Source organism: Dipodomys spectabilis, unplaced genomic scaffold (assembly GCF_019054845.1).
Source record: "Dipodomys spectabilis isolate Male_0828 unplaced genomic scaffold, ASM1905484v1 ptg000095l, whole genome shotgun sequence".
In the NCBI taxonomy this organism is placed as follows: domain Eukaryota; kingdom Metazoa; phylum Chordata; class Mammalia; order Rodentia; family Heteromyidae; genus Dipodomys; species Dipodomys spectabilis.
The window spans coordinates 27610023-27674200 of NW_024870772.1; the positions used below are offsets into that span (position 1 = coordinate 27610023).

General features: G+C 41.4%; 1 protein-coding gene across 1 annotated transcript; it reads left to right on the top strand.

Moving 5' to 3' along the window:
- Positions 1 to 27355: 27355 nt before the first annotated feature.
- Sgcg (sarcoglycan gamma) lies at positions 27356 to 59434 on the top strand. Its single transcript, XM_042685750.1, has 8 exons — positions 27356 to 27365; positions 28307 to 28503; positions 37621 to 37722; positions 41007 to 41094; positions 43766 to 43885; positions 50718 to 50790; positions 54581 to 54704; positions 58796 to 59434. Exons 2-8 carry the CDS (start codon positions 28309 to 28311, stop codon positions 58967 to 58969), a joined length of 876 nt encoding a protein of 291 aa, XP_042541684.1. The 5' UTR covers positions 27356 to 27365; positions 28307 to 28308; the 3' UTR covers positions 58970 to 59434.
- The last annotated feature ends 4744 nt before the right edge of the window (positions 59435 to 64178 follow it).

Here is a 64178-nt window from a genome sequence, read left to right on the forward strand (position 1 = left end):
TGAGCTATCAGCACCTGGCATGGTTGTTGTTTTGTTTGATTTTATTTTTTTAGAAAATAGATTTCACAGGTATAATTGATTCACTGGAGAAATACCAATAACATTCTTCAGGATATAGAGGAAACAATCCAAAAATTCATATAGAATAATAGCAGACCCCACATAGCAAAAACAATACTTAGCAGGAAGAACAGTGCTGGAGGAAAAACAATACCAAACTTCAAACATTATTACAAAACCATAGTAATGAAAACAACTTGGTACTGGCACAAGAATAGCCCTGAGGACCAATTGAATAGAATAGAAGACCCAGAAATGAACCCACAGACCTCTACCAACCGAATATTTGATAAGGGAGTCAAAAACAAAGGATGGAAGAAACCCTCTTCAACAACTGATCATGTCAGATTGACTATCCACATGCAGAAAGCTGGAGTTAGATCTTTATATATCATCCTGCACCAGAATCAACTCCAAATGGATCAAAGACCTCAATGTAAGACCAGATACCCTGAAAATATTACAGGAATGGATAGGGGAAACACTAGGGCTCCTTAGCACTGGTCAAATTCCTAAGTAAAGATCCAGAATCACAACAAATCAAAGAAAGACTACATAAATGGGATTGCATCCAACTGAAGTGTTTCTACACAACAAAGGACATAGCTAGTAAGACAAATAGAAAGCCCACAGAATGGAAGAAGATCTTTACTATCTATGCATCAGACAAGGGCATCATATCTTAGAGCTCAAAAAATTAAACCCCCCAAAAACAAATCCTCAAAGAAGTGACAACCCAATTAATAAATGGGCTAACGACTTAAAGAGAGACTTCTCAGAAGATGTAAGAATGGCCAATAGACACATGAAGGGATGTTCAACATCCCTGGCCATAAAAGAAATGCAAATCAAAACAATATTGAGATTCTACCTCACCCCAATTAGAATAATCATTATCAAGAAAACTAACAATAACAGATGGCCAAAAAAGAATGCTACTACACTGTTGGTAGGAATATCAATTTGTTCTTCTACTCTGGAAAGCAGTATGGAGGTTCCTCAAAAGACTAAAGATAGAGCAATCTCACTCCAATAGAACACAAACAATACCACACTAAAGCTACCAGCACAACCATGTTTATTGCAGCATTGTTTACTATAGCCACGATACGGAATCAACCCAGATGCCCCTCAGTGGATGAATGGATCAAGAAAATGTGGTATATATAAACAACGGAATTCTATGCTTCCATAAGAGAGAATGACCTTCACAAAGAAATGGAAAGACTTGGAAAAAAAGTCATATTAAATGAAGTAAGCCAGACCCAGAGAAACATTGGCTGCATGGTTTTCCTCATTTGTAATCATTAGAATATGCCTATAAATCTGTAAGCAAACCTAATGTATGGTAAAAGACAAAATTTACACTAAGACATGATTAGTTAAACAGCACTCTAGACATTCACGCAGTAAAACCAAAGGAGGATATTATGAGGAGAGGATCACAAGATCTCAATTGCTATGTGCATATGATCATATAAAATGATGTTTATCAAAATGAACTCCACAAAATGGAAATAAGTGGTTTGTATTTTACTTTTCATGCCCTCCCCTTTTGTCAGTATTTTTTTACTTCTATACCTTTTGTATATAAGTATATCTGATTTGGGGAGGGGGAGGGGAAGCACAGAAATGGTGGGATAAGGGTGAACCAATTCAGCAGTGATACTCACTAGAAAATGTTGAAAATGAACTATACAACTTGTGGGGGAGGGGTCAGGAGGGGAAAAGCTGAAAGAAATGGAGGGAAGAAGTGACACTGTCCAATACCTGATTTATGTAACTGTAACACCTCTGTCCATCCCCTTTACATAAAAATTTTTTTAAAGGAAGAAAAAAATAGATATATTTCATTCATTGGAGAAAAGGTCTTCAATGACTTTCCTGTGTCTATTCCAATGCTTTTCCATTTGTATTTTTTTTGGTCGGTTGTGGGGCTTGAACTCTGGGCCTGGGCGCTGTCCCTGTGCTCTTCAGCTCAAGGCGAACACTCTACCTCTTGAGCCACAGCGCCACTTCCGGTTTTCTAGTGGTTTATTGTAGATAAGACTCTCGTAGACTTTCCTGCCCGGGCTGGTTTTGAACCGTGGTCCTCAGATCTCAGCCTCCTGAGTAGCTAGGATTACAGGCATGAGCCACCAGCATCCGGCTCATTTTTACTTTTCATCTTTCCACTGGAAAGGTCTCTGTTGTGCAATGGAAGCAACAGCCTAACAATATTGTCCTTATAATTTACAAATACTCAATGTACTGAGTGGCTTGGGGTCCTTTTTACTTGTAAGGTGTTTAATCAAAACAGTCTGAAGAACCAAATTCTGGTAGCTCACGCCTGTAATCCCAGCTCCTCAGGAGGCTGAGATCTAAGGGTTGAGGTTTGAAGCCAATGCAGGCAGGAAATCCAGAAGACTCTTATTTTCAGTTAACCAGAGAAATGCTTAGAGGTGGCAGCATAATTTAAATGGTAGAGAACAAGTCTTCAATGCAAAGGCTAAAGGACAGCACCCAGGCCCTGAGTTCAAGTCCAAGTACTGATACCAAAAAAGAAAGTTTAAATACATCACACCTTGTAGGCACACCACCTGGTTTTTCCATACAGCATCTTCAAGATTTGAACTGTTTAGCTTTTTCTCAGGAGAGTCACAGTCAGTGCTCTGGCTTCCTGAGCTCTCTTTGCACAGCATAAAACTGTTGTCAGGTTTTAATTTTTCTTTCTAAGGCAATTTAAAGAAAAATTGCTTCCCTAGTGCTGGTGGCTCACACCAATAATCCTAGCTACTCAGGAGGCTGAGATCTGAGGACCCCAGTTCAAAGCCAGCTCAGGCAGAAATGTCTGTGAGACCCTTATCTCCAGTGAACCACCAAAAAGCCAGAAAAGAACTGTTGCTCAAGTGGTAGAGGACCATCTTTGAGTAAAACAACTTAGGGACAGCACCTATATCCTGAGTTCAAGCTTCAGGGCCAGCACACACACACACACACACACACACACACACACACACACTATGATCTGGTCAGGTCTCCAGCAGCTCACAACTGCAATTCTAGCTACTTAGTAGGCTGAGATCCACAGAACTATGGTTCCAAGCTAGCAGAGGCAAAAATGGCCCACGGAACTCTATCTCCAAAATAACTAGTAAAAAGGCAAAATGAAGATGGGATTCAAATAGTAGAGCACCAGCTGAGCAGGCCAAGTTTGGGCCTTTGAGTTTTAACACCAGTCTCACCAAAAAAAAGCATAATCTAAAAGTTGTAAACATTTCTCCCTTGCAATTCTCTATTTCATTAATATGAGAAACATATTAATGAAACTGGGACTTGAACTCAGTATCTGTCACTTTTGCTTATTGGCTAGCACTCTACCAAATGAGCCAGACCTCCAACCCAGAGAAACATTTTGGAACTCTCCCAGCCAACTTTAGGTGTCTAGCTAGTGGCAAAACAGTAGCATATTTAGGTTTCTAGCTAGTGGCAAATACAGCAGCTGTTTCTGTTTTAATCATAAAATACATTTGTTAAAATGAAAATTAAATCATAAAATACTCTATCATGATCCTTTTTTTTTTTTAATGCCTATCCTTGGGCTTAAACTCAGGGCCTGGGCACTATTCCTGAGCTTTTCCTACTCCAGGCTGGTCCTGTACTACTTGAGCCACAGTACCACTTCTGACCTATTGCTTTGTAATTTGATATAAAAGTCTCATAAACTTTCCTGCCCAAGTTGGCCCCCAACTGTGATCTTCAGCTCTCAGTCTGCTGAGTAGCTACAGGTACGCACACCTCACAGGTGTGAGCCGCGGTCACTCAGCTAGTGTGATCCATTTTAGGAATACACTTGAGAGTTTGCCTTCTGAGGTCATCCATCCAACATCTTCCAATATACCCATGCTGCTGTCCACAGGAAACCAAGGATCTGTGCTGTATAGTGCAGCAGCAAATACGTCGGTAGGTGGCTAATGCCCGCACGCATGGGGAAGGACCACACCTGAGAAGGTCTCTCTCCCTGGTTTGGGAGCCTGTTAGTACAGTGCCTTCTGAGCACTATCTGGAGCTCATGGGTTCCTTGGGATTCCTGCGTTGCTGGGAGCGCCCCCTGGCGGCGAGGCAGGGACACTGCTTTACGCAGGAAATGGAGAAAAGTGCATGGTTTGGTGCTGGAGATTTCTGGGGAGGTCCACTCACGGGGCGCAAACGGAAATATTCACCCATGGGAGCCTCCCTAATTCTCCCAGAGGAAAACGGTGCTGTCTAGTTCCCTCTGAAGGACCAAGATCGGGACGGAGGAGGAGCGATCTTAAACTGGTTCTTGGGATTGCAAACAGACCATGGAAGGCTGGGACCAAGACCTGTGTCTGTGTCTGTGTCTGTGTGTGTGTGGGGGGGGGGGGGGGGGGGGGGAGAGGCTCCCGCGTCCTGCAGGCACGCTCAGCACAGGGGGTATGCAGAGGGGCGGGGAGACGGGGAGCGCGGGGCCAGGACGGAGGGGGGACCCTGGAGTGCGGGGAGGCTGCAGAGGGGCGCAGATTTCTGGGGTGATGGACGGATAGAGGGACGTTCGGAGCCGGGGAGGAGGCAGCGATGCCGCCGCCGCGGGGTGGGGGGACGCTGGGCACACCCCCTCCCCCCGCCGTGCGCAGGAGAGACTTCCGATGGTTCCCCGCCGTGGTGGATCTGGAGAGTCACCGAGGGGACCATGGAAGGGGGGGGGGGGGCGGTGGGCTCAATCGCGTGCAGACAAGGGTGCGGGCGTCGTTGCTGGGGGCTCTGGGAGAGGTCTGTAGGGGTGTCTGCAGCGCTCGGACTCGGTGGGGTGCGGTGGTGACGGATGGGGCGCCCCAGGTGCGTGATGGTGGCGAGCGCGCAGAGGGCGCCCCGAAGGCGGCATCTTCCAGGCTGGCCTGGCTCGGCGCTCCCCCGGGGCCGTAGCAAAGAGGAGATCCTAAGTGGGTGGGGGGGGGGTCCCCGAACCCCTTCGTGCTACCTCTTCCCACCCCCCACCCCCCGAGCCTGGATGGGGGATGCGGGTGCGCGGAGCCCCGGGCAGCGGCTGCTTCCCGGCCCAGGAGCGGAGCTGTGCGGGCGGCGGCCGAGGAAGGAGGGCAGCGCGCTCGCCCCGTCCGAAATGGAGGGAAAGGAAGCGAAGGCGGCTGGCGCTGGGGACACACGGGAAGTACAGCAGCAGGTAAAGAGAATGGCCAACCCCTTCCCCCCACACACACTCACCCCTACACTCATACAGTGAGCCTTCAGCCCCCCGGAGACCTCCCTTGCAGCCTCTCAAACTTACAACTCGGCTGAGCCCCCCCCCCGCCCCTCCCAGCCACTTCCACCAGGAGGGTCCCTAGGTCACCCTCTCCTCGGCCCGCTCCTTGGGGGCGGGTACCCTCTGCGACCCTTGTGACTGTAGTTTAAGACACTTGGTCCTGCTCTGCCTGGAAGAATTGCTAGCTTTTCTGCCCTGTGGAATAAAACTTAAGTCTCTCTCTCTTTCTCTTTCCTTCTCTCTCTCTCTCCCTCTCTCTCTCCCTCTCTCTCTCTTTCTCTCTCTTTCCCTCTCTTTTTCCCTCTCTCTTCCTCTCTCTCCTCTCTCTACCCATCTCTGTCTCTCTCTCTTATTGTTTCTCTCTGAATTTGTTTCTCTGTCTTTCTGTGCCTCTGTTTCTCTTTCTCTTGTTTCTGTTTGTCTCTCTGTCTCTTCTGTGTTTCTGTGTCTCTGTGTCTCTGTTTCTCTCTCTCTCTGTCTCTCTGTCTCTGTCTCTCTCTGTCTGTCTCTCTGCCTGTCTGTCTCTCTGCCTGTCTGTCTGTCTGTCTGTCGCTCTCTCTCTCTGTCTCTCTCTGTCTCCCTGTATATATAGTGAAAGAAATCAGAATGGATTTGACCTAAAGAACCAGTCTCTGTCTCTGTTTCTCAGTGTCTCCGTCTTTCTTTGTGTGTGTGTGTGTGTGACTCTGTGTGTGTGACTGTGTGTGTGTTTATCTCTATCTCTCTGTTTGTCCCAGTCTGTGTATATATAATGGGGGGAAAAAAGAGTGGATTTGACCTAAGGAGCCAGTCTCTGTCTCTTTGCCTTTTTCTGTCTGTGTCTCTGTCTCTCTCCTTGTGTCTCTATATCTGTCCTTTGTCTCTGTCTCCCTCTGTGTCTCGATCTCTGTTTCCCTGTCATCCTCTGTGCCTCTATCTCTGTCTCAGTCAGTCTGTCAGTCTGTCTGTCTCTCTGTATATCTATAGTGAAAAAATTCTGAATGGATTTATCTTAAGGAAGCAGTGAGCCCTAAATAGCACTAACTGCCCTTGGAGTTCACACACTCTGATCCTGGGAACATTGCTTATTTTTGAGTCACCACTGATAGCTGTAAACATTAGAACCATCTCAGTTTGTCTGTGGAACGCCACTCGCTGCGTGATGCTGTGGCAAGTTGATTTTATTGCCACGACACTGTCCACGAGACATCCTGCTTCTCCGGCCTCTCCTGAAACCAGGTGAGCCTGAAAATGAACTGCGGTTGCTTTCCTTATTTTTAAAACCCACATTCTTTTCATTTTTTATTGTTACTAGAAAGGTGAGGTACAGAGGGGTTAGAGTGGACAATGTCACCCCTTCCCTCGATCTCTCTAGTTTTTCCCTCCCATCCCCACCCACAAGTTGTATAGCTCATTCTCAACATGGTGTCTAGTGAGTACCACTGCTGCATTTGTTCACGCTTTGCCCCTCCATTTCTGTGCTCCTCCCTGCCTTCCCAAAGACAGAGAAATGAACAAGCCAAACAGCAAGAAAAGAAAGCAAAAACAGCAGCAGAGAAAAAAAACCTCTTGTTTCCATTTTCTAGAGTTCATTTTGACAAATATTATTTTATATGATCAGAGGCATATAGGCATTGCACCTTTGTGTTCTTCCCCTAAGAGTATTCTCTTTTGCTGTCACTGTGTGTGATTGCCTACAGCCCTGTATCCAAACTTTCCTTTTAATAAATCACCCTCTGTGTGTGTCTGTCTGTCTGTCTGTGTGTATCCGTGTGTGTCTGTGTGTGTCTGTGCTGCAGCTTGAACTCAGGCCCTGGCATTCTTGTTTTTTCACTTAAGGCTGATGCTTTAATTGAAGATAAAAGTCTCTTAGATTTCTCCGCCTGACCTGGCTTCAGAGCATGATCCTTAGATCTCTGCATCCTGAGTAGCTAGGATTACAGGCATGAGCCACCAGTGCCCTGCATAGACTAATTTTTAAACATGACATCTTCTGAATTTGGAAATGAAATAACTACAGGATCATTTGTATTTTTTACTGTAGCATTTTGTTGTGTATGAGAGAAATGTTTGTGCTGGAATAAAATGGCTGGGGAAAAACAAGAGGATAACAAACGGATGTTTCCTCATTACTATTTTTTTATTTTTAACAGTTTATAGTTGGCATAGATTCTTTTTTCTTAATATATATATTTTTTATTGTACTGATACTACACAGAGGGGTTATAGTTACATGAGCAAGTTAATGAGTCTGGTTTCCTTTGGAGCATTGTTACACCCTCCTTTATTTTTCCTCTACCATCCCTTTCCTCTCCCAACTCCTCAACTCCTCTCTTCCCTCTCCCCTTCCCCAAAGTTGTAAAGTTCATTTTCAACATACTGTCTTGTACATCTCATTGTTACGATGGGTCATCCTGTGTCCTTATTTCAACATTTTGTTATTTCCCTTTCCCTTCCAAAATTAGAAAAATGTATATACAAGATGCAGGACACCGGAATCAAATATAGTGACAACAGGGGTTGTTCCATGGTGGAAGAACATACAAAGAAACAAGAAAAATCACATAGTAGATTATAAGTCTATTAAAAAGAACAACAACAAAGATAAAACCTCTATGCCCCTATCTTGGGGCTCATTTCACTTAGCATCAGGTTATATGGTCATATGTATATAGCTTTTGACCTCTTCTGCTTGTCCTAGACATATACTAGTTATTGCAGATAAAATCTCAGACTCTTGAAAATTTTGTGCTAGTTACAGTCTGCCAGCCAAAAAAGAAAATGTCTGGATGAATACCTAATTTGGATTGCACTTCAATTAGGTTAATACCTAATTTAGGTCCCAGAGGCCCACAGTTCAGTTAAATCTCCAGTATGTGCATAGGCTGGCTGTGTGCATATTAGCTTGAGCACTCCACTGCATTGAGATACAACTACATTCATAATTAACAAAAAACCGAACAGTAAGAGTTGACTGAAAAGTAATATAACCCAGATATTCATACAAACATGCTTCTAGTATATTTTATTCAATACTTACTGCTAAGTACTTTGTTTTTTGTTTGCTTTCCAAAAATAAGGTAAGGAGCCAGAAAATAAAAGTTTGGTCATGAAATACTTTTCAGTATAGATTGGACTGTACATAAACTTTATTTTGTGTGTGTGTTTGTATGTGTAGGCCAGTCCTAGAGCTTGAACTCAGGAGCTTTTTTTTTTTGCTTGAGGCTAGATTTCTACCACTTAAGCCACAACTCCTCTTCCCAGCTTTATGTTGGAGATAAGAGTCTCATGGACTTTCCTGCCTGGGCTGACTTCAAACCATGATCCTCAAATCTCAGCTTCCTAAGTCGCTAGGATTACAGACATGAGCCATCAATACCCAGCTGACCTCTATTTCCAAAAGCAATCTTCTCAACATGAGTTGTAGTTTTAATTTATGATATGATCAGAAAGCAAAAAGTGAGAAGCATGTTTCTCTTTGTGTGCAGTTTACATCCCAACAATTAAACATGTTGCAGAAGTTTAGTTTCAAAACCTAGTCTATGTTCTCAGAAATGGACTGTGATCTCTTAGACTCTGAGAATACTTCGGAAATGTTTTAACCTTGATGTAACTAAATAACAATGTTCATGTTCTAGGTCTCACAAAACTTAGACGTTATTTTTAAGCATCATTTCTATGTTTCAGTTCTTCCAAGAGTACATCAGAATATGTCAGGCTTAGAATTAGCCCTCCTGAGATAAGCAAGCCTAACGAGCCCTTAAAGACAATCCTGGTAAAAAGGGACATAATATGGTTCTGGGGACAGAAGCAGCTTCTCCCTTCATCAAGGGTGGCAAATTAGGTCAAGGTCAAGCTCAAGGCTCCCTGGAGAGAGGATGACTTGCTCCCTTAGACAGAAATGTTTACCTTATGGGTTGGTTACATGCTATCTGCATGTGGGTAGGATATATCTACCACTCTTTATCCCTATCTGCCTAACTGTTCCCCTTTCTCTTTTCCTCCTGTGGAATGGAAATCCTAACTACCTCTAGGGAGAGAGGCTATGACCACTCCTAGCTACTTCCTGTTGAGACAGAGTGAGTTTTGGCAAGCTGGGATCCTCCAGGAAGGGTCTTTTAGACAGAAAGGACTTGGTTTGTGCATTGTTTCAGTGGAGCATGCTAAAGCTCTGGAGGCTCCTTTTATTTTTTTTTAATGGCCATTTATAGCTTGATGGACTCTGATCTAGAATAAACAAAACTTAGCAAGCAGGTTAAGAATACAGAGGTCCCACATTAGCAGAATTCTCATTCTAGATAAGGGTCCTAAGAAAGGTAGCAATCAAGAAAATCAGGACCAGGTGTTATCCCAGGAGAGTCATTCTTGAATGGCTGGCTCTCTTAAGTGGAGAGGCCTTGTAAATTTCTAGATGTTAGTTTTTACTTGTCCTGATCTGTTAACCTCAACTGTCCTTCCTTAGTCTGGCATAACCCCACCCTCTGCCTGAAGTGCTTCTAATTTGTAAAACCACAGCTGCTAGTGAGTAGGTCCTTGTAGATTGATAAGTCTGGGCTGCAGTATTTAAGTCATTGACTAGAGCAGAAATCATTTTTCCTATTCCTGACTCTACCTGAATCATTAAACCCACAGTGGGTTATATGTTTTGCATAGCAAAGCTTAGGTGTATACAAAAATAAAACCTAACTCTGTTTCTTTTTACTTTTTTCTTCCTTCCTTCCTTCCTTCCTTCCTTTCTTTCTTTCTTTCTTTCTTCCTTCCTTCCTTCCTTGCCTTCTGAAGCTTGAATTCAGGCTCTGTCCCTGAGCTTTTCTGCTCAAGGCTAGTGCTCTACTACTTAAGCCACAGTGCCATTTCCAACTTTTATTTTTTGGTGGTTAATTGAAGTTAAGAGTCTCACAAACTTTCCTGCTCAGAGTTGGCCTCAAACTGTGATCCTCAGATCTAAGCCTCAAACTGTGATCCTCAGATCTAAGCCTCAAACTGTGATCCTCAGCTCTAAGCCTCCTGAGTAACCCAACCTGTTGAAACTTAACTCTTTCTTTTGAAATGTACCCTGAAAGCATCACTTTGGGACCCTGGGTTAAAGCTAATTGTGGGAATTATTAGCCTTCAGTCACGCTGCTGGCCAGGGAGAGAACTGAGGAGAACTTATCTTTCCCAAAAACCTACAACACTTTTAGACACTGAAAACAGACAGCGACCTCTAAGGCGTTAGGAATCCTGCAAGTCTGCTTTAGACTAATGCTAATGAACCTAATGGTTGCCTGTGTATCCCCCTCCCCCATTGGGGGTTCTGTTTAAGCTTTTGTCTGAGCTGATCTGATCATTTCTGTCTGCACTGGGCCCAGAGTTTGTTCTCTCCCTAGATTCATTCATAATTTGAAATTCCACCACATCCAGAAATGATTGCACTGGAAAGAGGAACCCTTGGAGGTAATTTGGTGATGAAGTTAAACCCTCATGAATGAGACCAGTACCCTTATAAGGGGAACCACAGAAAGCCTCCTTTCCCTCCTTTGCCATATTCAAGATCACAATGAGAAGTTGGCTTTGTGCAACCCGACACCAGAGCCTGAATGCAAACAGACTCCAGAGATGTGAGAGAGGAGTTTCTGTTGTCTCTAGACCACCCAGCCTAAACCACCTTACCTCTTGGTCATCTACCCATTTGAAACACTTTTAGGAAGAAGGATCTGAACAAGGGCCTACATGGTGGTCACAAGTAGTTTTCACAAATCTCCAGTGATTCCACCAAGCCTTGTGAGAACACTCAGGAATGGAAGCAGACCCCATAGTGAACGTACAACACTAAGCCTGGAAATCGTGCAACATCAACATAGAGAATGACAATTTTTGTGTATGAAAGAGAGACAGAGACAGAGTGCCAGTTCTGGGGCTTGAACTCAGGGCTTGGGTGCTGTCCCTGAGCTTTTTAGCTCAAGGCTGGCACTCTAGTATTTGATTCACAGCTCCACTTTTGGCTTTTTTGGTGGTTAACTGGAGATAAGTCTCACAGACTTTCCTGCCCAGGCTGGCAATCCTCAGATCTTGGCCTCCTGAATAGCTAGGGTTACAGGCCTGAGCCACGGGAGCCCAGCAAAACTAAGAGACAATTTAAACCCCAAATGACAACATTGGAGCAAGTGGGGACTGAGCAGAGATGTGTCTGAGAGGAAGAGAGAAAAGGGCATCCAGTGAGCTGACTCAGAAAACCCACTTTCTGTTCTTCAAAGGTGAAGGGTACAAATTACCTGGTGAAAAGCCTGAGCATGTCATCTAGGATGCTGAGCACAGGATGCAAAGGAGGTGGGCAAATGAGGGACCACACAGAGAAGCCAGATGTCTGGGAAGAAATCCATCTGCAACTTGTGAAGCACCAGACAGAGTTTCCGCTGGGAAGACAAGAAAGAAAAGGAAACAACCAGTGAGAAGAGTGTAGGCAAACACAAAAACTCTAGGTCATGGAGACAATTCCATCCAGACAAGAATCTTCCTCCTTAACACACATCCCCTAAAATCATTGACTAGCGCTCTGGAAAGAGAAAGGACAAGGGAAGGAGAGATACAGAGACAGAAATTACCAAGTTAGGCGACTTCCCTGGTAAGGGCGCATCTATCTGTGTTGCTACTGCGGTGGCATTTGGAATATATCTGTATCATTTTTACAACGAAGTGTTTGGCAGCAGTGATGGTCAGCCCCAGCTGACCAGTAGAACTACCTGGGTAAACTCTGAAGCCAAATCTCTGGAGAACCCCAGCATGGGTGTTTAATGCACCTTCCAGGTGACGCCAGTAGGTGGCGTCGCGTGAGGATCACAGTGCTTTAATTCTACATAGTCTTCCTTCCTCACACATGTACAGCTTCCCCATTATCAACACCAGACGGGCTCATTGGCTACAACACCAAGCTACACTGAATAACTGTTTCAACTCAGAGTCCATAGTCTACATTCTGGTTCATTCTCACTCTTGTACCTTCTAGGTGTTTTGAAACTATTGAATGATATGTGTCTACCTCTGTCATATAATGCAGACTATTTCCACTGCCCTGAAAATCCTTGATGCTCCATGAATTCATTCCTCTCTCCCTCCCTCCCTCCCTCCCTCTCTCCCTCCCTCAGCCGCTGACAATCCATAATCTTTTTTTTTTACTGTCTCTAAAGTTTGCCTTTTCTGCAGTATTAGCCCTGGAATACTACAGCATATAGCCTTTCAAGTGGGATTATTGTGCTTAATGATGTAAAAGGTGTAAGTTTTTTCCATGTTTTTTTAGCTTTCATATCATACTTCTTCCTAGACCTGAGTCATATTTCATTTTGTGGATAGACCAAAGTTTATCCATCCACTTGTAGAAGGACATCTTTATTGCTTCCAAGTTTTAGTACTTAAGAATAAAGCTACTTAACCAACCCAGATGTCCCTCAGTAAATGAATGGATCAAGAAAATGTGGTGTGTGTGTGTGTGTGTGTGTGTGTGTGTGTGTGTGTGAATGAATTCTATGCCTCCATCAAAAAGAATGACACCACCCCATTTGTTAGGAAATGGAAAGACTTGGAAAAAATTATATTAAATGAAGTAAGCCAAGCCCAAAGAAACATAGGTCCCATGGTATTTGCAATAACTAGTATACATTTAGGATAATCCTACCAGACAAGCAGAAAAGTCAAAAGCTATGTATATTTGACCATATAAGATGATGCTAAGCAAAATGAACCCTGCAATATGGATATAAGAGGTTCTTTTTTTTCTTTGTTGCTATTATTTTTAATGTACTATGTTTTTTTTTATTTCTTGTATACATTTTCCCCCTATGGGATAAGCCCTGTTGTCACTGTATTTGATTCTGGTGCCCTGAATCTTGTATATACATTTTTCTAATTTGGGGAGGGGAAGGAGAATAACAAAATGCTGAAACAAGGATACAGGTTGACCCATTATAACAATGAAACAAACAAGACACCATGCTGAGAATGAACTTTACAACTTGGTGGGGGAGGAGTTGGGGAGGTGGGGAGGGAAGGGATCGTAGGGGAAAAACAAAGGAGAAAATAACAATGCTGGAAAGGAAAGGTACTCATTACGTTACTCATGTAACTGTAACCCCTCTGTACAGCATCTTTACAATAATTTTTTAAGAATAAAGCTACTTTAGAGATCCATGAATCATTACTCATGGATATAAGTTCTTTTGAGGAAATATCATTGCTTGATCATATGATCCAGAGATTGTTTAGCAGTTGGGCACCAGTGGCTCACACCTCTAATCCAAGCTACTCAGAAATCAATCCTTTAATAAGTACGCAAGGGTATCACGTTGTTGTTCTGATTTGCATTTCTGTAATAAAATATACTTTCTTTCATATGTTTATATATTCTGAATATTTTACTTCTTGAGATGTCAAACACTGGCCCAGTTTTAAGTGGTTATTTTCTTAGAGTTAAGTTTTAAGAGTTCTTTATATATGTTGGCTAACATACCAGTCTTTTACAAGCATCTTCTCCATTTGTTTGTCCTGGTTTTTTTCCATTCTCTTGGCAGTATCTTTTGTGGAGATGAATATTTAGATTTCAATGATATTCACCTTATTCCAGAAAATCCTTATTTCAAGGACTGTGGCAGACTCTGTGAAGGCGGTGTAACTATTCTGAATTGGGCCCATTGAGAAGCCACATGTAGACACTGAGTGAGGAGTTTATGGTCTAGTAGAGTGACAGGTACAAATGCAAGCCACTATATTTATATTTAAACATTCATGTGGAAAGCTCATCGTATCCTATGATCAGGCTTGTAAAAGTAGCTCACCCACATGGTGGGTGCATTAACCCTCCCGTGGCAGAAAATAGACACACAAGAGACAAAAAGATCTTGTCAAGGCAAATTTCCTTGTACACAGAAGGGTACATAGCCACTCTCCAGAGTCATGCAGGCACCAGTGAGCTGATAGTTTGCTGGGTTCAGGCCCACATTCTATTTGTGATTGGTTGGTAAGGTGATGGGGTGATTCAAGAAAACTAGAAAGTGCTCTAACCATCAATGAAAAGTTCCTAGTGGGGTGAGGGTGAGCTCTCTCCTTTTTCCTTAGTGGGGGCTTGAACTCAGAGCCTGAGCACTGTCCCTTAGCTTTTACAGTAAAGGCAGATGTTCTACAACTTGAGCTGCAGCTCTACTCGGAGCATTTTGGTGGTTAATTGGAGATAAGTCTCATGGACTTTCTTGCCTCCACTGGCTTTGAACTCCAATCCTCAGAGCTCAGATTCCTAAGTAGCTAGGATTGCAAGCATGAGCCATAGGAGCCTGGCTGGGAGCAGTGGCTTCTCATGGAAGCTAGAGACCATGACATCATAAACTGAGCCCCAATCCCAAACTGAGTAAGTCAAGTCAAGGATTTGATCTCATATGTTAAGAAGAAGAGCAAGGTGGACAGAATTGCATGTCCCTAAGAGTCCCAAGAACTGTGAGATTAAGCCAGGTGGTACCTGCAAGCAGAAGCAGCAGGTGCTCAGCTACATCAACAGATGAGGCCAGCAGTGGATTCTGGGCCAATTAGGGACCTCAGCAGAGAGCGCAGGCAGAGCAGGACAGCTGGGGAGGGGTCCCCAGGACTCGTGACAGGCAACCTAGTGTCTGAGGGAGCTCCCTAAGTCTTTCTTCCCTGCTCTGGTGGAGCATGGAGAAGGGGAAGGTGCAGAAAAGCAGGTTTGCTTTGCAGGAAAGAGCCAGGTGGTTTGGGGTGTCCTGTCTCAGAAAGTCAGGACTACAATTAGCATTTAGGCTGATTAGCTCTTACCCAAAATGCTTTGGGTCAAACACGTCCTTTCAGATTGGGGAAAGTATGTGGACATTACTGTCTGGACCTCCTTAATCTGAGGATCAATCCTGTACTAAGGAAACATTTTGGAGCATGTTTTTCAGCTGAGGGGCACTCATCATGTATAAAGACATAAGAGCTATTAAAATGGGACTATCTGCCAGGCACTGGTGGTTCACACCTGTAATCCTAGCTATTCAGGAGGCTGAGATCTGAGGATCACTGTTCAAGCCAGCCTGGGCAGGAAAGTCCATGAGCCTCTTATCTCCAAAAAAAAAACCACTCAGAAAACCAGAAGTGGAACTGTGGCTCAAATGGTAGAGTGCTAGCCTTAAGCTGAAGAGCTGAGGGACAGCACCTGGGCCCAGAGTTCAAGCCCCAAAAGAGAGGGGGTGGGGTGGGGGGAGTCTACCTGTTGGGAGGTGGCTCACACCTGTAATCCTAGCTACTTAGGAAGCTGAGGTTTGAAGATTGAGGTTTAAAGCTAGTCCATGCAGAAGAATCTGAGAAAATCTTGTCTCCATTTACCTAGCCAAAAAACAGAAGTAAAAGTGTGATTCAAGTGGTAGAGCGCCATCTTTGAGTAGCTAAACCAAAGGAAAATATGAGGCCCTGAATTCAAATTCCAATACTGGCACACACAAAAGGAGTTATGATTCCATGAAAAACATACTAAGTGTGTGGGGGTGAGTTTCAGACTTGAGTAGACCTACATTAATTATCAAACAGGTATTTTTGTTAAGAATGGCTAGTTATGCCTGGGAACTGGTGGCTCAAGCCTATAATCCTAGCTACTCAGGAGGCTGAGATCTGAGAATCAAGGTTCTAAGCCAGACTGAACAGAAAGTCTATGAGACTCTTCTCTTCAATTAACCATCAAAAAAGTCAGAAGTGGAGCTGTGACTAAAGTGGTAGAGCTCTAGCCTCAAGCAAAAAAGCTAAGCAAGAATACAAGGCCCTGAGTTCAAGCACCAGTACTAGCGCGTGCATGAGTGCGTGCAGACACGCGCACACGCGCGCACACACACACACACACACACACACACACTATTTGATTGTTATGCTGTGGTTTCATGTCTCCCTAAAGTGCCATAGCAGAAGAAATAAATACTACCTGGCAGAGAATTCATGAATGGTTTTTTTTTTGTTCCCAATGTCACAAATAAATGATTAGTTGAAGCTGTGTCATTTTCTAATTTAAGGCCTACAGCTGCTGGTGAGTTAGAAGTAATGAAAGAAGTTATGGAATGAATAAACAAGGTAGAAAAAAAGGTCTAGGAAGACAAGAAAAGAAAAACTAAGCATGTAGATTATTAATGCAGTGTTTCTTATATCCAAAACTTAGGTCTAAATAAAAAAATCATTGTCCTCATCAATTGACAAGTTGAATTCAAACCTCTCTCCACAACTACTTAATAATGTAAAATAGAACTTGAAATACATCATTCAAGTCAGTTTTCATTCAGGCTCAAAACCAGACAACATAGAAAACACTCCCAAGTAAAAGATTAAGATTATTCAAAACTTTGGTAAGTACTCGATTTTCTTCATACCTTATAAGTTTTCATTATTTTTGAAGAGAGATAACTTAGTTTAGCATAGTATAAATATTAATTACTAGAAAGAGCTGCATGATTTTGACATGAAAAATTTGTTCAGCTCCAGTTTATTTTTGTGATCATTCAGATTTTCTCCTTGGCTGAGCACTAGTGGCTCCTACCTGTAATCTTAGCTACTCAGGAGGCAAGATCTGAGGATCTTTCTTCAAAGCCAGTTTGGACAGGAAAGTTCATGAGATTCTTATCTCCAATTAACCACTAAAAAGCTGGAAGTAGAAGTGTGGCTCAAGTGGTAGAGCACCAGTGTTGAGCAAAAATGCTAAAGGACAGCATCCAGGTCCTAAGTTCAAGTCCCAGTACTGACACACACAAAGAACTATTTTTAAAATTCTCCTTAAATATTAGGGGGTTTTCTTTGTTTTGTGTTTTACTTAAAAAGAGGCTTGAGAAAAAAAATTATTGTTAAAGAGCCACTGTTGTAGTTAATTAAAAGTGTCTCTGGGTGAGCACATATACTACTCATAAAATTACAAATGCCCCATGTTAATTAGAAGTGATTGCTCATGGGTTTCCTCCAGCTTAGAATTTGCAGAAACTAGTCTCTGAAGTTTTTGCTATTCAAATAAGGTAAAAGTTTATTTGAGCAAGTTGTAATTTCACAAGACAGTCATGACTTAGAGTTTAAATGTGGCTGGAATGTTGGTTTTGTAAAAATGGTTTGGGCTTTTTCGTTTGAGTTGTTTAGACTCACAGAGAAGAGCAGGCCAGCGTTGGTTTCCCCAATCATTTAAAGTGTGGCCTGAACTGTTTATGTCACTGGAGTAAAATTAGACATGCCTGTTGCTAATAGGAGGAGATGAAATGTGAGACAGGCCAAACAGCAAGAACCTTCGCTTGCAGGCTTATGGGGTGAAGCTCAGATTGTTCACCCTTTCAGCAATGGAAATGGCCCCAGCATTCTGTCCAGAACAGAACTTGGGCCAATTGTAGCTTTCCTCAACACAGTGCTTGGCCACCATTCCAAGGTAAGTCATCAGTTTTACTTTGGATTGGATAGAAATAAATTTGTAATTTAGAAACCAAATCATGATAAGGTTTCTGGATGTATTTTTCTTCATCGATGGCATACTAGTTAATAAATTAAAACCAACGTTGGAGATATCATCTCTAAGCAATTCTATTTTAATTATGAACAGATGAAGTCGACTTCTCATCTCAACGGTTGTTTCCACCTTTAATTAGCTTAGCTGTGTATTTTAGCATAGCATATATTTCTAACATTTTCAACTGGTACAATGCCATGCTATCTTTACTGTGTCCTAGGACATTCGATTATTTATGGTAGTCAGTGTAGACCAAATCTAATTTCTTTAAGATAACCTTCTTCTAATTCTACCCTTAAGCTTCTGTGTCAGAATTAGGTTTACTTCTTTTTTTTTTTTTTATTTTTTTTTATTTTATTTTATTTTTTTCCTGGTTTTGTTTGCTTTTGTTTTTGTTTTTTTTTTTAATTTTATTTAGAATTAGGTTTACTTCTAATGTTCTTAATAGTTTTGTAAAGAGCCATGAAGGAGAGCAAAGTGGAAGTATTTTATAATTGCAAAACACGAACAAACTATTATCCTGGCTTCCTCACAATTCTGTGTGTGTCTTGTGTGTGTATGTGTGTGTGTGTGTATGTATGTATGATGGGGCTTGAACTCAGGATCTGGGCACTGTCCCTGAGCTTCTCCCTCATGATTCTTGGTGTGTGTGTGTGTGTGTGTGTGTGTGTGTGTGTGTGTGTGTGTGTGTGTGTGTGTGTGTGTGTGTGTGTGTACTGAGGCTTGAACTTAGGACCTACCTGGGCACTTTATGTTAGCTTTTGCACTCAAAGCTGGCATTCTACCAAGTGAGCCATACCCACTTTCAGTTTTTCGGTGGCAAATTGGAGATGTGAGTCTCATGAATTTTCTTGCCCTGGCTGGCTTTGAACCATGTTCCTCAGATCTCAGCCTCCTGAGTACCTAGGATTATAGGCACCCAAACTGTTTCTTATGATTCTTGAACTAAAAAAGTGATGTACATCTACCTTCCAAATATCAGGGGGGGGGGGGAAATAGATGTTGCTCAAAATATGTATCAAAAACTAAACAAAGTCAGGCACTGAGGGCTCACATCTGTAATCCTAGCAACTCAGGAGGCTAAAATCTGAGGATTGCAGTTCAAAGCCCTTCAAGCAGGAAAGTCCATGAGACTACTGTCTCCAGTTAACTACCAACAAACTGGAAGTGGAGCTGTAGCTCAAGTGGTATCGTGCTATAATTAGGGGGAAAAAAAGCCTAAGGGCAGTACCCAGTTCCATTGGAAAAGAGGAACAGCCCTCCATTTTTTTGGTGGGGAAGGGGCTGTGGTTCACCCTCCGAGGGCTCTCCTCCTATCCATGGCCTGCCATCATGGATCTTACAGCTTCTCAGCCACACCCACTATACCTGTGGGCTCCTATTGGGAAGAGAAGCACTTCAGAGCCCTTCGGTTGTCCTGTTGCTTCAGAACCTGACTCCAGCTACACCACATGTGTTGCTCTGTCCCCTTTCCTCTCAGTCTCAGCCTCCTCCTCATCTGTCTAGATTCTGTGTGTGTGTGTGTGTGTGTGTGTGTGTGTGTGTGTGTGTGTGGAGTCCTGAGTGTGAGTCCTGAGGTTTGAACTCAAGGCCTAGCCTCTGTCCCTTTGCTTTTGTGCTCAAGGTTGGAACCCTACCACTTGAGCCACCGCTCTACTTTTGGCTTTTTTGCTGGCTCATTGGAGAGGAGTCTCCACAGACTTCTCTGCCTGGGCTGGCTTTGAACTGCGATCCTCAGATCTCAGCCTCCCGAGAACCTAGGTTGACAAAGGCATGAGGCACTGATGCCCGACTTTTGTTGTCTTTATTCTTCCCTAGGCTGACCACAGCACCAGATCATTTATATGGTATTTCCATGAGAACCACACAGTTCATCCCCACAGCATTGGCTTTTAAATTCCCATGTCAACTTTAATTTTTCAGTGTTATTCTGTAGAATTTCATGGGGGAAATTAGTTCGAGGGATAGCTTTAGTACTTTGTTGCTTTGCAATAGCTCTAGCCATTTTCAAAATTCCCCAAGATGTGCCAGCATTGGTGGTATTTAAGGGTGTGGATAAAGGAGTCTGGTGAGGGGGTTGAGGAAGGGATTGCCTGTACCCAAAGGCTTCTGTGCTTCAGCTACAGTGGAAGGGAGCTATTTAGGAACGGATACTTACACATTTAAGACAGAAGAGCAGTGGGGTCCTACTTCCTGTTAGAATCAGCATGGCTGTTGCCATGGAGAAGAGTTTAGGGTCAGTGGAAGAAGAATGGGAATGAACCTTTACACCAGCTTCACCTCCAAGACTATTTTAACTCTGTTCTTTGTGAGTCCTCAGTTTTAATTGGGAAGCAACATTGTGGAGTCACTGGGAGAGCCATGTGCTAGCCTTAAGATCTGCATCAAGGATGGTGCTGGTGGCTTACTCCTATAATTCTAGTTACCCAGGCAGCTGAGATCTAAGGATCCTGGTTTAAAGCCAGCCCCTGCAGAAACATTCAGAAGACTCTTCTCTCTAATTAACCAGCAAAAAGCTGGAAGTGGAGCAGTGGCTCAAGTGGAAGAGTGCTAGCCTTGAGCAAAAAAGCTCAGGAACAGTGCCCAGGCCTTGAGTTCAAGCCCTACAACTGGCACAAACACACACACACACACACACACACACACACACACACACACACACACACACGAGCCTGCATCTGTGACTTCATTCCTATGTATCTTGCTTTCCTCATTTGTGAAGGAAGAAAGTCCTATCTAAAGTATTAGAAAGTTTCTGAGTTCTTAGGAAATAGGAACTACTCTGTCATCTTCAGTAAGATGTGGAAAGTGAGGGCAGACCTCAGAAAGAGAAAGATGGTAGAGCGCTAGCCTTAAGCTGAAGAGCTGAGGGACAGCGCTCAGGCCCAGAGTTCAGGCCCCACGACCGGACCCAAAAAAAAAAAAATAATAATAATGTTTTGATCAAGTAGACTAATGGGGAATGAGACTAATCATGGTTTGCCTGAGAAATTTAGCTTTACATATAAGAATCAATCTGCTTCTCCTGGCTACTAAGAAGGCAGCATGGACCAAGCCCTAAAAGGGCAGGAGACACTAGGCAGGGGCTAGTGGTCCAGCTGGGAGCGTGTCAAGCCCCACCCACCCCCACAGTTGGCTGCTGAGAAGGGTGTGTGCATGCCAGGACACAAATAGAAAACTCCCTGGCATTCTGAGCAGTTGAGTGTCTCTGAGAGTAGACTTCAGAAGGAAAGAAAATTCAAGTGACTGATGGGTCTTCACATGAAAACTTTCCTTTCATGAACATGTTAGATCTTAGTGAAAATGGCAGGCGATATTCTAAAAGGTCGATCTTGGGGGGACACACCAGAATACATTGGAATGTGTATGTATGGGCAGTGTGTGTGTGTGTGTGTGTGTGTGTGTGTGTGTGTGTGTGTGTGTGTGCCGGTGCTGGAGCTTCAATGCAAGGCTTGGGTGCTGTCCCTGAACTTTTGTGCTAATGTTCTACCACTTGAGCCACAGTTCCATGGTGGTTAACTGGACTTAAGTAACATGGATTTTTCTACCCAGGCTGGCTTCGAACCATGAATCTCAGATCTCAGCCTTTTGAATAGCTAGGATTACAAGCATGAGCCACCAATGTCCAGCTGGTCAGTGTGTATGTGTGTGTGTGTGCGTGTGTACTGGTACGATATGTTAGCTTTTTCGCTCAAGGCTGGCACTCAGCTACTTGAACCACAGCTCTACTTTCAGGGGTTTTTTTTGGTGGTTAATTGTAGGTAAGAGTCTCATAGACTTTCCTGCCTGGTCTGGTTTTGATCTATAGTCCTGAGAACTCAGCCTCCTAAGCAGCTAAGATTATAGGCATGAGCCATTAGCACCCAACAGGGGAGATATTTGAACACCATTTCAAGTCATCCTTTTGAATATCATAGAAAAGGTAAAGAAAGTAAAGTGATTATTAAACCTAAACCCTCTGAAACATTTTTAATAAAAAGAAAATCGCAGATATACATTGATGTTTACCTTAAGAATTTTTTCTTACTTTAACTTCCCTTAGACTCTTGCAACTGAAAGGCAGGTAGGCTTAGTTGACAAATTCAGTCAAATAACTTTCTTTTCTTAGAGCTTGTCCTTAATTTTGTGTGAATTTGTGTGTGTGTGTGTGTGTGTGTGTGTGTGTGTGTGTGTGTATACTGGAGTTTGAACTGAAGGTCATGTGATCTTGCTTAGCTTTATTGTTCATGGCTGACCCTCTACCACTTGAACCACACCTCCTCTTGAAGATAAGAGTCTCAGATTTGGCTGCCTTGAGCTGACTTCAACCCTCAATCCTCTGATCTCAGCCTCCTGAGTAGCTAGGATTTTCAGGCATGAGCCACCAGTACTTGGCTTATGTAGATATTTTTCAGAGTTAAATTTTAGTTAAATAATGTTTTGATCGGGGCTGGGAAGATGGCTCAGTGGTAGAGCGCTTGCCTTGCATGCATGAGGCCCTGGGTTCGATTCCTCAGTACCACATAAACAAAAAGAAAAAAGCCAGAAGTGGTGCTGTGGCTCAAGTGGTAGAGTGCTCGCCTTGAGCTGAAGAGCCGAGGGACAGCACCCAGGTCTAGAGTTCAAGCCCCATGACCTACCAAAAATAAAAATAAAAAATAAAAAGATGACAGGTGATTTTATCCTCTGGGCTCTGTTTAAGACTTCTAAATTGCCTTTGTAAATAAGTGTCATGTGCACACAAGAGAAATGGCCCTACACTCTACTTGAGGTGTCTAGTTAGGGAACCAGAGACCTCATTGTAACCAACACATTCACCCACTACTACTTCTTCCCCAGACTTCTCTGTCCTCCTTTTTCCACACAAATCCACTCCCAAGCCAAAATAACCAGCCACAGAATTCACCATCATCCATGAGATTGCTTCTATTCCAAATACAGGTGATTCCTTGTTTCCACAGGAAGCAGATAGGCCCACTTCCAGACTACAGTAATGTGTTTAGAAAGTTTCCTTTCATGGTAGTCTTTTTTTTTTTCTGTGCCAGTATTTGGACTTAAACTCAGAGGCTGAGCACTGTCCCTTAGCTTCCCCAACCCCTCAAGGCTGGTGCTCTTCCACTTGAACCACACCTCCACTTCCAGCTCTTTAGGTGGTTAGTTAATAAGCACTTAGAGATTAAGATTTTAAAAAAGACTCAAGGATTTTCCTACACCAGCTGGCTTTGAAACATGATTCTCAAATCTCAGCCTCTATAGCTAGAATTACTGTAAATCTGGCTTTCAAATGCTTTGACAATATTGGCTTTCTAAGTTTTAATAGTTCTTTTCTTCTGTAAACAGAACAAAACAAAATCCATCTTGGGTGTATTACAGTTGTATACAGTTACATTTCTCTGCTTCATGGTGAAACCAAACTACTCTGCTATTTTGATCAGCCATTTCTGTTTCTTGGATGTGTATGCATATTCATTGCTCAAAATGTATAGAAGAGGCAGGTGGCAGTAACTCATACCTGTAATTCTAGCTACTCAGGAGGCTGACATCTGAAGGTTGCAGTTCAAAGCCAGTCAGCAGAAAAGTTTGTGAGACTCTTATCTCTAACTACCAAAAAGCTGGAAATGGAGCTGTGGTTCAATTAGTAGAACAGTAGTCAAGCAAAAATGCTCAGGGACAGTGTCCAGGCCCTGAGTTCCAGCCCTAGGACAACAAAATAATAAATAAGCTAATTAGTTAATTAATTAATGGAAGGGCTAGGGCGTTGCCTGGCACACACAACTTCAGCACTACAATAATAATTAATAATTAATAACAATAATAATCATAAAATATGTAGATTTTTTTCCTTGGTTGAAATCATTTCTATTTTAGGAGTATATTAGCTTTTAGCTGTGTGCTAGTGGCTCACATCTATAATCCTAGCTAAGATCTGAGTATAGTGATTCAAAGCCAGCCTGAGCTGGCTATAAGACTGTAAGACTATAAGACTCTTGTATCCAACTAACCAGCAAAAATCTGGAAGTGAAGGTGTGGTGCAAGTGGTAGAGTACCAGCTTTGAGCAAAAATGCCAACCAAGGGAAGAAGGCCCTGAGCTTCAATCCTGGTACTAGCACCACATTTAAAAAGAGAAGAGAAGAAGCATGTATGTCCTGTATTTGTAACAAATGTCTCTCTCAATGTATCTGCTGTTAAACTTTTCTTGTTGTGAATATACTTGAAGTCACACATTTACCCAGGAGCACATCCTTCCATTCCCCCACCCATTCTCTGTCATCCTAAATTCAATGCTCATTTCCCAGTGATAAGAGTTTTAGTGCCAACAGTGAGCCAGAAAAAAAAAATCCATTGAGAACTACTGCTATGATTCGGTGTGGAAGTAAGCTGCTTTGTGGGCATTTCTAAGAAAGAAGGAGTGCAAATTCTCCCATTCCTTCTCAGGTCTAGTGACCTAGGCAGTTTTCATTCACAAGCACAATGGCTAACCTGCTTCCTCCAGCAAGCCACACCCCCTGGGGGAGGACCGCCCAAAAGTGTGGATTCCTCGTTCCACTTTGCCTTACCCACTTGCTAGACCGTCTCCCCTCCTTTGTTCAGGTGCCTATTTTTCTGTTACTAGCTCATCTCTCACTCTAATAGCACAAAGCTAAACCCCACTCCCCCTCTACTTACTTGTTCTATACATACTATTCCTTGCTGTGTGTAGGACCTGTGCCAGCCATGTTTCTATAGTCACGTAGTTGTAACCAAATCCTTGTGTGCATCTCCAAGCCATCCTGACACACGATGATGGCTTGATGATAGTGGCTAGACAAGAAGAGATTTTTTTTTTCCTTCTCAATATTTGGGCTCACCTGGTACTGTTGCCACACGCCTGTAATCCTAGCTATTCAGGAGGCTGGATTGTGATTAAGTCAGCCCAGGCAGGAAAGTCTATGAGACTCTGATCTCCAATTAACCACCAGTAAAAGCAGGAAGTGGATATGTGGTTCAAGTGCCAGCCTTGAGCATAAAAGCTAAGGGACAACACCCAGGCCCTGGGTTCAAGTCTCAGTACCAGTACAAAAACAAAAAACAAAATGAAAGAACAAGTCACAAGACCCTGTAGGTTTTCACTCAGGTAATGGGCTCCAGCCTGCTTCCTATCTGAAATATTGCTTCACCTCTAATAATGATTTAATGAACGGCCCAGATTACTGAATGTTTCCCTTTTTACAAAAATCGTATTGTTATTATAAATGTCAGGGAACCAAATGCTTTCTTAATGGGTTGAGCATATTTACAAACCATAGGATGTGTATTTGGTTTAACACGTACCACAGTGGACTTCTTTTTCCCCATTCTCTAGCATCATCCCTGCATGACAGCTTCATTAATACTCATCAAATGCAACAGTGCATTCGATCACTCATTCAAAGATTTTTGTTAGGTAGCCTATAGTTTATCCTGTGTACTTTGTGAAGGATAAAGGTGTGAGTAAAGTAGAATTTGCAACCAGCCCACCCACAAGCCAAGACAAAATTGTCTTCATGAATACGGGTGAACGGAATTTTGAGGGCGGGGTTGTGCTAAAGCTCTTGAGTTGGAACAATTAGCTTGGGTTATTGGGGCCAAGAGTGCCCCTCACAAGGTGTCCCCAGGGGTTGGCAGAGGGACAGTCAGGCAACAGTTTAGAACCCATGACAGGACAGCTCCCTCTACTGGCAGAAGGAGGGACCGGGTCTCACCCCAACCCTACAGAAGAATTCAGTCCTACTATCTAGTAGATGTGTTTGGGCACTTCTAACTAGAAGATGAAAGTTTGTTGTGTTAAGCCACTTAACTTGTAACAATTTGTAAAGCTGCAATAGGAGATTATAGGAATATATAGAAATAGGAACAGACACATTCTTAGAGTGCTTCGGCCATGGTTGATTGGTCTCAGTACTATACAGCAATGTGCTTGATTTAAACTCAGACCTTTGGATACCCTGCCCAGTGCCATTGCCCTCTCCATCAGTTATATCAATAGCCAGATAAAACTAGATCTTCCTCTTTCTTTTATCTTTCTCCGGAAATAGGAAAAAGGAAAGATCTAGACAGACAGACAGACAGACAGAGTGAGTGAGTGAGTGAGTACTGGATATCTCTAAGATATATATCTTATTTATTTCTCTTTCTATGTATACATCTTTCTCTACATATATTATTTTCTTTTTTTGGGGGGGGGGTCCGGTCCTGGGCCCTGAACTCTGGGCCTGGGCCCTGTCCCTCAGCTCTTCAGCTCAAGGCTAGCGCTCTACCACTTGAGCCACAGCGCCACTTCCAGCTTTTTTCTTTTTTCTTATGTGGTGCTGAGGAATCGAACCCAGGGCCTCAGGCATGCAAGGCAAGCACTCTACCACTGAGCCACCTTCCCAGCCCTACATATATTATTTTCTATTCTCTCTCTATATAAATATCTTTCTTCTCTCTCTCCATCTTTCTTTCTATTATAGAAACACTAGAGCTTCCATCACTTCAAACAATGATAGGAACGTTGAAATCAATATAATAGGCTTCTTTGAGGATGGGGCACCTGAGATGCGCTATGAGAAAGAAAAGATGGAGCCAGCCGGTGGAGGCCTTACATGGAATCAGAGCAAGCACAGGCCAGCTCCTACAGGGTGGCTTTTCATCATCCTACAGTTGATACAATACTGTGGATATTCTTAAACCATCAGGAAGTTTGAAAGCAAAGGGTGACAGAGGCTTCTTTGTATTTTACCCATTTGGGCTCTTGGGTAAACCATGCTTTCCTGTGGGAGATAGAGGGGCAGTGATGATGTCAGACTTTTCCATAGTAAGATGAGAGTTTGGGTGACTTAAAATTGTCCAGTATCAATAAACTGTGCAGCAGTTTTTGGCTCAGAAACTGTGCATGGAACATAATGTCAATAGGAGTTGCTGGGTGCCAGTGGCTCATGCCTGTCATCCTAGCTACTCAGGAGGCTGAGATCTGAGGATTACAGTTTGAAGCCAGCCTGGGCAGGAAAGTCCATGAGATATTTAAACTATTTTTTTAAAACTATTACACTGTTAAACTTTTTTTTTAAGTGAGAAGTGGTATTATGGCTCAAGTGGTAGAGTGGTAGCCTTGAACAAAAGAAGCTCAGGAGCAGAGTCTAGCCCCTGAGTTCAAGCGCTAAGACCAGCACAAAAAAAGGAAAACAAAAACTCGCTGAGATGGGTTTAAGGGAAAATAGAACAATCCAAGATGGAGCTAGAGACTCCAGCTTAAGCAGTTCAGTATTTGCAGTGGACTCTCCAATATAGGAAGATTGAATAAGCAAGGGAAGGGACATTGCACATGAGGTGCAGGATAATGTAAGCAGTTGGGGCTGAGCATCTGAGAATACTACGTGACGGCAATGCATAAGCACATGCTTTCATTAAATTCAAAGCAATCCGGATGCTGGTGGCTCGCAGCTATAATTCTAGCTTCTCAAGAGGCTGAGATTTGAAGCTTTCAGTTCAAAACCAGCCTGGGCAGGAAAGTCCATGAAACCCTTAGCTCTCATTAACAACAAAAAGCCAGAATTCAAGTGGTATCATGCCAGCCTTGAGCAAAAAAACCAAGAGAGATCTAAAGCAACTGAATTCAAGCCCCAGGACTGGCACAAAAAAAGAGTAATTATACACATATATACACACATATATGTATGTCCATACACATATGTACATGCATAGATACACATGTGCATCTATGCATGTACCATACATATGTGCATACACCTGTGTGTTATACATGTGTACCTACCTATACATATATATGTATGTGTGCATGTATGTAGGCACATATATAAATAATTTTGTGTATGCATATGTGTAGAAATATAAATAACTATATGTGTATATGCATACACAATATATATATATAAAATATATATATGTGTATGCATTTGATTTTCCTCCTACTCAATCTTAAGACAGGTAACTTGATGCTTTAATTTAAAATTCAAACATGCAGAACTTTAAAAGCTATGCACATTCATGTGTGCATAATTTTTATGCAAATTTGCAATTATGACCACTGAATTTCCAATGAATTTGTCATATATAAAAGATTTTAGAAATTATCTTCCTGTAATCAAAATCTAGTGATATACTTCATATTAAGCCTTTTTACTCTTTTCTTTCTTCCTTTCTCTTTCTTTCTTTCCTTCTTTTCTTCCTTCCTTCCTTCCTTCATTCCTTCCATCCTTTATTCTTGTGCCATTACTGGGTCTTGAACTCAGGGCCTGAGTGCTGCCCTGTCTCTAGCACTTGAGCCACAGCTCCACTTCCAGCTTTTTGCCAGTGTAATGTGGAAAAGAGTCAGCTGGACATTTCCTGCCTGGGCTGGCTTTGAACTGCAATCCTCAGATCTCAGCCTCCTGTATAGCTAGGATTACAGCTGTGAGTCACCTAGTGCCCCGCTTTGTTCTTTCTTAAAGTTTGGAAGAAACTTTAAAAAATATCTTTTAAGCTTTGGAAATGTATGCATGGGGTAAATTTCCTGTTCACTCTGTCTCCTCCCTGCTCCCTGCCTGCCCCTGACAGATGGTAAGAGAACAGTATCTGACAGCCACTGAGGGCACCCTCATAGAGAGGCCGGAGAACCAGTGCATCTACAACATCGGCATTTATGGCTGGAGAAAGCGCTTCCTCTACCTCTTCGTTCTTCTCTTAATCATCATCTTCATTGTGAATTTTGCCCTTACAATTTGGATCCTTAAAGTGATGTGGTTCTCTCCAGTAAGTATGATTTTTTTTTTCCTCCTCTTGGTCTGCTCTCAGTCACCACATCTGCATAACAGTAACACATTTCTTTTCTTTTCTTTTGGTGCCCCATCCGAGGGCTTGAACTCAGGACCTGGGTGTTGTCCCCATGCTGTGTTGTTCAAGACTAATGCTCTCCCACTTGAGCCACAGCTCCACTTCTCGCTTTCTTTTTTCTTTTTTTTGGTAATGGGAGAGAAGAGTCTCATAGACTATTCTGCCTGGGTTAACTTCAAACTGTGACCCTCAAATCTCAGCTTCCTGAATAGCTAGGATTACAGGCATGAGCCACTAGCACCTGGCTAGATGTTTATTTTAATGCACTAACTCCTTATCTTCCTGCCTCTGCTTCCTGAATGCTAGGATTAGAGGCATGTGCCACCACAGTTGGCCTACAATCAAGAATTTTGTGGGGTGAGGGAAGACAGGGGCTTGACCTCAGAGCCTGGGTGTTCTTTCTTAGCTTTTTCACTCAAGGCTGCCATTTGAGACACAGCCTCATTCCTGGCTTTTTTTCTGGGTAATTGGAGTCAAGGATCTCTCAAATTTATCTGCCAAGACTGGCTCTGAACCACCATTTCCAGATCTCAGACTCCTGAGTATCTAGGATTACAGGGGTGAGCCACCAGCACCGACAGAATGGGGGTTCTTCTAACATTCACCATTGAATAATCGTATGACAAGCAATACCATTTCTGGGTATTTATTCCAAAGAATGGAAATCTTTTTTTTTTTGCTGTTGTTATTTTTTATGTATGTCTAGGTCCCTTCTTGAAATACATGCATACCAAGGAATTACTGTAACCATAATGGAAATTTCTGCAGAGATTTGATTATGGAATGGTACAATTAAGTATTTCATTGGACATCTGCAGAGAATGATAACATTTTGATCATGGACCAAATAGCATGTAATTGTACACCTAGATTCTATATAACAGACAATCCTCCTCATGGTGAGGCATTGGGAAGGCTCTAGGGAAAACCCATACACTTCCAAATTAGCAGAGTCTAACATGACTTTCTCTGCTTTGAACCCCAGCAGTATAGAAATGACACACTAATTATTTAACTTCCTCTTCTTAATTTCATCATGCTTGAATATTTCCTTGTAGAAAATAATAAAGCTAACCATGAATATTATTCAACAAAATCAGAGGTGAGCCACAGATGCCAGGCGGGCCTTGCACATTATTTAATTTGTTTGTGGTTTTTGTTGTTTTTGTACCAGTACTGGGGCTTGAAGTCAGAGCCTGGATGCTGTCCTTTAGCTTCTTTGCTCAAGGCTGGCACTCCATACCACTTGTGCAAAGGAGTTGCCATTCGGCAAAGCAGTTTATGACGATAGTGCATCTTGATCAATGTTCCCTTTTCAACATTCTCATCCGTCTCACCCAACCCACCCCTTCCCTCCCTTTCCTTAATTTTTAGGTTATGTATTGAATGTTTGCCATTTCACAAAGCTTTTATGCATACAATGCATCTAGTTCTGCATCACCCCTTCCACATTTCACCCACCTTCCACCTATACCTTCCCTTAGTTTTCTCAATTCTGTGGTATAGATAATGAATTCTCGTCTGCATTCTTCCCTCTTCTCCCCTTCATCATTCTGCCCCTCTCCCCTTGGCCCTACCCTCTCTCTTGCAAGTACCATTTCCTGGTACTTATCTTGTTGGGCTTTGACTTAGTCTTTCTAAGGTGAGCTCATTCATAGTGACCACTTGCGCACCATCTGGTGTTTCTACTTATAGATTTATAGGCATATTCCAGCTACCACAAATGAGGGAAACCTCTGTTTCTTTGGGTCTGGCTTACTTCACTTAATATAATTTTTTCCAAGCCTTTCCATTTCCTTTTGAAGGGTAAAATATCACTCATCCTGAAGCATCTCTAATTTTTAATGAGAGAATTTTTTGGAAAACTTTACTGTTACTGATATTTGCTTACACATAAAGTTCTCTAGTACAGTTAATGGCTGTAACTTTAGCAAGTTAGGACTAATGGTTCTAAACTAACACTGTTGTCCTTGAAATTTTAATTTGAGGAACACTTTTATTTGGGAAAAATGAATAGAAAGAACAAAGCAGAATTATAGTAATATTACTGAATATTATAGTTAAGTGTGTAATTCTATTAAATACTTTGGTGGGGAGGAGAATCTTATTGTCATTTAATATAGTAATGAAATGAAATAGATATAGATACCATTGCCCTCTGAGAAGGTCAAAAACACCAGGTTCAGCTGGTGGCTCACTCCTGAAATCCTAGCTACTCAGGAGGATGAAATCTGAAGATCAAGATTTGAAGCCAGCCTAGGCAGCAAAGTCTGTGAGCCTTTTATCTTCAATTAACCACCAAAAAGCTGGAAGGGGCTCAAGTGGTAGAGCACAAGCCTTGAGCAAAAAAGCTAAAGAACAGTGCCCAGACTTGGACTTCAAGCCTCAGGACTGGCACCAAAAACAAAAACAAAAACTCCAAGCTAATTTATCCTCCAAAACAAGCTGAATTATTTCTGGTTTGGTTTTGGTTTGGTTTTTTCTGCACAAAGTAAGAGTTAAATATGTTCCACAGAGGACTGTCCCCTTAAGAATCTTGTTCTGATGAGAAAGTGGAGCTTTAGCAGACAGTGTCTGCAGACTTTTCCTTGGATAAATGTTTTGTCATTAAGTACTTGGTGATCATTCATGTGTAGCTGGAGAAAATGGTATGAGATGGCATCTCAATGACTTTTTCCCACCCTCTGATTAAATAATCTTTTGATGCGGATTTGAAAACCTCAACCAGAAAAAAGAAAAACAAAAAAAGAAAGAAAGAAAAGATATGCAAGTACTGCAGACTCTCTGACGGATGTACCCCAGTCATGGAAGGCCATTGCGGTATCTTCTTTATAGTGACACTTGCTAAAATCTCCCTTAATCCTTTATAAACTCTCAAATCTGGAGGAAAATAATGTTTAAACTCCGTATGAAAACTGGAATATAAAGCCAAATGTGTTGGGGGCACACTTGTAATCCTACCAGTGGGGAGAATAAGGGAGGATCATGAGGTCCAAGCCAGCCTGGGCTACTATGATGGGGGAGTCAGAAAAGCTGGGAGAGGGGAGGATAGAGGAAGGAAGGGAGGAGAGGGAAGGCAAGTTAGAGGGAAAGAGAAGAAAGGAGAAAGGAAGGAGAAAGAAGAAGGAAGGAAGGAAGGAAGGAAGGAAGGAAGGAAGGAAGGAAGGAAGGAAGGAAGAGAGGGAGGAAGGGAAAAGAAGTACAAATACAATATTGCATATTGACTTCATTATAATCTAGACCATTTATAAACACAATTTGATGATAATCCTTTAAATTGCCTTTATATTGCTAAACAGTCTTGCTTTTAAACATCTTGACTTTCTTTTTAAAACTCTGCCTAGTTTAGGTCAGTGGCAGGCAGAATTCTAAGCTCCACCCACTGGGGGTTGTATCTTAAAGCCTTGCTTTCTGACAACAGAAGCTGAAAGGGATAGGAAGTCCTCCTCCAATTAAGTTACAATTACATCATGAAGAAGTTTTGCATATGTAAATACAACCAACCAAGGGTTCCAGAAGATAACACTGGCTGACAATGGATTACATTCAAGGAAAGAAAGACCTTAAAATAGAGATACAGCTAAACTATGCTGAGAGAAGCCTTATTTACTGAAATAAGAAATGTGCCCTGTTTAAGTTGTTTTACTTTGCTCATTTGGTGCCCACTATAGAAAAAGAATTCAAGATTAGCACGTTTGCAAAGAAATGTTTAATTCTTCTTCTCATAGATACTGCCAACACAAACAACAACAATATTATTTTTTATAAAGAACAAATGGAGGGACAAAAGGTGAACAAATGCAGCAGTGGTACTCACTAGACACTATGTTGAAAACAAATTATCCAATTTGTGGGTGAGGATGGAGAGAAAAAGTGGGAGAGAGTGAGGGAAAGGGTGACCTTGTCCAAAAAGAAATGTACTCTTTATCTGACTTATGTAACTGTAATCCCTTTGTACATCACCTTTATAGTAACAATAAAAAAATAAAAAGAGTAAATACCCACAAGGAAATCTTTTTTTAAAAAAAAATTGTAAAAAATATCTAAATGAGTTTACCTAGAAATTTATATTTTTGATGATCTATTAGTAGGGAAATATTTGAAGTGTTAATCTTTAGATTGTTGGATGCTGATAGGTTTGAAATAATTAGGGAAAGAGCAAGAAACTGACAGTATTTTAGTCTGATATGATGGTGTGTATTTCAACCACTGGCTAGCTGGGTAAGACTCAAGGATTTATTATTATTATTATTATTATAATTATTACTAGTCCGGGGGCTTGAACTTAGGGCCCAGGTACTGTTCCTGAGATTCTTTTGCTCAAGGCTAGCACTCTACCACTTCAGCCACAGCACCACTTCCAGCTTTTTCTGTGTATGTGGTGCTTAGGCATGCAAAGCAAGCACTCTACCACTGAGCCACATTCCCAGCCCATCATGGAATCTTTAAGGTCACAGAGAAATGTGAGTTTCAGCTGATGTTCTAATTCAGGGTCATCTATAGTTTAAACTCTAGCCAAGAAACAGCAGCGTAACTCCTGTGCATGAGCTAATTTCTTCGGCTGTGCCAGTAGCAATGTTTTGGAAGTTGAGGCCATCTGAGCTGAGACATCTTGGCTCTGCCCAGAGAGAGGGAAAGGAAGAGAAAAGGAGTTTTGAAGAGCTCATACAGTTAGCAACTGCATCACACACATAGCAATGGCAGACTTACTAGCAGGTGGGTTGGACAGGATTACGCTATATAAGATTGGTTAATAAAAAGGAAGGGTGGCGTGTAAAGTGCTGGAATTATATTCCTCTATGTCAGTCCTGGCTGTGTGCTGAACATGAGACAATCAAACTTAGCACAATCCTTCCTATGAAAATACATGCTAGAATGTTGAGTATTATAAATCTCAGTTTTGTATGACAAAGTAGGACTTTTAATTCTCTTTTACTTAAAAAGTATCCTACATCTGTAATTATATGAAAAATAGAAATAGGCTGCCTAGCATATTTTTAGTGAATTCAACAGTAGCTTTTTGTGGGGAGGGGGGCGGTGTGGGGCAAAGGGCAGTGCTGGGACTTGAATTCAAGGTCTTAGGGGCTGGGAAGGTGGCTTAGTGGTAGAGTGCTTGCCTTGCATGCATGAAGCCCTGGGTTCGATTCCTCAGCACCACGTAAGCAGAAAAAGCCGGAAGTGGTACTGTGGCTTAAGTGGTAAAACGCTAGCCTTGAGCTGAAGAGCCGAGGGACAGCGCCTAGGCCCAGAGTTCAGGCCCCATGACCAGCAAACACACACACACACACACACACACAAACCCTCAAGGTCTTAGCCCTGTGCCATAGTTTTTTCCACACAAAGCTGGTACTCTACCACTTGAGCATCTTCTAGCTTTTTAGTGGTTAATTAGAGATAAGAGTCTCAGGGAATTTCCTGCCAGAACTGGTTTGAATCTTGATCCTCAGATCTCAGCCTCCTGAGTAGCTGGGATTACAGGTGTGAGCCACCAGCTCCTGGTTAATTTGCATATTTCAAGATACTTTTGTTCATCACCTGGTTAGCCTCCCTTCATCCTTAAGAGCAAACACCAGCTGAAGCCTCTGTGGCAGTGGTTATCTTCCATTGAAGACTGCTATTTGATTAGAAAAGACACATGATCGACACACCTACCTCACAAAGCAATAATGTAGGGAGGGAAGGTCACCGGATACAATCTGGCAGAAACTGAGAACCAGATTCTGATTTCTTCCTTGACTCCATTAGCAATGTTTTGCCATTGGTCTGATGAATGGATATGTACTGGAGGTGAGAACCAGCTAATCCCCCCTTCTCTGCCCCTCTCCTCCCCCTGCCCTCCCATTCTCTTCAACCAATGCCTGTGCCAAAACCCAGATTCTGTCAGCGTTCACATCTGACATGTGCACCTTATACTTCCACCTCTCCTTGCCATTTACTTCTCAAACACATAGAAGCTATGATTATAAGAAAAAAATATGACACCATGGCATCGTTAACCAGTATGTTGGCACCTTTTCCAAATTATTTATGTCTTTCTAAAAGGTATTACATTCTATCAGTGCTCACCTGTCTAAAACTCAAATTGAAATCTTTGATTTATATGTGACTCCAAATGGGATAGAAAATGAGGTCATAGACAATAGAATCATGAAGTGGCTTATTGCACTGTCTTTCAAAGAAGACAAAGTAATAATAATATTTTTTTTAAAAAGACTGAGTGTGGCTGGGGGGTAGGTGACTCATGCCTGTAGTACTATCTTTTTGAGAGGCTGAGGTCTGAGGAGCATGGTTCAAAGCCAACCAGGGTGAGAAAGCCCATGAGATTTTTTTCCCCCCTGGTCCTGGGGCTTGAACTCTTGGCGTGGGCACTGTTCTTGAGCTTCTTGGGCTCAGGGCTAGCACTCAATCCCTTGAGCCACAGCGCCACTTCTGGCTTTTTTGTGTGAGTCATTTATTGGAGATTAGAGTCTTATGGACTTTCTTGCCTGGGCTGGCTTTGAATTGGGATCCTCAGATCTCAACCTCCTGAGTAACTAGGATTACAGGCCTGAGCCACCGTTGGTTTCCAGGAGATTCTTATCTTCAATTAATTACCAAAAGGCCAGGAGGTGTGGCTCAAGTGGTAGAGTGTCAACTTGGATTGAAAAGCAAGTGAGAGCCCAAAGCCCTGAGTTCCAGTTCAAGTCTGGGGGGGGGGGGAGAGAGAGAAAGAGAGGGAGAGAGAGAAGGGGAGGAAGAAAGGAAGAAAGAAAAAAGAAAGAAAGAAAGAAAGGAAGGAAGGAAGAGGAGGAGGAGGGAGGGAAAGAGAAAGTAGGAAAGGGGAGGGGGAGGAAAGGGAGGGGAGGGAGAAGGTGGGAGATGGAATGGTAATCAGAGGGAGAGGAGAAGGGGAGAGGAGGGAAGAGATGAGGTGAGGTGTCTGTGAGTGTGTGTGTCTGTGTGTGTGTTTGTGTGTATGTGAGACAGAGAGAGAGAAAGGAATCAGAGAGGAAGAGAAGAGGGAGAGGAGAGGAGCTACTTCATGTTCATGTGTATTAGTAACATAGGTCCTATATAAATAGCACTATGATTTTAATTTTTCTCCCCACAATTGTGCTTTCAACTTCTCCTTTTATTAGAACTTTTCTCTGGGAGTGATTAAACCTCTCTGACAGGGCAATGCTGTGAGTCAGGTCAGCCACAAGTGTCCCTCCACCGCCCCGCCCCCCAGGAGGGGGAGGATAACCACCAGCTTCATCTAAACTCCTCCCATTCTGTTCTAGCCACCAGAGCTGAGAGCCTTTAGAACACAGTAGGACACTGTTCAAAAAGAAATGGACCTAATGCCTGTCTTCTGTACCTGTAACCTCTCCTGACATCACCTTTACAATAAATTTTTTTTAAATTAAATCACAGTCTGCCTGACACAGGTAAATATATACTCTCTCCTCTCCATCTCCAGAGATACAATGCTTTTAATGTCTTAAATTGATGGCATTGGGCTTTTTGTCTCACCAATCAGAATGAAGATAATATTTTATAGTTATACACCAACTTCATCTTTTTAAGTTTCATTCCTTTTTTTTTTCTTTTAAGAGTTATTTTAGTGAACGGAAAGAATGTTAGCTGAGGAATCAGCATGAGTCAGAATCTTGGCTTTAATTAGGATCATATTTAATCTGTTATGCTCAGATTCTACACACACGTGTGTGTTCGCACACAAATAGAAAAACATGAACTGCTTAAGGTTGCAATTGGCCCTCCTATCTGCAGGGATGTGTGTGTGTGTGTGTGTGTGTGTGCGCGCGCGCGCGCGCGCGCACATATGCATGCGCGCGCAATCAGAACATAAAAGATTAAACACTCGGGCTTGAAATCAAGGCCTCTTGCTCTTATTTTGCTTTTTTGCTCAAGATTGACAGTCTACCACTGGCACCATACCTGTTTCCAGCTTTTTGCTGGTTAATTTGAGATAAAAGTCTCCCAGATTTGCCACCCAGGCTGGTTTTGAATCTCAGTTCTCAGATCTCAGCCTCCTGAGTTGCTAGGATTACAGGCATCAGTCACCAGTTCCCAGCTTGTCTATTTGTGGAGCTCAGTGAGTGTGGCTGAGGAGGAGGAGGGCAGAGAAGCATAGTTTTTGAAGAAGGATGAAACCCAACATTAAGTGTTGCTGAGAATGAGAAAGGAATAAAGCTGAAAATGCCTGCAATATTTGACATAGGTCACTGGTAGCCTCCTGAGTTTTATCTGCTGTCTAGTCGCCCTTCTGGCTATCCAGTCCTGGAGATCTGTGCCTTGAACACAGCTTTCCATCCTCCTCAGATGCTTCTCATTTACAAGTCTCTGGTACAAATATACTATATCATGGACACAGTGAATTTAGAAGGTATACTGAAAATTTTAAAGAGATAATTATGGTCTTTTTTAGGGAGGTGACAAAACTATTCTATATCCTAATTGCATTTGTGGTTAAAAAAGTATACTTGTGTTAAAACTTACAGAATAGTGTATCTGACAGGAATCTACTTTAGTATATCTTTATATTAAAATGTCAGAATTAGGGCCTGTAACATGAGGCTCATGACTGTAATCCCGCTAGCTACTCAGGAGGTTAGGACCTGAAGGATTACAATTCAAGGCCAGCCAGAACCGAAAATTCAAGCTCCAAAATACCAGCAGAAAGGGACCAAGGGTGTGACTCGAGTGGCAGAGCACCAAGGCAGCAAGCTTGAGGCCCTTAGTCCAAATGTCCATACTTCACAAAGAAGTTTTTAAACATACTAATAGCAAGGTTCTGTTTTCATTGATGTGGTCCTGGGGCTTTGAATGTTTATTGCAAAGTGATTCAATGTTGTATTCCTAAATACTATTTGTAATTACAAGATTTTTTGAATTGAATATTGAATAAAAAATACCAAAGTTTCAAATAAAACATTTAAGAAAAATAAAAAAACATGGAAGTAAATCTATAGACAGATATGTGTGATTTAAGTTAATACTAAGAGAAATGAAAAAGAAAACAATAAATTTCACATTGTTTTATGTTTTTCCCAGACAGGAATGGGTCACTTGCATGTAAGAAGTGATGGACTTCGCTTAGAAGGAGAATCTGAATTTTTATTCCCACTGTATGCCAAAGAAATACACTCCAGAGTGGTAAGAAAACAATGAGAGATTTAAGTAATGTGTGCTTTATGAAAAACAAACTATGTTTAAGCATTGATGATTAGTATTATTCAGAGGAGATTTTTAGAGAACATATATGTCCAAATATTCCTTAAATAAAGTTTTGTTATTTGAGCTGGATCACAGTGGCTCACACCTATAACCCTGGCTTCTCAGGAGCCTGAAATATGAATACAAAGTCAGGAGACTCATCTCCAATTAACCAGTACAACACCAGAAGTGGAGGTGTGGCTCAAGTGGTAGAGCACCAGCATTAAATGAGATCTTAAGGCCCAGAGTTCAAGCCTCAATGCTAACAAAATATAGATAGATAGAGACAGACAGACAGACAGACAGACAGACAGATAATAAAAGTAAGTCAAGTTGTTCTTCATTTTTCTTCATGAAACATTAAAAGGTTTAGCCAAGGATAAAATAAAAACAAAAGCAATCTTTTGTCACATATACTATATTTCCTTATATAATACTATGAACTTCAAAGTCTACATAAACATTTTGCTAGATTATTGATAAGTGGTATTTACTTCCCCCCCCCCCAAAATAAAAGTTTAAAACCCTGAAATTCTAACTTACTGGTTATTTAAAGAATACACTCTTCATTTTCCTTTGGTATGTTAGTAAAGATTTCCATTTCCAAGTGAAGGCCTAAATTACAGAGACCATCAAATCCAGCTGGTTCGATATCTCTTGATGACAGGAGCTATGTAGTTGCCCTAGGAGAGTCAGAAAGACAACAAAAGACATACTCCTAAGAAACATGAGGTCCTGAAGCACAGTGCACCTGTGAATGAAGATGGCCCAAATCAAAACTCCCTGAAAGCTATTCAGTAGGAGGGAAGGCAGAGATGGAGAAAGGGAGAATACTGTCCTTGAGCATTTTTGCTCAAGGCTGGTGCTCTACCACTTGAACCACAAATGTCTGAGTACATTTTATCTAATTTGGGTAGAAGTGCTAATACCAGGTGCAATGAATTTCCACATGCACGTGGGAAATACCATGGTATAACCCCTTTGAACAATAAGCACACACACACACACACACACACACACACACACACAAATGACAGAAGGTAAAACAGGTCCTCTTCAGAATGTTGGTACTAGTGGAAAGGAGGAGGGTAAATGGAGAGGCTGAAGGAGGATAAATATAGTCAAAATACACGCACGCACACACTCCCACATACATACACACACACACACACACACACACACACACACACACGCGCTGACACCTAGGGCTTGAATTAATGGCCTGGGCCCTATCCCTGAGGCCTTTTGTTCAAGGCTAGTACTCTACCACTTGAGCCACAGCTCCACTTCTGGCCTTTGGGGGTGATTAATTGGAGGTAATGGTCTCACAGATGGGCTGGCTTTGAACCTTGGTCCTCAAATTTCAACCTCCTGAGTAGCTAGGATTATAGATGTGAGCCACCATGCAAGTGTAGTAAAGATACTTTTATGTACACGTGCAGAAATGGAACAGTGAAAGCATGTCGAGCTTGGTTGAGAAGGAGATGAGAAGGATTAAGGGGAGTGATGGAAGGGGTAATTATGATCAAGGGACATGTCAGAACCAAACCTTCCTGTCTATTAATAGATGCTAATTTTTAAAATGTGGGAAGCTGGGTGCTGGTGGCTCATGCTTGTGATCCTAGCTACTCAAGAAGCTGAGATCTGAGGATCATGGTTCAAAGCCAGCCCTACCAGGAAAGTCCATGAGACTCTACCTCTAATTAACCACCAAAAAAGCCAGAAGTGGAGCTGTGGCTCAAATGGTAGAGGGCTAGCATTGAGCACAAAAGCTCAAGGACACTACCTAAACCCTATATTCAAGCTCCAGGACTGGCATGCGCGTGCGTGTGCGCGCACACACACACACACACACACACACAAAGTGGGATAAAAAGCAAATACAATGTCTTGTTAACAAAATAAAACAACTCCCCCAAACTAAACACGGGAATATCCACCAAATTCAGTTACAATAGCAAGATGGTGCAGTAAGTCTTACAAATTAACACTGGCCACAAAGGGGAGAGCCTGGAGAGGACCACAATACAAGGAGATGAGGGCTTCTCTATCACATCTCTTCTATGGTTGTCTTGTTGGTAGTAGGCACCCACATATGTCTTGGAATATATGTAGAGTGAGATGTAGGAGTCTGGTTCTGTGAGCTCTGTTGGCCATGCTCTTAAATTCACTGGGATGGTGTGGAAAATAAGCACACACTTTTCTTGAAAAGAAACTCGGGCATGCACTCAGAATTCAAATACTAGAATTTATCCCTATTTCTCCCCTCCCTCACCACCCCTTCCCCCCAGCTCTGTTGGCTGGTCTGACTGGTAGAATGTCCCAATGTTTGAAATTGGGGTGACTAGATCATATGTAACATTCTGGAATTCATAATAACATTTAGTTAAGTTTTATCAACCTTTCACTTCTAATATTCTTTCTTTTTCTTTTTTTCTTTTCTTCCTTTTTTCTCTTTTCTTTCTTTCCTTCCTTCCTTCCTTCTTTCCTTCCTTTCTTTCTTTCTCTTTCTTTCTTTCTTTCCTTTCTTTCTTTCTTTCTTTCTTTCTTTCTTTCTTTCTTTCTTTCTTTCTTTCTCTCTCTTTCTTTCTTTCTTGGTGCTACTACTGGAGCTGGAACTTGGGGCATGGATTCTGTCCCTGAGCTTTTTTGCCCAAGATGAGCACTCTATTACTTGAGCCACAACACTTGTGGCATTTTGGTTCTTTAGAAATAAGAGTGCCACAGACTTTCCTATCAGGGCTGTCCTTGATCCTCAGTCCTCAGATTACCACTCTTGAGTAGCTAGGATTACAAGCATGAGCTATCAGCACTGGCTCCTCTTCACCATGATTTTAACAAGATAGGGAGTGAGATTATATGGAATTTGTCTGTGTCTTGCTTTTTTGAAATGGAGGGAAGCTTTTGCATTGCAAAAATAAGTAACGTGGTATTTCTTAAAATATGTCTTAATACAATGTCTCAATCATAATTACTTTTATTAGGTGAGAACAAGGAAAGGGGTAGCATTGTCCAAAAAGAAATGTAATCTTTACCTGACTTATGTAACTGTAACCCCTCTGTACATCACCTTTATTTTAATTATTTATTTAATTATAATTATAAAATAACAACATTTTTCATTACTTTGATTATAACAACAAGAGCATTTGAATTCCTTGGAAAAAGAAAAACCATTAGAATTTGGCTAGCTTCATTTACTAATTGTGTGAATATTTTCATAGGACTCATCTTTGCTTCTACAGTCAACTCAGAACGTCACAGTCAATGCACGCAACTCAGAAGGGCAGGTCACAGGCAGGTTAAAAGTGGGTAAGTCCAATTTACTTACAGCATTTGCAGGCACCAAATTCATGAATATTACTGCATATATAACTTTTTTCTCTCGAGAAACTGAATGCCTCTTTATGTGCGTGAATTGTTCAAATGTCTTGTTATATTGCCCACAGAGAATTGGTAGCCACATGGAAGGGGGGTACAAGAAATGTGGCCATCAAAAATTGGTTCCCCATGACACAGAGTGCAGATTCTGCTCAGCAGACTCTGGGGCCCCGCAGATGAAGAGGTGCTCAGGCAATGATGAATCCTTTATTTCACCCACAGGGTGAGAAATGAGCCTAACTACAGAGATAGTTAAATGGAAGATGTCTTCCTCACCATCTACTTTTATAGGTTCAGATTGGCCTGGGACCATCTGAAGGGGATTATGGGAAAATACAGGAAAGGGCACATTCTCAGAGGTACATAACAACAAGTCAGGATACAGGATACTGAGAATAACTAAGATAAGTACAAGGGGCATTTCTGATGTCCTTTGACAGGATTACTGCAAACAGCCAGACACTCATAATCCTGTGTCTTCACTTCAACATAGGATGAACCACCTTACAACCAGGGTTTTCCATGATATCACTGACACTCGACCCACACTAGTCAAATCTCCTGCAGTCAGTCACAGGCCCAGGTTCTAGTGTTCTCACAAAAGAGGATCATTTAGTTAGTGCAAGAAACAGAACACACAGGTGCACATGCACGCACACACACACACCCCTTATAGTGACCAAAGTGAAAGAACTGAAGTTGCTGGCCTCAAGAGGAGAGAGAGAAGCAGCTGAGAGTCAGACGCATATTCACTCTTTTATCCCTCTCTCCTCCCTGGCTCCCCTTTCCTCTCATCTCTCCTCTCCTGCTCTTTCCCCTCCCTCTCCTTTTTCTCATACGCCCCACCCTTCTCATTTCCAGTGTTGCTTGGCTCATCCTTTCCTCCTGGGTATTATAACTGCATTCCTTTCTGTCTCTATACAGCCTATGGGGTTCCCTAGGCTCTCTTCAGCTTATCTGTAATTCCTAACCTCTACTTGTCAATGATGCAGATTCTATGTTCTCCACAAAGCCTCTACTTAGCCCATCTTGGTTCAACCAACTGCCCTTGGGTCAATTGTGATTTCCAGCCAATTAGATAAGGGCCAAAAGATGAAAACCTTACAGGAGTTAAGTCTCATAGAAGTTTGCAGAGAGAGAAAGGACTCTTGAGAAATCGTATGCACTCCGCCCTCTGTATCTGTGGCTTCCTCATCCTGAGTTTCAACCAATCACAAATAAATATATGGGAGAAACAACTGGTGGCTCACTCCTGTCATCCTTGCTATTCATGAGGCTGAGATGTGAGGATCACTGTTCAATGCCAACCAGGGCGGGAAAGGTTGTGTGACTCATCTCCAATTCTAACTTCCATCAACAAAAATAGCCAGTTTGCATAAAACAGCTGGAAAACTCTTCACTCTCTTAAGCAGATGGTGAAAGCTGTTGTCTAGAGGGACTTGCTTGTGGTAATAGCAGGACTGGAGAGGCTGGCCCCTTAAGAGGAATGAATGCCTGGAGTAATCCACAGCTGGACATAAAAGCTAGGGGGTGAAAAACTAAACATGATGTTCTGCACCCCCCCAAGGCATAGTGGCATAGTGTCTGGTACAGAGTGCCACCCTCTGTTATATGCAGAATATATTAATGAGTTGGAACACAATGGGAGTGCATTTCTTAGGGGTAGGGGAAGGGCAAAAACCCAAGAATGACCTTCCAGTCATGTGTCTTTTTCCCCCCCATGAGCAGGAGAAGGAGTCATCTTCTGAGAATGGTAGCAAAGGGGAGAGTCATGGTGGGATGTCATCTTCCCAGGGAACATGGACCACCCCGGCCAGTCATTCATAGGAAAGTCTTTCACAAATCCCTCATTTTGTGGTCCACACATCCTCAGATGGATAATACCAAAAGAAGTAGGCCAAGTGCTGGTGGTCCATGCATATAATCCTAGCTTCTCAGGAGGTTGAGATCTGAGGCTCACAGTTCAAAGCCAGCATGGGCAGGAAAGTCCCTGAGTCTTATCTACAATGAGCCACCCATAAAAGCCAGAAGTAGTTTTGGCTCAAGTGGTAGAGTGTTAGCCTTGAGAAAGTAAGCTCAGGGACAGTGCCTAGGCCCTGAGTTCAAGCTCCAGGACCAACAGGAAGAAAGGGGTAAGGGGAGAGAGAGAATAAAGGAGAGGGGAAGAAGGAGAGGGAAAGAGGAAGGGGAGAGGAAGGAGGACAGGGAGAAAGGAAAGCAGGAAAGGAAGGAGGGAGGGAAGAAGGAGGGAAGGAAGAATGAAGGAAGGAAAGAAGGAAGGAAAGAAGGAATGAAGGAAGAGAGGGAGGGAGGGAGGGAGGGAGGGAGGAAAGAAATGCATAAACAAATTATATTATTTTCTTGAAGTTTTAAGTATAATTAAACATTACTATATTCAAGCATATTTTTGGCACAGATGTGCATATCTGTGGCCAGTTAATTTGAGTCATACATGTAGGCTCAAAACTTTCAAAGTTGAATCATAAAATCAGTAAAATTGCTGGTAATAAATCTTGTGTTTCCTTACTCTGTTCTAAAGGACACAGCTTTCAGAGCCTTAAGGTGAACACATTGGAATGACTTGTTTTAACTAATTCTTCAGGTCCCAAAATGGTAGACATCCAGAGTCAGCAGTTTGAAATCCTCTCTGCAGATGGCAAGCCACTATTTACTGCTGATGAAAAGGAGGTTGCAATTGGCACAGATAGACTTCGAGTCACCGGTAAGTTAGAGCCACCGTCATTACATATGAGCCGATTCCCTCTGAACACCTTCACACAGACTGGAAAGTGTTGTATGAATTTCTTAACTTTCTTTCCTGGCATTTACTTGAACATTCTTTTTATACTCTGCTAGAAGAATGTAATCCTCCTCATGAATCACAAATCTTTGTCCAAACCTTTCTTCTACCATATTGGTACCTTATATTTCTTTCCCACTGGTGTAGCTCAAAGCATGTCAATCATTCCTATACCAGCTCTACAAATCTAGCCCCTGTTTTTCAAGTTTCTTTTATTCTCATGATTATATCAAGTATTTGAATTCCTTATGATTCTATAACAAATAAACAACAGCTATCTTGTCTGTGTGCCAGTACTGAGGCTTGAACTTGGAGCTTTATGTTCTCAGATTTTTTTTTCTTAAGGCTGATGTGATACCACTTGAGCTACATCTCCATTTCTGTCTTTTTGCTATTTAATTGTAGATAAAAGTCTCATGGATTTGTCTGTCCAGGCTGGCTTTGAACTGTGATTCTCATATCTTAACCTCCTGATTAGCTAAGATTGTAGGCATGAGCCACCAGCCCTGGCAACAACAAAAAAACATTTATTGAATGAAAGATAAAGTTCTCATAGGATCCACTTTTAGGAAAAAAAAGAATAATTGTTTCATGAAGACTTTTCAGAACATATTCTAAATTCACTTGATGAACTTCTGCAGACTAGAACAATCAGCTATTAAATTGTTTCTGACATTTGTACTACCTTGAAAACCAGAAGCAATACTATTCTCTTACAACATTACCAGTGAAAACAAGATACCAGTGGGCCCGAGAAACTTACTCAACATTAATGTACAATTTTATGTAACATATATAATTCCTTTGAAAAAACTGCAAAATAAATGGAAATAACCTAGCACTGCAGCATATTTTAAGGCAGTAGTGTTCCCAGTTTGTTGATTGTTTTTGTGTGTGTGTGTGTGCCAGCCCTGGCTTGAAGTCAGAGCTTGAGCACTGTCCCTGAGAGTTTGTGTTCAAAGCTAGTGTTCTACCACTTGAGCCATAGTTCCACTTCAGGCTTTTTAATGGTTAATTGGAAAAGAGTCTCATAGACTTGTCTGCCAGGGCTGGCTCTGAACTGTGATCCTCAGATCTCATCCCCCTGAATTACAGGCATTAGCCACTAGTGCCCAGCTTGTGTTCCTGGTTTTCTTACTAAAAGAGAGACCCTAGGAAATCTAATTAAGGTACACTGATTATTGCTTAATAAAGACCAAGTAGCCCACATGTCTTTGTCATCAGAAATCCTCTGGTTTGTAGAGTGGAAGTGTTTGCTGTGTAATGGCTTGATGACTTTTAGACTTTGCACCGGGATTTGGAATTTGGGTCTTTTCTTACACCAGCACCCTCTGGTCCCATCCTCTCATACTTTCAGGCAGTGACAGGGACCATAGCTCCCAGGAGCTCTCATGATCCCAGCATGCCCTATTGATGAGCTAGGGTGGTCAGTTTCTGAGGAGTATTTACTTTGAGACTAGAATAGTAATGACATGATTAAGATCAGGTAATAATCAGATTAGGTACAAAAAATACATTTCCTTGCAGATCAAGATGCATTGTACTCATAAATTAATGTGTGAAATTTAAATCCACATGTTGTACAACTACTTAAAGATAATGTTGTTTTTTTTTTTAAGAATGCAAAGGCATGAAAAAATATACAGAAGTGGGCACCAGCCAGGCGCTGCTGGCTCACATGTCTAATCCTAGCTTCTCTGGAGGCTGAGAGCTGAGTACTAAAGTTTGGAGCCAACCTGGGGAAAATGTCTGTAAGACTCTCACTTCCAATTAACCACCAAAAAAGCCAGAGGTGGAGCTGTGGCTCAAGTGGAAGAGAGCTAACCTTCAGCAAGAAAAGCTCAGGGACAGTGCCCAGGCCCTGAGTTCAAGCCCCAGAACTGGTGCGCGCGCACACGCACACGCACACGCACACGCACACGCACACGCACACGCGCACACACACACCCTAGAAACAAAAACAACAAAAATGGCACCAATGGCTCATACCTATAAGCCTAACTACAAAGAAGCTGGGACCTGAGGATCCCAAATTGAAGCCAGCCCAGGCATGAAAGTTTACAAGACTTCCATTTTCAAGAAACCACAAAAAAAAAAAAAAAAAAAAAAAAAAAAAAGCCATAAGTGGAGCTATAGATCAAATGATAGAGCACTAACCTTGAGCAAAAAAGTTAAGGGACATAGCACTCAGGAGCTCAAACCCCAGTACTGACACACACACAAAAAAATGTGTTTTCTTTCGGTTTACTCTCCTTTGTCAAGAGTGTCTATTTTATATAGAGACATTTTAATTCTTGATTTATATAAGGAAATTACATAGTGGACCCTTTCTCCACTATCTAGGTTACAGGACCTGAAATAATTATTTTCCTCAAGGAGTAAGTGCTATGCCAATTATACTTTTATATCTTCTTCACTGGGAATATCTAAATAGCAATGTAAACAAAAAGAAAATATATTTACATTGAAATTCAGCAATTACTTAAGAATTACTTCATGAAACCATTGCAGGAAAATCCATTTTTATTGTATGCAAATGGTTTCTGAAGAGTATTGACTTTGAGATTGGAATGATAATGAATAATTAAGATCAAATAATATGGACATTTATAGTTTCCATGGTTGAGAAGTGCTACTTTTTTAATTTCATATAGTCTTTGTAAAAAATACGTTCTATTGTAAAAATAGTGTACAGAGGGGTTATAGTTACATGAGTTAGGTAATGAGTACATTTCCTATCAAGCATTGTTGCCTCCTCCTTTGTTTTCCCTACCATCCCTGCCCTCCCCACGTCCCCAACTCCTCCCTCCCCCCACAAGTTGTTAAGTTCATTTTCAACATAGTGTCTTGTACATCTCATTGTTACAATGGGTCAACCTGTATCCCTGTTTAAGCATTTTGTTTTTTCCCTTCCCTTCCCCAAATTAGAAAAGTGTATATACAAGATGCAGGGCACCAGAATCAAATACAGTGAAAAACAGGAATTATACCATGGGGGAGGAACATTCCAAAGAATGTACATTATAAGTACATTAAAGACAATAGCAAGAAAGACAAAACCACTTGTGTCCCTGTTTTGGTGTTCATTTTGCTCATCATCATCTTATATGGTCATATGTACATAGCTTTTGACCTTCTCTACTTGTCCTAGACATATACTAGTTATTGCAAATAAGAGAAACCATGGAACCTATGTTTCTCTGAGCCTGGCTTAGAGAAGTGCTACTTTTATTTAAAGATAATATATGTCCAGTTACAGATTTTATATCTCCCTATAATTACTTTATTATATTACATCATACTCACATAGCAACATATACAATCACTAATTAGGGTCATCTTAAAAGATAATTGGAGAGCCCATAAAATATCAAAAGTTACATTTCCTTGTAAAATAGTGTCACTGGCACTGTTATTAATTTCTATAGCCATAATGAAATCAGAATTGCCTATGTGAGGCTGGGAATGGAGCTCATTAGTAGAGGCTTGCCTAAACACACTTAAGAGGCTCTAAGACTAGCACCACAGATGGATGGATGGATGGATGGGTGGGTGGGTGATGGATGAATGGATGCATGCATGAATGGGTGGAGGGATAGAGGGATAGTCAGGTAGATTAACCTATGCAAGTATAATACATTGCATATATTTTATTTGCAGGCATTGTGTCATATTACTTACATAAACCCAGATAAACTAATGTTTTTCACCTACTTTCTTTTGTTTTTCTATTACTCAGTTATGGAAAGAATACTATTTTTTTTGCGCCAGTTATGGGTCTTGAACTCAAGGCCTGGGTCCCTGACCCTCTTTGTGCTCAAGGCTAGTGGTCTATCACTTAAGCCACAGCACCACTTCTGGCTTTTTCTGAATAGTTTATTGGAGATAAGAGTCTCACAGACTTTCTTGCCCAGTCTGGCTGCATGATCCTCAGATCTCAGCCTCCTGTGTGGCTAGCATTACAGGCATGAACCACCAGTGCCAGCTTAAGATTGATACTTTTTAACTACAGATGCCACTTGCCTCATAGTAGAATGACATCTTGGCAAAGTCATCATAGAAATTGTGCAAATTAAGAGTATGCTTAATCCATTAACCCTACCAAATACCTAGCTTCTCTTAGCCTGCAACCTGTGCTGAGGACACTGCCATTGGCCTCTAGGACTCATTCATCTGACACAAAACCCATGTTACACAGGGCAACTCTGTGATTCCAGCTGCCTGGGATGTACAGACATCCCCAACACCACAGGAAAATACCGTGCATGGATCACTAGCCCAGGAAAAACAACAATGAAGTCCTGAATGTATATTGCTTTTATGTCATCATGAAGTTGGAGACTTGTAAGTGGAGTCATGCCAAGCTAGGGACCATCTGTATTTACAGAGATCATCCTTGGCCACTCAGATGATGCTATATATGCCACAATCAATCTACTTACTGCATGAAACCATATGAGCTTGGTTCTCTACTACTTGAGCCATGCTTCCAGCCTTGCTTTTTGCTGATTCACTGCTGATTTCTAACTTTCTTCCCAGACTAGTTTCAACCTAGATCCTCCAGATCACAGCCTCCAAGTAGCTAGGATTACTGGCCTGAGCCACCAGCAAGCACCTAACCCCTTATTTTTCTCTTTCTTTTTTCTTTCTTTCTTTCTTCATTTTGTGCTGGGGCTTCAACTCATGACCTGGACCATGTCCTTTATCTATTTTGCTCAAGGCTAGTGTTCTACCACTAGAACCACAGCTCCACTTCCAGTACTTTGATGGATAATGAGAGATAAGAATCTCACAGACTTTTTCTTGTCTTTGAACCACATCCTCAGATCTCAGCCCTCTGAGCTAGGATTACAGATGTGAGCCACTGGCACCCATTACATTTTCTTTTACATTTTGCAAATCAGAAGAAGCAAGGAGAAAAGAAAATAATAAAATAGATATGAATATAATGAAGAACACTGTGTTAAATTACTTCCTGTCCTGGACCAAAGAAAATATTGTCCATACTTTAAACAAACAAAACATTGTACTATAAAATAGGATTGGCCCAATTTATCATAGAAAGTCTGGTGTTTAGTGTAGCCTCACTTTACATAATGGTCTCTATCATCATTTAGGCTTGGATAAGTGGTATTTTAAAAAGATGTAACTCATCAGAAGCATGAGGATGTTTCATATTTGAATATAATTTGCATAGATTATAATATCAATTTCAGGAACCATTAACTTTTACTTATATGTTCCTGGGAGCTGCAGTTTATGATAGTGTTTGTGTCAATCATGGTTGTTCCATTTTGTGCTGATTTAAATTCTTATTTGCATGATACAAGCTATGGTATCTTGAAGCCTTTCAGTACAGGGTTTTCATGTCTTCTTAGAACTCAGGAAGCAGTAGTTGTAATAACAAAGCTAACAATTAATTTTGTGGAGACTATGGAAAGATTGTAAGTGGTTAAATCAGTGAGGGCTTGGGACAAGACTTTCTACCAAGGAGGTGGTCTCTCAACCTAGTGTTTAGGAAACTTTCACCCAGCCTATTTATTTTTTCAATGCCTAGATCTACAATGGAAGTTCTGGGTTCATATTAAAAAATAAGTCATGCCAGATACCAGTGGGTCATGTCTATCATTCTAACTATTCAGGAGGCTGAGATCTGAGGATCGTTGTTCAACGCCAACCCAAGCAGAGAAGTCCATGAACCTCTTACTTCCACTTAACTACCAATTGATAGAGAGCCTTACATGCAATCGAGTTCTCAGGCTAATGAACAGCAATCAGTATGTTTGATTGCTAGAAATTTGAAGGTTTTTAGATGTATAGATTTTTAATATTTTTTCCTGATAAACCTTAGAAACAAGTAGCACAAAACACATCTCTGTCTTTCTCTCTCTCTCTCTCTCTCTCTCTCTCTCTCTCACACACACACACACACACACACACACACACACACACACACACACCATAAAATAGATAATTATACAACTTACTGAAAATTTGTAGACCTATGAAACTTTCAATAGGTGTATTTCTTTTTTCAGTTTGATAGCAAGTGTTCTTGTCTAATTTAAAATAAACTTTATTTGAATTCACTTTGAAAGCACATTTTGAAGGGGTGAGATTGATCAAGATGGATTGCATTCATAAACTGACATGATAAGCTGAAAACCCTTTGTACAACGATTTAAAGTTAGAGAATAAAAAAGTACCAGATTTTAAAAAAGAAAAAAAAACACCCAAAACACCCCATAACACATTTGGTTGATAGGACTTTATAGTCTCAGAAAATGAAGGAAATAGTTGCACCTATTTTTCCCCCTGAAATTTAAACATCTGCACAAATTTGGCAACCAAGAGTAAAATCTATAGACTGCATCTCCCTTCTCCAAATGATTTGAGACCAGAATTGAGGCTTTGAGTTTGTGGGAATTTGGGGGTGTCTGCACTGCTATATTGAGATATTTAGCGATGGGATCAAGATCTAAGTAAGTTCATCCTATTTGTATCTATCTTGTACACATAACCTAGTGGTAACTTCATCCATTATCTTTAGTATGCAATGCTTTGATTGCAACCTGTTACCTGAGGTCAACTCTGGAATTTCCCCTGCTGGGTCATGCCAAATCTCAAACAGTTCCAGGGTTTTGGACCATTTTGGAGTTTTGCATTGGACTCATGCTGTATAGACTGAATGCTTGATTTGTTTAATGCAACTTATTCTAAATGTGTTCCTGATACCTCTTTGGTTTTTGTGTAGGACCTGAGGGGGCTCTTTTTGAACACTCAGTGGAGACTCCCCTTGTCAGAGCTCATCCATTTCCAGATCTTAGGTAAGAATTATTGTCCCAAGGCAAACCAACTTTGTTTGGGAAGGCAGCTGGATATGTGCTGAGATGATACTGTAATCGTTGCAATCAGATAGTTTCTTGTTGCACTTGTCTTATGATTTTTCATGACTTTTTGCATGTAACAAGTTATTTATTCAAATCCAATGTAAGTCAAAGTTCCAACTGATTCTAGAACTTGTTAGACTCTTTGTGTGTTCTGTTTCTGTCCAGGGTTTGTATTATTCCAAAAACCTTCTTGCTCCTTTCCAGTCTGTCGTCAAAATCAGTGCCAGACTAATTTTGCTAGAAGCAATCTGTATAACATGTTTGCTTGGTTCTAAACCAACCATAAGGAAAACCCAGTGTCCCCAGTGAGTACTTAAGGCCCCCATGGTTTGGGCTGCCTCTGGTGAACCTCTCCCTCCTCCTCCTTCCCAGACATGGCTGCCAGGGTCTCTTCTCATCCATAGATCTTTTCATTTTGTTGCTGAATTTGGCTTGCAAGGGTTTCGTTGACTAAAGTTGTGTCTATGATAGAATGATCTATGTAGATTCCTATTGTTGTGTCCTTGGATGGTTTTGGAACAAGTATAAATACTGACTTTGGAGAATAAATTTGAATAGCAGTTCCTCCCTTTCTATCCTATGGAAAAATCTGAGGAGTAAATATAACTCAGCTGTTGGGTCCTGGGATTTTTCTCTATTGAGATAGCTATTAACTTCAGTCTCATTGTTTGTTCTAGGTCTGTTTGATATATATCCTCTAGATTCCATTTTTGGTCAAATCCATGTAGAAATGTATTCATTTCTTCTATATTTTCTAGTTAATTTGAATATGTTTTCAAAATATTCCCTGACAAGCCTTGGGATTTTATTAGTATTTTCTGTGGTTTCCTTTTTTTCACCTATGATTTTATTCACTCTTTTCCCTCTTCAGATTAGTGAGGGGATTATCAATCAAATTTATCTTTTCCTTTGAAAAGAACCAACTTGTTGGTTCCACTGATTCTTTGGGCAATTTTTTAACTTTCATTCATGTCTTCTCTCATCTTCATTATTTGTTTTGTTTGCTAACTTAGAGTTAGGCTTGTTCTTTTTCTAGGCACTTGTTTTTATGTTGCTATTAATTTGAAATCTATTTTTATGTAGGTTTCTTAGCACAACTTTTGCTATGTCCCAAAGATTTCTGGTACATTTGTGCTTTCATTTTTGTTAAATTCTAGTACCTTTTCACTTCCCCTTCATTTCTTGAGTGACCCACTTGTCACTCAGCAATGTGTTCAGTCTCCATGTGTTTGAATATATTCTGTGGCTTCATTTGCTGTTGAGTTCTACTACAATTCCATATGATCAGATAGAATACAGGAAAATGTGGGGATGGGAGGGAAAACTGGGAGAGATCAAGGGAAGGGGTGACATTATCTAAAAAGAAATGTACTCTTCACCTGACTTACATGTAACTATAACCACTCTGTATATCACCTTTATAGTAACATTTTTTTTAGTTCAGAAAGTTAACTATTTTGCATTTACTAAGATTTTTCTTCATGTCCTAAAATATGATCTATTTTTACAAAGATCCATGGGCTGCTTAGAATATAGTGTATGGTTCAGCTGCTGGATGAAATATTGTATAGATATCTGTCAAGTCCATATGTGTGGTCCAAGTGTGTGATGTCATTTAGTTCTTAGGCTTATTGTTGATTTCTTTTATGCAGTTTCTATTTATTGATAGGAGTGGACTATTGAAGTCTCCTACAATCATTGTGTTTAGGTCTACTCAAGCTTGTAAGTTCACAAGTATTTGTTTAAGAAACTTGGGTGTTCCAACATTTGCTGTGTATATACTGACAACTGTAATTTCAGCTCATGGATTGTTCCCTTATTAATAGAGTGATCTTGTCTCTTAAAGTCTATTTTACCAGATAAAACTATAGTTACACTTTGCAAATATTTTTTCTTTCTTTTATCCTAAGCCTATATTGGTCTTTATGAGATGTGGTTTTGCAGACAACAAATAGGTCTGGCCTTCTAATCCAACTTGACATAGTATAGTGTTTGGATATTTGAGAACATTTATTGTTGATATTGACATATTTCATACTTCCTGTCATTTCCTATTCCTCCTATGATAATCTACTCATCTAGTGATGTTTGTTATCCATTATTTTTCTCGTTTTGTCTTCATCTTGTGTATAAAATTCTTTTAATATGTTCTGTAGTCTTGGCTCCTGTAGTGTTGAATTCCTATGGGTTTAGTTTATTGTAGAAGATTTTTATTTTTCACTAAATTATAAAGGATAGGTTTGCAAGATACTCTATTCTAAGTGAACAATTGTTACCTTTTAGGGCTTAGATTATGTTCTTCTATGCCCTCTTCCATCATCCTTGAGTAAAAAGCCAAGTAGGAAGCCTGAGTTCAAATCCTAGTACCCGCAATAATAAATAAATGTTCCATTTTGATTATTTCTTGCTTGGCTAATCACCTAAGACTTCAAAATCATTGGCATGAAATCACTTTTTTTTTTCAGTCATGGGGTCTGCACTGTGGGCCTGGATGCTGTCCCTCAGCTCTTCAGCTCAAGGCTAGCGCTCTACCACTTGAGCCATAGAGCCATTTCCGGCTTTTTCTGCTTATTAGTGCTGAGGAATCAAATCCAGGGCCTCATGCATGCAAAGCAAGCACTCTACCACTGAGCCACCTTCCCAGCCCACTCATTACATTTTATGAATAAAGTCCATTTTCTATAATGTGTGTGTGTGTGTGTGTGTGTGTGTGTGTGTGTGTGTGTGTATGTGTGTGTGGCTCCTAGGCCAGTGTTAACAATTACATGACTAATATCATCTGTGTAATTGCTATCTTTCTTTTTTATATAAGTTTCATGAAGAGTTTGTTAAAACTTCCTCTATAATATTGGTATCATTACTCTTTTAGTTTTAATTTTCAGGTGCATACAACCATGTTTACTTAATCTTCCTGCAAGTTGTTCCTGTAGTCATTAAGTAATGACATTTCTTCCTCCTTATCTTGTCTTCTATTAATATTGCCATACCTGATCAGTCCTTCTCTTCCTCCTTTTCTATCCTGCCCTTTTTTTCTTTCCCTCCTTCTTCCCCACTTTCTTTCCAAAATAAATCTTTCCATCTATCCTGTCCACTTTCTAAGCTAAAAGCCAAAACTTGTCCAAGCATTTTATTCTGTCTCATAAACATGGAGCATATTGTCCTTCAATCTGCTTTTTTCCCAATTAAATAAGATGGTGTATCAACTTAATACTGTTATCATTTCACAGTTACTCACAATGGCATTTGTTTTGTGGGTGGTTTGCTAAGGTTAAGCCCTGCCATCTGAACTGCACAGTTGTAGAAGAAATAATCTCCTATTGTTGGTAGAGGTAGAATATGTATTTTTCTTTTTTATTGTCTTGAAGTCAGTGTCTGCCACTTTGTTAATTGGCTGACACTCTACCACCTGAGCCATGCTTCCACGTATTTCTTGGCTTCCTGTTATATCTGGATTTATCAATGAACAGTGCATAGTATGTGAATATGTTGAGAACCATAAAGACTGCATATCTCTTGTCCATTATCTCTTCAATGCCAGGTTATGGGTAGAGAGTTGATCGGGTGTCTGTTTTCTTCACTGTGTTGCCCAGACTGACCTGTAAACCTCTGGGCTTGAGAGATCTTCCAGATTCAGTCTTTGGGATCACAAGCCTGTGCCACTGTGCCTGGCACAGGAATTGACTTTCAAACCATACTTTTCTTGTTCATTTGTTTGTCACCTTTTCAGGCTAGAATCTCCCACACGGAGTCTGAGCATGGATGCCCCAAAAGGGATTAATATAAAAGCTCACGCTGGGAAAATTGAGGCTCTTTCTCAAATGGACATCCTTTTGCAGAGTAGTGAAGGAATGGTGAGTAGAATGAATGCAAGTCCTGAAGTGTTTCCTGATGACATTTCTTTCACAATCACATCATGAATATTACAGTCATTTGTAATGAGACATTACAAAGGGTTTATGGTAAGATGTGTGAAAGGGAAGCACACAACACTCCAGCACTGAAAGAAATGTTAGAACAATTATATATTAGAGCTGTTCACCTTTCATGACTGATATTTGTGCAACCAAACCACTTCTTAGCCAGGTACTAGTGGCTCACAACTGTAAGACTAGCTATTCAGAAAGTTGAGATCTGAGGATCACCATTTGAAGACAACTCAGGCAGGAAATCCCATCAGACTCTTATCTCTAATTAACCACCAAAAAGCTAGAAATGGAGGTGTGATTCAAGTAGTAGAGCCCCAGTATTGAGCAGAAAAAGCCAAAGAAGACTGTGAAGTCTTGAGTTCAAGTTAAGTATTAGTACAAAACAAAAGAACAACAAAAACCCACTTTTTATTGTCAACTTTGAAAAATAACCACAGATTTTCAGCACTTACAGAGCATGTCAATTTTGCCTTTTCATAGTGTCTAACTTCTTTCATAATGGCTGTCACCAGAGTCACCTGGCGATGACAACAGTATAATGCTATTGCCCAGAGCAATGTGCCTTACAGTTTAAGTAAAAATGAGAGATGGAAAACAGGACCATCATTTTTGTTTGTTTTTGCAGTACTGGAGTTTGGAATCAGGACCTCATGCTTGTTAGGCATGTGCTCTGGCATTTGAACCACTCCTCCACCCCCTTTTTGCCTCGGTGATTTCAAGTAGACTCACACTTAACACTCAGGCAGCCAGAGTTGAAATCTTAACTGCGATCCTCCTACTTGTGCTTCTTTGGGTTCTGGTGGGTGACAGGTATATACCACTGTGCCCTACCATTGTATTTGACTCCATAACTGGAAAATACACACCCAGACATTGGTTGAAATAGTCTGAAACTTTTCTGTCTCGAGTTAAGTCATGAACCACAAGCCTCCATCTCCACCTCCCAAGTAGCTAGGATTTCAGGCTGGTACAAGAACACTTTTTTAGGGTCAAAAACACTAAGGATAAAGTATTCTGGGCACTGATGGCTCACACTTGTAATCCTAGCTACTAGAGAAACTGAGATATGAAGATGTGGCTTGAAGCCAGCCTGGATAGACATACTGAGAGGCTCTACCTCCAGTTTACTAGTAAAACCTCAGAAATTGAGATGTAGCTGAAGTGAGAGAGCACTGGCCTTAAGTGAAAAAAAAGCCAAAGGAGAGCATAAGGTCCTGGGTTAGAAAGGAAGAAGAAGAAGGAAGGAAGGAAGGAAGGAAGGAAGGAAGGAAGGAAGGAAGGAAGGAAGGAAGGAAGGAAGGAAGGAAGGAAGGAAGGAAGGAAGGAGGGAGGGAGGGAGGGAGGGAGGGAGGGAGGGAGGGAGGGGGGAGGGAGGGAGGGAGGGAGGGAGGGAGGGAGGGGAGAGGGAGGGAGGGAGGGGAGAGGGAGGGAAGAAGGAAGGGAAGAAGGAAGGAAGGAAGGAAGGAAGGAAGGAAGGAAGGAAGGAAGGAAGGAAGGAAGGAAGGAAGGAAGGAAGGAAGGAAGGAAGGAAGGAAGGAAGGAAAGCAGGCAGGCAGCCAAGCAAGCAAAACAAAAGTGTAAAGGGAAGGAAAAGAAAGGGAAAGGAGAGGGTCAAATCTGGGTCTTCTGACCCCTCTCTGAAAGCACAGTGCCATGGATGTAGGGCTTAGCTGCACCTGGAGAAGACTGCAAACTTAACCCACCAGGCTACGATGTCAGGAGCAAATAAAGGTAGAAATGGAAATCAGCCTTGTGGAACATCACTAAGTTATGTCACTACACACTTAAAAATGAATTGACTTTCAAAAATTTAAGCTGCTCTTAATTTTGAAACAGTTTTACTTATTTCTGCAACATCTTTACAAGTAGCACACAGCCAGCTCCATAATTAAAAGCTGATATTCCTTATCCCTAGGAACTATTTGTTCAAAATGTCAATAGATAGATGTCTAAACTCCAAATATTGTCCCAGAAAGGCAAATGAAAATGCAGCTGCCAGTGGCCAATTGGAAAGGAAAAGAATCAGCAAATCCAGAGGCTGGTGGCTCATCCCTATAATCCTAGCTAATCAGGAGATTGAGATCTGAGGCTCACAGTTTGAAGCCAGCCTGGACAGCAAAGTCTATAAGATATTTATCTCCAATTTACTACCAGAAAAGCCAGAAGTGAAGCTATAGCTCAAGTGGTAGAGCACCAGCTATTTGAGCAAGGTCACAAGGCCACAGGTACACACACACACACACACACACACACACACACACACACACACACACACACACACGCACGCACACAAGCACGCATGCACACACACACTAAGAATTGGCAGCCAGAAAAAAAAGACCAATCACAAACAAGGATAGGGCACAGACCAACAAGTTAAAAGCCAGAGCTGTAAGTAGGCAATGCCACTGTCCCTCAGCTCTCCAGCTCAAGGCGAGCTCTCTACCACTTGAGCCACAGCACCACTTCCAGTTTTCTGAGTGGTTTATTGGAGATAAGAGTCTCATGGACTTAAGTGCCCAGGCTGGCTTTGAACCAGCAATCCTCAGATCTCAGCCTCGTGAGTAGCTGCGATTACAGGTGTGAGCCACTGACACCTGGCTGACATTCCACATTTTAAATGATACTCACTGGATTTTGTATTCTCTGTGTCTACATCCCTCCCACAGGGCAAGCTCTGCCCAGCATGCTGCTATGGCTTCCCGCTTGCACTTGACAGGCAGGGACAGCAGGAGCAGTTAGACTGGAATTCTATAGAATTCAGTGGACAGAATTCTACTGCTCATCAATAGACCAGAATTCCCTGGAAATGTAACAATGAACTTCTCCTCTGTATAACTAAGGAAACATAGCTGTTTTTTTTTTTTTTTTAAAGGACAGGAATTCCTGAATGAGAGCCATAGAAATTAAAGGTTGGTGGGGGAGGGACTCTAACCTTGTTCACAAGGAAGAAAATGATGTCTACCCACACTGATTTTAGTTCCTTTAACAAGTGAGTGTGGCTAAGGATTAGAGGCTTAGTATGAGGATTAACAAAAAAGTCTCTAAGTTTCCTTCCGTGATTTACATTTCCCTTTAGTTCATTTGTATGCTCAGAAAATGAGTCACTTTCATTGTATTTAAATTGGCTTAGCCAGGTGGTCCATACCTATAATCCTAGCTAGTCAGGAGGCTGAGGCTGAAAGCTCTTTAGAGTGGATAAATCCAGGACACTCTTACCTCCAATTAAACAGAAAAAAAAAGAAAAAAAGAAAAAGCTGGCAGTGGAGCTAAACAAGAGTGTGAGACCCTGAGTTCAAGCCCCAATACCAGCTCAAAAATAAGTAAAATAATATATGATTTGTCTTGGTGCCTGATGCTTTCAGTATCTAGTAGAGTATGAGGGGTTCCAAATAATATTAAAACATTAGGGAAATGGTTGATGATAATAAGGTGAATTTAGTTGCCTCTTCTAGGAAAACAAATTATAAATAAAATCAGGATACATTTCAATATTTACAGGTAAAAAGTATGATAAATCTATTTCTTCAGATTATGTCATCTTAATGAGATGATTTAGATGATTTAATGTATCAAGATAAATGTGCAATGGCAAAAGATTATTTTTGTGAAATTATTCAAAATGCATTAAGAGCACAGCATCATAAAACTGAACATCAATTCAGTTTATTGAACAGAGATTTTCTTAAAGTAAGGATCTGATTTGGTGAAGCATCTTTTTTATTTATTTGCCAGTACTTGAACTCAGGGCCTCACATCATTTAGCTTTTTTGCTCAAGGCTGGTGTTCTACCACTTGAGCCACACCTCCACTTCCAGCTTTTCTTTGCTGATTAATTGGAGATGGAAATTCTCTTGAATTTGTATCAGGATGCTCAGATCTCAGCTTCCTGAGGAGCTGGGATTCTAGGCTTGTGTCACTTGTGCCCCATTAGTGAAACATTTTAAGATACGAATTTCTCATTGGTTCTGGTTCCTTCCTCCTTCAACAGTTCATCTCTCGCTTTCCCCAAACAGCTTGTGATTGATTCGGAAACCCTGTGCTTACCCAAGCTGGGGCAGGGGACCTGGGGCCCCTCTGGCAGCTCACAGGAACTGTATGAGGTCTGCGCATGTCCAGATGGGAAGCTGTACCTGACCATGGCTGGTGTGAGCACCACGTGCCAGGAGCACAGTCACATCTGTCTCTGAGCCACTGTCTATCTCAGGGTACCAATCTTGTTTGAGAAGCTGAGAAGTATACCCTTGAGTTTTTACATTTGGAGAGGAGGCCAGAAAGACATTCTGCAAGTCTGGGACAAGATGTGGGAAAAGATGTACTTTCCAAAAGAACTCAAGAGAGCAAAACATGCCAACCTGAGTGTTTGGCCAAGACAACATGACTTCAAACGCGTGGATTAGACACAAAAGCAAAGCAACGTCAAGAGTGTTAATTGCTTTACATGATTGGCTGCTTTTCATCAAAAACATGGTGACTTTCCTCTTCCTAGCCTCCCTCCCACAAAGTCAATGTTCAAGGAAATGTTGAGTTGCTGTGTAGAATTAATTTCTGATATTTAACAGCAGATATCTAATACTTCACAAAAGTAGCACTGATTCATACAGAAATGAGCCCAAGGCTGGGTGCCAATGCCAGAGGCTCATGCCTATAATCCTACTCAGAGGAGGTTGAGATCTAAAGATCTCAGTTTGAAGGCATCTCAGACAAGAAAGTATATGAGACTGTTATCTCTAACTTCCCAAAAAAGGCTGGAAATGGAGCTGTGGCTCAAGTGACTGAGTGCTAGCCTTGACCACAAAAGCTCAGGGACAGGACCCAGGCTGGAGTTCAAACCCCAGGACTGGCACTAATAAAACAACAAAACAGAAATGGGCCCAAGGTATTAGTTTTCCCTTTAGTATAAGTCAGTGTGTTGGGTGTTACAGAAAAATCTTCAAGTTTAGAATTTGATCTGGTATTCCCTGGGTTGCCAAGGAAATAAATGACACAAAATGAATCGTGCTTTCTATGTAGTCAATGAGCAATAAAGCTAACCTTTGTTTTACCACCTTTGTTTGTAAGAGTCTTAACTTTCTTTAATCCTTACAGCCCTCTGAGTTAGGCATTATTTTTCTCCCAAGTGACTGTGACAAGATTCATGTAACAATATTTGATAAAGTATCAGGTACTACTGAAATTAACCCCAAATGTCACCCTAAATTTAGTCATTTGCAGTTGGAAAATCTTTTTTTTTATTTTACTTACGTATTTTTTGGCAGTCATAACTCAGGCCCTGGGCTCTGTCTCAGAGCTTTTTCCATTCAAGGCTAGAGATATACCACTTTGAACCTCAGTGTCACTTCTGGTTTTCTGGTGGTTACTTGGAGATAAAAGTCTCACAGACTTTCTGCCCCAACTGGCTTCAAACCACAATCCTCAGATCTCAGCCAGTGCATGAGCCACTGGCACCTGGACGGAAAAAGCATTTTTACAGTCTCACTCTACCCAAATGCCAAACAATGTGGCAAATGTATAGACAGTAACACTGATTTAAGTGAAGAAAATGTAGCCCAAAGAGTTTCATCTGTTGATGTCAAATGGCTGACCTGCTTGGTTCAGTTGCTCAGCCATGTGCTTCCTTCTGCCCAGCAGACCCAGGCCCGATGCAGCTGCAGGGAAGCAAACTCTTGCAGTCTGTGGAAATGTGTCCCACATCTATCGGCTGGGTAATGTAAATCAAACATGGAACCTAGGGAAATACATTTTGCTGAGGGTCACTCACTGGTTTTGTAAAATGCACACATTCAAGAGTGGGAGGGAGCCAGGTACTGATGGCTCACACCTGTAGTCTAGGTAATTAGGAGGCTGAGATCTAAGCTTTGAAGTTCAAAGCCAGCCTAGGCAGAAAAGTCCAAGAGACTCTTTATCTCCAGTTAGCCAGCAGAAAGCTAGAATGAGAGCTGTGGCTCAAATAATAGACGAGAAAAAAAAAGCTAAGTAACAGTGACCAGGCTCTGAGTTCAAGTCCTAGTACTGGTACCAAAAAAGAAACGAAAAGAAAAGGAAAGCTGGAGGATATATTTTGTTTGGCTAGATCTTATCCTAAGAATCCCAAATTAGTTCCAGATGTATGAGAATAGCTTTCTAACCCTAGCATTTCCAAGTATAACACAACTCAAACTCACTGTTGGCTTATAATTGGGAAAGAGGAAGGGAACTCTACTCTTGCTGCTTTAACAGGGTGTTCATCAAACAGCAGAACCCATTTATGACTCCCTGATTTTAAAGTCGACTATTGCAAGATAGAAATAGTGCTTTCTAAACTGCTAAGAGAAACTTAATGCTCCTAGTTTTACTGGGGCTTGGATGATACCCACTTTTCCCATTTAAATCTTGATAAAAAACTAACGAGTGCTTTCTGACAGTGACAGTTCTTCTAATGTAATAAATCTGCTTTTCTTCTTTTGTGTTGGTCCTGGGGCTTGAACTCAGGGCCTGGGCACTGTCTCTGAGGATTTTTTTCTGCACAAGGCTAGTGCTCTACCACTTGAGCCACAGCTCCACTTCCAGCTTCCTGCTGGTTAATTGGAGATAAGAGTCTCATGGACTTTCCTGTCCAAGCTGGCTTTGAAGCCAGATCCTCCTGAATAGCTAGAAGTACTGGCATGAGTCATCAGCACCCAGCCAGTTTGCTATTTTGTCATATCAATTCTCCTGTTCGATATTTGTACCAAATGTCTTCAAGCCCAGGTGACCTAACACAGAATCCCTGCACATTTAACAATTTAGTTGTAGTGGTAGTTGTCCAAAGAATGATGCTCTGATGCTAGAGAGGTCACGAACAACAACCAAGCAAGTATGGAGAATTAAACACTTGAATAAAAAGTTCAAATCCCTTTTTTTCCACTTTTCCTTCCCCAATAGAGTCAGCTTTAAAGATGTTGTAGGGCAAATTCTCCAATGATAAGAACTTTCTCCTTCAATAGAAGAAAACATTTAGATAGGCCATATTTTAACCTGTAAGTGCATTTCACAATTTAAACTGCCGCTGCAGATTAAGAGTCATGTTGCAAATAGGCCTAATTACTGAGGTATAGACTGATAGCTTCTACCATACTGAATGATCATGGACTATTCTTGATCTTGCAGAAATATTTCTTACCAATGAATGAACCAACTAAGAAACAGAGGCTAAGAACTGAGGATCAAAGCTAGCCTAGGCAGGAAAGTTCATAAGACTCATCTCCTGCCATCAAAAAGCCAAAAGTGGAATGAAGCCAAATGAATCTTGTGTCAAGTAGAAAGCAACAGGTCCAAACAGTAGACTGTGAGGCAGGCTAAGTGGAAAGTCTTCTTAAAATATAGTCATGTCAGCTGTCTGTGGAAAGCTGGGGGAATTGTAATTCCACAACACTTGCAACTATAAAAGAGAGATATAGTCAGGTGCAGTGGCTCACGCCTGTAATCCTAACTACTCAGGAAGTGGAGATCTGAGGATTGAGGTTTGAAGCCAATCAGGGCAGGAAAGTTTGTGAGACTCTTAATCTCCAATTAACCACCAAAAAGCCAGAAGTGGAGCTGTGACTCAAGGGTTAAAGCGTGCTAGCCTTGAGAAAAAAAATCTCAAGGACAGAGCCCAGGTCCTGATTTCAAATCCCAGGATCACCCCCTTCTCCCCACCCCCTAAAAAAAGAGATATATTTTAAATTCTAATCTTTTTCAACTAAAATTTAACTCTTATTTCACTTTTGAATATAAATAAACTGGTTTTATAGAGTAAATAAATTACACCAGATTGTAGTTGGACCCAACTTCAAACAGAAAGTGACCACCTCAGAATCTAACACACACAATGCCTACAATATGCTCAGAGTTCGGTTTTGGTTTTTTGTTTGAACGAATGCAATGACACCACATGAAATTATAGACAAATAGGGGGAAAATGGAAGCCTGTCTTAAGAAATTTCATCTGCAAACTTGAGCTCCTACAGTTTCAAGCCTGTGGGCGTGACCGCTAGGCTCTGGACTTCAGCCTGCAATCACAAGGCAATGCTTGACAACAAATCTCTGCTGCTGGTTGTTTGTCTGTGGAACCCAGAATGTGGATCCAAAGATCTAGAAAATGTCAACTGGCATAGGTGGAAGAGTTCCCACCTTTTCCAAAGTCAGATCCACAAACAAAGGACTTCCCATTTTTTTCTTTCTGTTGATCATGATTTTTGTCATTCTTGGGCTCTTAGCCCTTGTGGCTCCCCATCCTGTTGTACTGATGATGTAATATTAACTGGGGCTATTCAAGGGCTTAACAAGTATTTAAAGTGTCTGATTGCAAGATGTTGCCAACCCTGGCAAAATGTTTCACTAAAAATTTGTGTCCTGGAGGTAGAGATATGGCTCAAGTGGCAGGGTATTTGTCTAGCTAGTGCAAGGATCTCAGTACAAAACTCCAATATTGTCCCCCACAAAATTTAGCTTTTTCCTAGTGGCACACACCTGTAATCCCAGCTCCTTGGGAGGCACAGACAGGAAGAACATGGTTTGAGGTTAGCCTGAGCAAAAAAATTAATGAAAAAACAAGATAGGCATGATGGTACATACCTGTAATTTCAGCTGTGTCGAAGGCACAGGTAGGAGGACTGCATTCTGAAGCCTGGCCGGGCAAGACATATTGTTTATCTGGAAGTAACTAAAGCAAAAGAGCTAGCAAATGTGAGGCTCTAAGTCCTAACTTCAGAGCCACTTTTCCATCTGCTCCAAAATAAAGTTTTATGCCATTCACTTCATAAAAATTAGCCTCTGAAACACAACTGGATCCAAGTGTTATATATAAGGGATTGTGAGCCTGTGTTATTTCTGTAAAAGTTTAGAAAAACATAGAATTCCAACTAGATCAACTGTCATCAAGGCCAGATAAAGTTTTCTGTGTAAATTTCAGCTCAGAGACAAGCACTGATGGCTCATGCCTTGTAATCCTAGTTACTTAGGAGGCTGAGATCTGAGGCTCGCAGTTTAAAGCCAGCTTGGGCAGGCAACCCTGTGAGATTCTTATCTTCAAATTAACTACCAAAAAAAAAAAAAAAGGGAAGTAGAGCTGTGGTTCAAGTGGTAGGGTACTAGTCTTGAGCAAAAAAGCTCAGAGACAGTACCTAGGCCTTCAATTAAGCCCTAGGACCAGTAGCACCCCCTGCAAAAAAAAAAAAAAATAACATTGAAGGGTAATTATATTCTGAGCGCTAAACTTGAGCATCAATTTGGCACTTTTAAAATAAAGCTGAAGAGTCATTTTCATAGCCCCAAAAGAGGGACCTCAGACTCATCTGCTCAGCTCAGGGGAGTGGGGAAGGTGAAGAGGCGTCCCCTCCCTACCCGTCCGGTAGGGAAGGAGCCTTGTGCCATGTAAGGAAGATTTCCTCAATTAGA

Coding starts and splice junctions, on each gene's coding strand:
- Sgcg (XM_042685750.1), top strand. CDS start 28,309: ATGGTAAGAGAACAGTATCTGACAGCCACTGAGGGCACCCTCATAGAG. Junction 41,095..43,765: donor CACAGGCAGGTTAAAAGTGG/GTAAGTCCAATT, acceptor CTAATTCTTCAG/GTCCCAAAATGGTAGACATC. Junction 54,705..58,795: donor TGCAGAGTAGTGAAGGAATG/GTGAGTAGAATG, acceptor TTCCCCAAACAG/CTTGTGATTGATTCGGAAAC.